This window comes from Diadema setosum, chromosome 9, assembly GCF_964275005.1.
Source record: "Diadema setosum chromosome 9, eeDiaSeto1, whole genome shotgun sequence".
Lineage (NCBI taxonomy): Eukaryota > Metazoa > Echinodermata > Echinoidea > Diadematoida > Diadematidae > Diadema > Diadema setosum.
Window position 1 is genome coordinate 33,144,393 of NC_092693.1, and position 57,478 is coordinate 33,201,870.

The window sequence follows — 57,478 nt, forward strand, 5'->3', positions numbered from 1 at the left end:
ACGATTTTGTTTTATTATTGTGGAATATATAAGTGGAATCTTATGGTAATTTTTAGTAATCATTTTTAAAGCAAACTCAATTGGACTTTGATCATATTTTTTGGATAGCTGTCATGCTATAGACATGAGGCAAGATCAGCGTGATCATTATGATACATAAGTTGCTGTTGCTGTTGTTGTTTTGCTCGCTTTAATTCTTAACCCTCTCTCTCTCTCTTTCTTCCTTCTTGCGTGTATGTGTGTGTGTGTATATGTGTCTGTCTGTCTGTCTGCCTGATGATTTCTTTGCACACCAAGAATATTGCCAATTATAAAGCACATTTCCAAATAAAATGCTTATCGAGTATTTTACGTAATGAAATTATCATAACAACTCGACAATGTAAAAAGAGCTCATGTAGTGATAATTTACGTAAATAGATATAGTTGGGTTTTGGACGTCCTGCTCAGGGGAAATCAGACAAAGAAGTGATCAGGGTGCTTTAGAAAGTGTATTTTAACGCCAGCTTTTTGGCCAATTTGTTCATTTTGTTTATTTGTTTTATACTCTCTCTCTCTGAATTATTGCCTCTTTTTCTTTTTAAATAAATTGCATATCTGTATTGTGTCTAGAAACCACTCTTGTTTTTACTGTACACGACAGCCGACCTCATTCTTTCGTCTTTTTTTTTCTTTTGCATTTGCTATTACGTCCTGTAACATCGCAATGAAAGAAAGATATTATTCAGAGGGGTGAAGGTTCAGGTGTGAGTTTGTGAATTTGTAGAGGGAGACAATTTGAAGAAACTCACACCTGAACAATTGCATTGATTTATGAAATCTTGTAATCATGAAAAAGTCCCATACCATTGCAGTTATCTCTGCGTGTAAATAGCTGAGTTTACATATGCATGAAATGAAAAGCATGGCATAGATACTACTGAGTACGATGACAACAACCAGCATAATTACATTATTATTATAATATAATATTAGAAGCTCTGTCTGTGTGGGATATGTGATATAGTGATTTTCATGAAACAAAAAATAATGTGGCGACCGGTAGACTGCCATGATTGTCTTCGTTGAGTGGTTGAGCACTTCTCGTGTCTAAACAGACACCTCCTCACCTTTTCAAACATGTGCTGGTGCTGCTGCATATTGATAACCATGTTCAAATCTGCTTGTGATTTCCCACGAGTTCAAAAGTACGGCATTGGTTTTCTGTATTGATAGTTAAATTTGCCATCTACGATTTTACACATACGCGTAGGCCTCCTCTCTTTCTCCTTCTTGTGAGTGTGCATGTATAGAATATATTCATATGAATGAGTGTGTGTATGTGTGTGTGTGTGTGTGTGTAATACAATGTATGAGTAATTTCAAAAGGATAAAAAAGGTATCGCGGGTTCTTCTTACATTATTGTAATTTATTGTATATACTGTATGATATATGACTGCATTTATAACCATGCAGAGTTTTGAGTGCAAGAATTATGTTAAACAGTGATACTGCTTTCATTTCATGGATTTTGTTTTTCTTTACAATAAACCAAATTCGAATGAGCGATTTTCATGTTGTAGATACTACTGATGCAACTGGACCCGAGAGAATTCTTAAAACAATGGTTGATTTGAACATTGAATTGTTATTATAGATAGAGAATATATATTTTGATTGCTCCACCATTTTGATTTTTATAAGTTTTTTTAAACAAGAACTCGAACCCGATTCCAATCTGTAGGTATCACAGTGTCTGCTTTCAACTGCGTGTATTCGGTATGGATCATAATAGCTTTTGTTATTCACCATATCTTGTACTTTTTATAGTTCATTTTGTGGTCCGTCAGATGCATTTCATATTGAATGTCCTTCCATCTTGTACATACATGTGAGAACTGGATTTTATGCGAGAAGTAAAATAAAAGAAAGAATTTAAGAATTTGACGTGTCTTCAGTTATTTCTTTGGAATATTCCTGACAAAACCAGATCAAAATGGGAGAATCTGATTTCATTCTATTAAAAAGAATTAAAAAAAGGAATCGCATTTAACGTGTGGATGGGAACATGTATTTTGTGTATGTATGTGAATGGAGATGGTACAATTGTTTCATACACATTATGTACTGACACAATATCCCTCCCCTTGTTGAAAGAAAAGAAAAGTCAAGAAGTCTAGAGGGAGAGTGAGCGTGAAAGCAGGAATTATAGGGCAGTCATAGATCAAGACAGAAGAAATCGGGGAGGCTCTTTCCTCGTCTCTCTCACGATAGTCCATCTCCATTCACATACATACACAAAAATGTAGAGGGCTCCTTTGGTCAATTAAAGGAGACCTCCGGATGATTTTCAAATTTTTACATTTGAACAACTATAAATTAGTTATACTGAGGACAGAGTTTCAGAATTTATGATAACTGGGATGAAGAATAAGAATATTTTCAAAATTTAGAACGAATTGCAGTGAACATGGATGATGACATAGCAGAGTCACCATAGGAATGCATGAGTTGGGGCTCAAGGAAGCAGAACAAAAGAAGAAGGCATGCATAGATTATACACAGGTGAACTTGCAAGAAAGTGGTATTGTAATGGAATTACACTGCTACATTTCTGAAATACGTGAACCTCCTATGTCATCATCCTTGTTCAGTGTAATTTGTTGAAGGTTTTTCAAAGTATTGTTTCTCTGATCAAGAACCACAATAAATTCCACAAATCTATACCTGGAGTTGTCGATTTATGTACTACATGATGTGAAATTATGTAAATCGTCTGGAATTTCCCTTTAAAGAAAACAACAACAAAACTTAATAAAAGAAAGCAATAGTTTAACCAAAGGCTTGATAAGCAGGTCAACCGTTGACTACGGGGGTTGCATCTCTTTTATTGACTCCTGTTCTGCATGAATGATCCAAGCGTAGTCTAGTCTTTTCTTGCCAGTCGCCCAAAAAACAGATGTATTCACAATTAAGTCGTTTTGTTGACATTGACACATTTCGTAAGGGTATTAAAATTGAAAGATACATTTTATGAAATACGACACATTCTTTTCCTACTAATTCCCACGCATACCACCAAATTAGGAGATTTAATCACAGAGTTTTCACATAATATTATACAGATGGTGTATCATAATATGCTATTTGAATCATTTGCATATATACATTAATTTCTAATATCTTAGTTAATATACGATTGGGCAGTTCACTCTTAGTTTAAAGCTGTATTTCAATTATATACATGTTTTCAAGTCTAGTGTAAATCACATCGATCTATGATGTAGGCTTATAATGCCATGCTGTTTTCATCGTGAAGTGATATAAAGTGATAAACAAACATCGTATGAAAGGTTTGTGACTTCTTCGTTCGTCAAGTCCTTTTCATAACTAGTTATGTGATAATGGTTGTTAAAATATACGCCCAAACATCCACATCCTATATTCCCCTTCGCTAAAAAACAACAACAAACAAACATGTCATACATCGAGACCATTTCAGTCAGAAAGGTTATCAAGATGTAGTTCTGCTATCCCATCTCTTTCTTTAACCAGCTATGTTCAAAAACCTTTTATAAAATGGGATTAAGAATAAAGCCAATCAGAGACACAGAAATGAATGACCAGTGTTCACTTCATCTTTTTTTTCGCTACTTGACTGCACGGGAGTGCAACTGTGCGCTGCAAAAAAAAAAAGAAAAAAGAAAAAAGGAAAACTTACTGCTCTGCTCGTTATCACGTGCCAAATTATCGATTGTTATGTGCAGCTATGCGTGGGACACGAAACCAATTCACACGGTTGTCTACACGGCTGATCCAACTCTGTCCATTGTATTGTCCAAACATTTTTTTTTTTGTTTCAAAGTAGTTCTATAATGTGAGTTATGGATAGAAACAACCAATGTAAAAATTTGAACCAGTTTAAATAATGTTAAGTGTTATTAAATATACAAAATGTGAAGAATAGCTATAATAAAAACATTTCCAGAATAAACCGTCTACAGTTATGGTTTAATGATAAAAATAGTGATATCTCCCTATATTCTAGGTTTTATTGCAACAGTGGTATATGGTAGGATGTACCACTGACCTGCCTACACATATATGCATCAAAAGTGATATCTTGAACATTACCATTTTTAAATCTCTGTTCCCAAACATGTCTGCCAAAGGTAAACAGGACCTTTAATGATATGACAAATAACCCAATCATTTCTCCATCCTACGAGGCCCCAGAATGCACATAGTACCACACCAAACGCTGCATTCGCCGCTGAAATGCAAACACCACTGGTACCGGTATACTACAAAATATGAATGCACATTACGCAGCACGCCAAACGAATACGGTCCTCTCACAAGTTCAGCTCTCATATTAATGCGCCTCAACGCGACAGCCGCATGCACACTATAATGAACTGAATAGTGTACATACATGTATCTAAATAGTCGAGACCATTTCCATTATCAAACTCACGCAGTCTACTTCTGTTATGAATCCTGGCTCCATCTTCTGACATGATTGTAAAACTAGCACGTAGTTTTGCAGGTCTCCTGTACAGTATCGAACCACGCTACCCCATGTATGCATTTTATCCAACGTTCAGATTCAAAGTTTGTAGACGAAGCGCATATTGAATTCAAGCAAGACTTCTCTGCTCTAAGTGATAGAAAATAAAACTGAAACATTGGATATCACCATTGAAAGGCATAGACTTATGGCATGGTAAGTCAGTATAGTTATCGATTCAGTCCATCCATGGGTTGTTATTACAATGTGTGTAGAGTTATAGTCCTCATCACAATGTATTGCTTTCTCCGGCTACGTGGAAAAGGTATACATTCTTGAGCAATCGCTCGCTTTGTTCGCTCGCGGGTCCCTTGTGGGTTTTCAAATAGTGTTTTTCCTGACTTCCTTCCACAATTGAACAGAAAATAGATTACTTGAAAGCCTCAAGTGCTCGCCGCTCAAACTTCAGGATATAAATTATGTTCAAATTCAATCTTTAGACCTTTTAAGACTATCATTATTTATAAAGAGCATCTACACTTTTCATATTTGAGAAGTTCTAGACGTGTATAATCAATTTTCCGCTCCAAAGTGATCAGGCTTTTTGAGGGCAAGACCTTCTTCTTGGATATCGCTTTGGAGAGAAAAAAAAGGCTGTGGATTTCTGTTATGAATGGTAAGTCAGCTATTGTTCTCGCCGAAATTAAGTCGGATTTTAATGCTAATGCGTGCTGAGTTAGTCGTGCTAATGTGAATGTACCTTGTGTGTGTGAGTGTGTGTGTGTGTGTGTGTGTGTGTGTATGTATGTGTGTGTGTTTGGGTGTTCTCCAACTCATGTTGCCTGTAGGCTCGAATATTAGATTTTCAAATAACTTCATCAAATATGAGAAAGTCACGCAACAAAGGTTTTAATTGTGTTTGATTATTTGGATGTATTTCTTGTGTTTGTCATGCTGTGAACTCTTCAACCGAACTGCACAAATAACCAGGATCCGGAACATTAGTTATGCACAAAGATTATTGTAGAAAAGAGTACAATTTACTGTACACATTATAGAATGATCGACCCAAAAATTTAAGAAACCTATACGTTACGAAGACTGAACAGAATCCCATTTTTGTTGATGTGAATACCAGGACGGTCGAGTACGGAGAAACAAAAACAAAAACAAAAGGTTTTAGGATTTTATGGATTTGTTCTTGGGAATGGAATTTCATGTGAAATACATGGGTCGGTTGTAACAGTGCCCGTTTGGCTCTGTGTAAACAACACCTGTATTAGCAGCCCTCCCAATAAAGAGTAAATTGTATACCTCCCAGATCATGCTTTGTTGAAATAGAGGCGCCATTTTTCTTACATACAGAAAAGAGCAGAAAAAAGGATAAACAAGCATCCGCTAAGCAAGGATCTGTTGACTTTTGTATATCATCATTGGTATGCTGTTTGCCTGTAGTATAAAGTGATGTTATGTGATATTCCGAAGATGGTTCATTGTACATTGGACAGGTGCGAGAGTTCGCGTGTCAGTTTTGTCTGTATATGTGCCATTGGTGTTTACACTTTTCTCCGATGTTATTTTGATTTTGTGCTGGAGAGGTGTATAGACGAATGTAACATAATACATGCGATTGATTTCATTATCACGATTAACACGAGAATAGGTGCGGCAATATGTGTTCTACTCTTGCTGGTCACGAATCACTTTTTGATGTAATATACTCAAGTGTCATTTTTTACTCTAGTCTTTAAACATGTGTTACGTTAAATATGAGCTATATTAACAGGCATACACGCGCAATGGTTATAGGTGGATGATGCAGGCATGATTGCATCGAATGAAGATGAATGACGAATTAGTCAACTCGGCAAGAGATTGAAATATGTTTTTCTTTTCGTAGAGCCGCTATTAATTCATGAGATGAAAATATTGTTGTGATATATCACATTTATGAGAAGTGTGTCTGTCATATAGCACAAGCAATGTCCGTCTTTGACGGTATTATATAAAAAGAAATAATAAAATCTCTGAGTGACCGAATCCAGTAGTCAGTTTTGCCCAATGACATTAATGTGCAGTAAAGGAATCAACAGCCCGGTGATGTATATAAGGTCATAGATGATTTGAAAGTGACAGCATGATTTTCAAAACTTATGTTTGCTTTAGTGTTTTGCAGTCATTTGAACGTCGTTATAAAGCACAGCATTTCCGTGTGGTGAAGACAAAAGAGCGTGAAATCGTCACAGTGTGTTCTGGGTTTAATAGCATCTATACACCTGATTAACGAGATTAATGGTTTTCAGTTTCACTGGTACGCATTACGTGTGAGCGCCACATCGTCAGAAAGTTCGTCACCAGGTTACCATGGTCTGAACCCACAACATAATGTCACAAAAGATTAATAACTTGCAAATTAGGCACTTGACAATACAATGAAGCTATCTATCCATGCATTAGGGGCTCTCCGCTCGTTTCGCACAAGTGCAAGGCAAAGTCCTTGTTTCCCGAATGTATGCAATCCTTGCTGTTCCTAATTTTGGTGTCATTTATTAGGTTCTATCTCCATTTGTTTCTTGCTGTTGAAAAGTATAACTTCACCATCTTAAGTAACAACAGTATTTCGTTGTACTCTTGTTCTCCCCCTCGAACAGACTGCGTATATACTGTACATCGCTATATGCAAGGATTATTTAGTTGTTCGTCCAGACTTTTCGTTCATCATTCACATGACATACACACACTTTCCATATAGGGTAACGTCACCCTTTCAGCTTTTTATAAGTCTAATCAAGATATACCAGCCTAAGACCTTTCCCTCTCACTTCCAATGTCTCTGATGGCATAATAATCGTACTTTCATTAAAAACACTGCTACGACTTGCACAATTCCGATGAAAAGAACTGTCAATTAAAATGTCTTTGTGTGTGGAATGTATCATGGTTTAATATACACCAAAATCCTTGTCAAACAATACTGGATGTAATACTTAGATAAAGTATAGTATATACTATTGTATAGTTTTGGTTGAGATGGGGGATTCAAATCTGAACTTTTTTTTGTAAGATAATTAGAAACCCACTTATGAAATATCATAGAACATAAAAAACATGAATTCGCAAAGTTTATTTGATGAAAATTAATTTTGAAATAGCTGCAATATCCAAAAACAAAGTAAAACAAAGTGGTCCTACTAAAATGTGGGATCCACCTTTTGTTAGGACCTCTTTGTGTTTGGATATCGTAGCCATTTTAAAATCAATTTCATGAAATAAATCTTGAATTCCACTGAGAATATTGTTTGCTCTTTCATATCTTAAAAGAGGTTTTCCATTATCTTACAAAAATGTTGGAAACCTGAAGCCTAGTCAGCAAAAACTATTTCATCCCTTCAGAGCCCTTCTCAACAAAAACTATTCCATCCATTTTAAATGCCTTCTAATTATTTTTCTTTAACATGAATCAGTCATTCTACTTAGCTTTCTTTTTGTTTGATTTTGTTTATTTCATCTATTCATTTTATTCTCTTTCGTTTCATTTTTATTTATTTCACTTTATTTCGGCATTTTTATAGTATAGCACAAGGTCAATTAAAATAGTTATTGAGTAATATTTGAACAACGATCTACCTGAAAACAGTTAAATGATTGACTTAAATGTACATTTTTTTTTGATAATGCAAAGTAAAGACTGAAGCTGTTATTTTACACATGTGAATTAAAAGCATAATTTATCATGTGCAGATGAAACAAAACCTAGCATTAATGCTTTGAATTAGTTTGAGAATGTGAGTTAGGGATAGAAACAACCACTGTAACAAGAAATAGAATCCATATAATCGACATCAAGTATTGTTAAATACACAAAATGTGAACAATACAACAGTTATAATAAGAATGCTTCCAGACTAAACCGTCTACATTTATGGTTTATTGAGAAAAATACTGATATCTCCTTATATTTTAGGCTTTATTGCAAAAATGTTATGATACGGTAGGGTGTTTTGTGATAACAACAGACATAAACATATGCATCAAATGTGATACATGTATCTTGAATATTTTTAAAATCACAGTTCCCAAAGGTAAACTGGACCTTTAAGATTCCGTGTACCTGTAATACAAGAGGCCAAGAAAAGTAAATCTATGTTTAGAAATGTAGGAGACCATGATCATAAGCAAAATGTTTGAAGAGGATAAAGGCATGATTTTATCATCATCCAGCATGCCCAGGAAGGAAATCTCTTACCAATAGATTTAAAGCGCGCCTCCTCGAGAAAGGCCTTCGAACTAAAGACATCCCAATAAGGAATGGCCTATTGATTCATTAGCAATTCTACATCAATTTAAGTCACTGTTTGACTCATATTTGCAAAGTACATTTTGATAATTTTGTTACCGAGTATGAAAATGTGTGCAAATAATGTACTAATTGTATCAGAATCGCACCAGATTTCCGACATTGTATCGATGTGGAAGCAGAGCTGAAAGCTCCCGATCGTCGGTGGTCGTTCCACTCCAACACAAACAACAGCCCCTTTAAAACACTTAGCTAAATAATCGTGTCTGGATTACACGTCCTCAAAATGCAGATTTATGACTCGCCCATCAAAACAGTTTAGAAGCCACGGGACCAATGGCTCACAATACAGTTAAAACAAGCTGTGGTTTCACTTCATTGCCAAGAGAGCTTCCGGCAGAGCTGTTTCTGCATGGTACATTGTACCCTAATCATTGCTAATGATCACACATAAACACACACACACAAAAACAACATATATATATATATATATATATATATATATATATATATATATATATATATATATATAATGATGTTTGCAGTCCGCATGTATCATTATATATATATATATATATATATATATATGTATATAATGATGTTTGCAGTCCGCATGTTGGTACCATGCAGTTCAGAAAAGATGACGAAGTAGGGTAGTAATGCATTTCAGTCCAACAACCGATGTACGTATACGGTATATGTATATATATGGTTGTGCGCTTACAATGTGTGGGTCAATGTGTATGTATGTACTAGGTGTTACAAAAAACGTTTCTCACTTAAAGGGACTGTACAGTACTGGTTGAGGTGGGGATTCATGTTTTGAACATTCCTAAGTGAGATAATGAAAAGCCTCTTATGAAATATGAAAGAGCATGTAATTTTAAGAAGGATTCAACGTTTATTTGATGAAAATTGGTTTTCAAATGGCTGAGATATCCCCAAAAGTGCTAATAATAAAAGGCGACATACCACAACTTTATTAGGATCTCTTTGTTTTACCTTGTTTTTGGATATCTCAGCCATTTCAAAACCGATTTTCATCGAATAAACTTTTGATACCCCTTAGAACTGCATGCTCTTTGACATCTCATAGAGTGGTTTCTGAATATCTCGCAAAACGTTAAAAGCTAAATCCTCACCTCGACCAGAACTGTACACACCCTTTAAGATCCTTAATAGTTCGAAAACTATTTTTCAGATAAATGAGTAATAGCTGAATAGTGTATAATTCAGTTGGAGGTGATTTAAATATTAGAGCATGAATCAGTTTCATTAAATCCATGATAAGTTTTTAAGTTCCAGATATTGGTTAAATTTTAACCCTCTGTACAAAATTGAACTTTACACAGGAACCAATGACGTGTATGTGAGTGTGTACTTACAATGACCCTGAACAATGGACACGAATATCACGAATACCACCTTTTCAGAGCTCTGCTGACTAGGCTTCTGGTCTCTTGCTCCAAGGCACATGAATGCTTTTATTGATAGCTCATGATGGATTGCCCTGGACACTGCTAGTCTGAATTGATAGTATGTGGTAAAATGCATACACATGAAAAAGTAAGCACATGTTTTCATGCGCTTGCATACACTACATTTCAGGATGAATAAAGACTATAGCAGTGATAGTGGAATGGTTCTCATGAATATGTTATAGAGCATTCAAACCCTGGCCATTGTTAAAGACCATTGTCTGAGTGTTAACCACACACTCCCATACACACCAATAAATTATTGACCCCTGTGCAAAATGAAAGTTTTGTAAAGAGGGAAAAAATAGAGCAAAATTTGGAACCTAACTTAAAAATGAATAAATGGATTTAATGAAACTGATTTATGCTTTCATTTCTAAATTGCCTCCAACAAAATTGTACACTATTCAGATAGTGCTCATATCAATGTCAGTGTTATTTGGTATACTATAATAGTTTTTGAACTTGTAAAGATCAAAAGTGGAAAATGTTTTTTGTAACACCTAGTATATACACATCTACATAGATGACATAATTACCAATGGGAGAGATTCTTAATCTCAATTTTGTCGTAGGCATGGTAGGAGTCAGTAATGATCTGAGTTAAACACAGATCTAGAAGCACCATATTTTTTCAAAAAGGAAGATCAAAAGTGCAACGTTCTATATAGTTTCCCTTTTACCTATACTGATTCCGTTTGTTGAAAACAGACAAGCACAAAACATTATAAAGAACTATGTCGTCGGGTTGGTGATTTGGAGCGTCAACACAACATTCCAATATGTGCACAAAAACAGACGTCGGTTACATCCGCTGATTCCGTTGAATAAGACTGCGGCTTATGTAGCAATGCCACGCACCACTTTCTTAGCAAAGAATATGCGGTGTTCAATGATGCACACTGCATGGGTTGTATGAAACTACACTATAACATGCCTATACACAGATATTTAAACACACGCAGAGAGACACATACAGACAGAGATACTCACACACACACGCGCACGCACACACACACACACACACACACACTTATTTTCATCACTCTCTCTCTCTCTCTCTCTCTCTTTCTCCTTCTGCCGCTCTCTTATTGATCTTTTATCATCTCACTTTACTAGGATAGCGGAAACTTGAAACAACAACAACAACAAAAAGAAAACAAACCCTCGAATGAACGTTATTATCATATCAATATCATCATAATCATTTTTTGTTTTATTAGATATAGTGCATGCAATGACAACTTGATTTTGAATATCATTTCATAAATGAGAACAGATGAGTAGGGTCGAGAGTGTTCGGCCTGTCTCTCCTCTGCCCCCCCCCCCCCCCCCTTTGTCCTTTCTTTGTCCTCCTCCTCTTCTGCGGCCCCTTTAAACTTTATATCACAGCAAGAACATCAAGTTCATGGTAAACTGGAGTTTTAACTGGTTCCCAGCTTTTCATGGAACCTCCCACCAGGTGTGAGTGTGTTGGGCTCAGCGAAATCTCTCGAGAGTATAGAACAACGAGTGCACAAGTACCAAATCACTTTCATCGTAGTGCCACACTATTGTCTGGATATCAACTTGACCCGTATTTCAGAAAGGTTACAAACTCGTTAGGATCCGGGATGAAAAAAATGACACCATCATGTTACTATACTTTGAATGACACCGACGTTTACATACTAATTCAGCACCCATATTAGAAACCAATGGGCTCTTATTTCCTCCTGTTTTTATAGCGATCGCCAGTGAAAGACCTGTGTCCGTTGTAACAGAACCCGTTTTTGTTACGAAGGGATGAAAACTAAAGAAGTGTTTTGTTTATTTGTTTTGGGGTTGTTTTGTTTGTTTTGTTTTGGGGTTTGTTTGTTTTTTGAGGGAGGAGGATTCAAATTATCTTCATGAACAACATTTTTACAGGTTTAGTATTAGTAACTAAGTAACATTACTTTACCTGGACAGTCTGATTGACTGGAATTAACCGCCAGGTTATAATCTACCTTTAGTATGCTGAACATCACTCCCAAAATTGTCCATAATTTTTAATGACTGCTCTTAAACACAATTAATTCAACGTTATATGCATTTTGCACATACACTCACTTTTTTTTTTCACCACACAATACCACATAAAGCGTGCAAAAAGATCAAAGCACTTCTAAAATACAGTGCATGGGTTCAGTTTTATGGCATGACATGCCCTAATTCATATATATATATATATATATATATATATATATATATATATATATATATATATATATATAAGTGATGAAAATGCATTACCAGTTTATTTCATCATATATATATATATATATATATATATATATATATATATATATATATATATAAGTGATGAAAATGCATTACCAGTTTATTTCATCATTTCTTCGTGGAGCCAATACGTGAATTCTCATTATGCTTATAATATATATACATATATATATATATACATATATATACATGTTTTCTTACTTCTTACCTTCTTATTTGTCTTTTGTCGTGCGCAGTTTTCTTTTTTTTTTTTTCTTTGGGCTGCGTCAATCTGCAGCTCTAGATTCCCTATTACATACTGAAATCTCCTATATGGTTTATGTTTCATGTCCTGTTCTTGCATATATTTTTTTTTGCTTTTTTTTTTTAAAGCAGATGTGAAAATGATAAGAAATGTGAAATGAAAGGTAGGATCTTGCAGTACGTTTGTGGGAATGGTCTTGATGCCATCAAGGGTTGACGGATGTAAAAAAAAAAAAATGTTCGAGATACAGTATCACATTTGATGCATATGGGTAGGTCAGTTGTATCACAAAACGTCCTACTATGTAAAAAAATTGCAATAAAGCCTAAAATATAAGGATATATCACTACTTTACTCAATAAACCATCTCTGCAGACGGTTTAGTCTCGAAACACTTCATTATAACTATTGTTCACATTTTGTATATTTAACAGTACTTAACATTAACTATATTGATTCAAATTTTTACATTGGTTGTTTCTATCCCTAATTCACATTTTGGAGCTATTGTGAAGCACTAGAACTGGGTTTTTGTTTTATCTGCAAATGGTAAATTATGCCTTTAAGAGTCTGTCGCCATATATCGTTCTGCTCGACCATGTAAGGTGGCACAAAACCAACAACCGCCTATTGTGTCTTTTAACAGCAAATATAATGCGAACATTATGACACGGATCAATGCCTCACACAGCGCAGCCATCCCTCGTCATGATTTCCTAGGTCCTCATTGGCCAACACTTTGCTCTCAGACTGTTGAGGGTGAAGGATTTTTTTTTTTTTTATGTATGTTTTGTTTCAGTCTGTTGTGGCCTTGGCAAAATAAGGACCGCTATTGGTTTGTCACCTTGAACAAAACGCATACATTTATACACACACACACACACACACACACACACACACACACACACGCACACGAAAACTACCACAGTCCATCCTTCATTAACGACGCATTCTTTATGAACAACATATTCTCAGACTGTTTTTTCACTCGTTGGTAGTACAGTGTGTTGTGCCGATGTGGACGGATTGTGCACGTTCAAGTGCATATCGCCGGGAATCCGAGCAACCTGCTACGCTCCGGAGGTGGCGTGACTTTATGATAGCCCGACGGTGCACTGGCAAAAATTGTGTCCATACGATTCAATATTACAGGCGGATTAAAAGTGGCGTTTATGATCGTCCCACGTATGCCAGGTAAGTAAGTCGACAGACAGGCTTGGTTAGCTGATTTGTATGTATGTGTGCGTGTGTGTCTGTCACGTGTTATGTAAGATTTAGACTGAAAAAAAAAACTTTTTATTTGTCGAGCTGCAGCACATGAATGTAATTGTATATATATATATATATATATATATATATATATATATGTTTGTATAAACATATGTACATATACATATATACATTAATATATACATATATATATATATACATATATGCAAATGAATAATTGTGTGTGTATGCATGTGTTTTGTGGGTGTGCTTGTGAGTGCAAGTGAATGTGGGTACTCTTATATCATATTGATGGACAACTTTTGGCATCACTTTTATTCTTTATCTAATTGAACTGAATATACATGTACTATGTTAATAAACAACGAGGCCTACCTCTTCTTGTTTGACGCATCTGAAAGAAGACGATTTGTGCGAGACAAAGTTATAGCTACAAATAATCCTCTATTTCATTTCTTTTTAATTCAGTGGTTCATTCGGAGTGATTTCTTTTGAAATTAACAATACTCTATCTAATTGAGTTTGATTACTGTTTTATTTTTCTTCAAAGGTATTGAGCTGAGATTGGGATACCGTAATACGATTGAAAAGAGGACATGAAACGTACAGAATGGCAATTACGTTTCATGTCCGTTTATTACAACAATATACACTAAACTATACGAAACTAAATTTACTCCTCCGTGAAGCTTTTTTTTTCTTTTAGCGTATACATGCATTACCGTAAAAAGGTTCTCTTGGAAACAGTTTGAGCCACGGGGTCTATTAGGTCTATAGGTCTTAGGTCAAAGGTCAAATGAAATGCTAAAAAAACACCAAAACATTATGCTACATTATGATGCATGCATGTATTGCGTAACAATGATTTTTTTTTTGAAGTTTTGTGCCCTTTGGTCAAACATCAAGGGTCAAAGGTCGGGTTCACATGCGATAATTGCACTATTTACTGTTGAAATTGCACTTTTTTCTCCATACCTCGGAAATGATTCACTTTACACACTAAATTAAACTAAGTATGCATCACCGCACAGTGATTCTGTAGAGAGAGACTGGATCCAAGGGGTCGAAGATAAAGGGTCAAAGGTCTGTCAAATCATGTAAGGGTGTTGTCACACATTGTCAAATGTACTGTGACCTATTGAGGAAATAATGCGATAAAGGCATATCAAATGCATCTGCAGTTGCCATGGCCGTATTTCTATATCTGTATGTTAACTATATGAGGTTTCCAGGACGCGAGTGCCGTTCTACACATCGTCATGAGCTTAGGTAAATTGCATTGTAAATTTATGATTTGCAGCTGGTTGTAAAGTCTAACTTGTTTTGTGCATGACTTTCCCGCTAAAACGCTTGTTGTCATGGTCGTTAATGAGCCTCCTACTTAACTGAGCTGTCAGAAAAGCAAATCTCTGATCTGAATGTTAATTAAGCCCTCAGAATACGACCCCATTTGATATTTTACGCCTAGTATGCACCGCGGCGCTCATGAAATTTAACAAGCGAGATAATCTTGCGTAGAACAAGATAGACTCCACAGATCACACAGCCACCTATTTGTACATTTTAACCGAATTCCCCAGGGTCATGTGTATAAATGGAACACACACACACACATACACACACAGAGACACAGACACACACAATCTATGTTCCAGCTTGACTGCGTTGTAGAAAGTATTGCAAGAGCGTTTACTTAAGAGGGACACTCCGTAAAAACATAATAAATACGAAAACTAAAACGGAAATTGCATCTAAGCGAATTTGAAAGTACTTGGTACAAAATAAACATTTGAGGCAATAGGAAAGGTGCAACTGCCAGAACATAGACACCAGATTTAAGAAGATGTTGGAGAGTTATTTATTTTCATCATACTTATCTATAAATTGTAACTCGTAACGTCGACAAAGTCTGGCTTCCACAAAATTACGGGTTCTCAGATCCTCGAACTACATATTCTATTTCGTATGTTAATACTAGAATTACGTGTCAATTGTCATTTACTTAATGTTTCAGGTGTCTTCGGAGTGGTGTTATTGTACAAAAACACACACAGATACACAGTGTTTCAAATACGAGTGCCTCGCTTTTTTAAAGTCATCTTTGGAGATGAGTGTTCGGAATAAATCATTAAGTGAAAGAAAATAATCGCTGAAAATTAGTACTCCATGGGATATTATGTTCTCTTTCTTTGATCGTTGATTTTCAAATGACCCAACTTGTGTGTCATTTAACCTTATAATCTCCAGTAAGCAGGTGACCGGGCGATTTAGTCAATTCCTGTCGTAGTTGTAATAACTGCGTTTCTTTTCTTACATTTTTGTTCTCAGGATTAGCAATTACAACTAAAAAGCATGCCTGCATCAGAAAACTGTCGTTGACATTTCGTTTCAATTCTGTTGAAGTTTTGATCAGCTTCATTCTGAAGAGGATTTTCGTAATGAAAATCAACCTCATCCACCCAAATTAACATGTGTTATCGGACCGTGCATTCGGGTGATGTCCGTTATTCCATAGATTCGTTGATCTGGAAATGAAATAAATTTCTCTATTCCAAAGGGCCATTTTATTCACTATGTCCATAATATTCATTATATCCACGAAAATTAACCACATGAAACATAAAATGCGTGTACTTAGATAGTCCTTACTCTGAAAATGAAAGAGGCTTCCTTAATCCGAACATTTGTGGCTTTGTTCCAATGGTTCGTTATACCGGAGGTTCGTAAAAGTGAAATAAGGTCCGGTATTCCGAAGGTTCGTTAATCCGAGAGTGATAAGAAGATTCTGTATTTAAATCCCAAAAGCGCGTACTAACGAACCTCTGAAAATGTGAACCATATTTTATTTTCGGATGAGCTAACATAAGGAATAAAGACTTTTTTCTTACAGTTTGGGATTAACGAATTTTCAAAATACTGAAAGTTATTTCAATTTCGGATTAACGACCCTTCGGAATAACAAAGCCCTTTACATTTTTAGATTAACGAATCTCTTGAATAACGAATTACAACCGTGTGTCCTAACTTGTTTTTCTGAGGGTTTTTTTATTATTATTTTGTTGGTTAACCCCCCCCCCCCCCCACCCACATTAGTGATGCGGCAAATTGAGAGTGCTGCCAGAAGAAAAGTTGCATGCATTATCTTCACAGGTGTGACCCTTGAAAGTGCAGAAACTCTCCCTCGGAAGGGAGAAGAGGAAGAATATGACGTGGACAGTGGCGGGAAGTCAACCAGTAACGACTAGCCCGTGGTGGCTTACGTTTCTGCGACTATGTCGACTTCGGAGTCCCTCCACCATCGTACTTTTCATCTTTCTCGTCTGCATAGCTGCTTCCATCCCCTTCTTCTTTTTGGACACTATCCGCCAGGACGCTGTTGTTGGTAATTATCAATGATGACGTAAGTTTATGTAAAAGTCCCGGATGTACAAAATGAAATGATTCTTTTGTCCTGCTGTGTAAGTGTACAATACTCGCGTACAATATCCTCTCAATACTCATTACTTACGCCACACTTATCGCATAACTTGGGAGGCAAAAATGGTATGACCCCAGGTCATTCAATTTGTTAATCAATGAAGGGCATAGCCTACTATTTTTGGTGGTACACTGTACATAAAAACCCGTCTGTAAGTGTGATTCTTTCTCTTTTTCTTAATTAGATTGAACAGTACATTGTTGATTCGTTGGAAAGACCATTCATCAATTTCGTGATTTTTTTTTCTTTTCATTTTTTTTTGTGTGTGTATATTCATGTATTGATTAATTAACAGTTTACCCTGCGCTCCCTCAACTGAAAAACTTGAATATTTCCACAGACTGTCGTCAACAGCTTATCTTTGCCTGTTCAATTGGCTGTGTGTGCTTGTGCTTTGGCTTGTGTTGTCTTTCTTTTTAACTGTTATATGTTCGTCTGATGGTCACACAGATCTTTTTGCAATGCTTCCCCCCCCCCCCCATGATCAACAAAGTGATCTTTATCAATAATATCAAATGATATCCACACTGACGCCTTATGAAAAGAAACAAAGAAAAAGTGAAATAAAGTACTTAGCTAAGCGGGACGTAACTCGACAATCAGAAGTAAATGGTTTTGTCAGATTTTGAATATTTTGCTTCAGGTGTTAGCATTTCTTATTCTTCATTCTTGTTTACAAACACTTGTTTGTTTTTCTATAGGTAAAGTTAAGATGACTTACCTACTCTCTCGGAAAATTAGCAAGACGGATGATCACCATGCATTTCGTAACCTCTCTATTCAAACCCACGGCTACCTCAATAATTCCCATCCGGTCGCGAAATTTAATCTCACAAAACTTCTGAAGTTGAAAAAGCTACATTTGAATTCATCGCAGACAGCACGCCGGAAAAGTATCAGCACAGGTAATTATAATCGCTTGTATGAGAGGGGGAAACTTCAGGCCGTGCAATTGCCATGTTTGCAAATAATTGCATTTAAGACATATCAGTTTTTCAAAAGTTTCATTTAAATCAGACGTGATTTAAAAAAAAAGAGTAATAACGTTCCAAATGTTTTCAAGAAACATCGAAGTTCCTATGATGCCTGTCAATTCTGTAATTTCTCTTTTTGTTTAATTCCATTAATTTTTTATTAAAGTCTTCGGCACATATGTCTACCTTTCTTTTTAAATAATTTGTTTCTTTATCATTACAATTCTCAGGTAAATTATATCAGGGATGTTGGTTTCCTTTTTGTATTCATTGAAAAACGGAATGAATTCGTCTGAGTTCTATGTGCTAGTCAGTGGAGACACAATGCATTTTACCGATCAAATTATCTAGATTTTTAAATTTTTTGACAGATGTCAATTTGCTAATGCTCACATAATTTTTAAAGTGTAAGGTTCTAAATGTGGTCGTTTTACTTTTTTTATCCAAATATACTTAAACCTCAGAGGTTTCTGTTTGTTATACTTCGGTCCCTTATCACATGTCTGGACTTTCCAGCATTAAAAGGAAAATGGTTGTGTATTAATTGACACTACTTGTAGTCGATGGTACTGTCAGGGAAGACAATGCAATGACTCAGAGGTCGAAGGTCGAAGGTCAAATTGCAACAAGATCCGAAAAGGGTCAAGAACAAATGTGTCATAGGTTGGTAAACATGATCATAACGTCAAGTGTAATTTTTACATTTCTTTGCAGCTACTTGAAAAGATCTGATATACAGAAGAGTAATATCTTAAAATATAGATGCCAGGAAAAGCAAACTCGAGTTAAACCAACAACCAAAAAGAGGTGACGAAAAGTATTAAAGTTGAAAATGACTGGTATTAGTATGAACATGGTGAAATTTGTTGCGATAATAGCAGCTAATGATAATCATGATGGTTTTTGTTGTCGTCCTGTGCGTAACACCATTATCATTATTTGTTTCCAGATCATCTACCTGGCGTAAGATATCAAAAGACATGTGAAGAACATAACATCGCAGGCCTCGGTAAGAAAAGGAAAGCGCTCAAATATTTTTTTTTTCTGTGTCATATCAGACCGTTTGTATATAGATATATATATATATATATATATATATATATATATATATATATATACACTGTATCATCAAAAACAAAACTGAAACAAAGTTTATGCTGTATTTACCAACAGTTTCAACACTGGAGAAAGGGCGAATCGCTCGAAAGTTTGTGTACCGAAATAAACTGTTGGCGAATACAGCATGAACTTTGTTTCAGTCTTGTGGACAACTTACTCAATATACAGTCAGGGAGACTACCTATTTTGAGGGAAGATTGAAATCCCCCCAAATAGGGAACATTGAACCGCGAGCAGATGTTACGTAACGGAGCGACGCGATATGGTCAGAGCGAACCGTTACAGATGTTCTTTTTCCAGTCGCTATGAGAATAATTCACCGAGAGGGAGAGAGAGAAACACATGTACACACACGCGAGCGTACACACACGGAGGGTCATCCGCATCGAGTTGGAGGACGGATCGTTGTGTGTAGCTATTTTTAGCGCTCCTCTCTCTCCCCCTCTCTCCTCCATCGTTCTGTTGCTGCGTACCCGTGATCAGTGATGATGCTGATAAGCAAAATCCCCATAACCAATCACTTCGTTTCGCGACCCCCATGGCAGAAAAAAACAAAACAGCAAGTGAATTGACCATGCACATCGACATTGTGTTGTTGGAAGGCGGAGCATGGTCGTGCAGACCTATGTTTTGATCGAAGTTAGAGCACGAGGAAGAGACATGCAAGTTTGAAGAACAACAAAAACCTTCACAAGACAAGACTAATAGTGAGAGGTAATTATCATCTATTAACTCTATTTCAATTTCAACTATTTTAGTTAAAAGCATATGTGATTGTGACGTGTTGATCAAACATTTCTAGAGACAAAGTGAGGGTGGATGTCGCAATATAGTTCCCTGGTTCATTACCGTGATAGTGTACGTGTGATGTTGCGATGATCTAGATGAGGTAACCTTGTGGTTGCATGAGGCTTGTAACTTTTAACCCAGTGAGCATGATCGCAAGAGAGCAAGAAAGTATGAGGACACTGATGGTCATGTAGCAAAAGAAAGAACCCCGGAGCTCCGGCGGTCCGCAGTTGACGTTCGACGGCTGTGCGAGAGCTCCAGCGTCATGCAACCTATTAGAACACCTACGGTGGCGGTGCCTTCCGTCTCTTGCTCTTTTCATTCGGACATTCCACAGAAATACGGGCAAACCAGGAGTTTAGGGGACCGGACTATCTAAGTACAATACCAGTTCTCACCAACTCTTGATCATTTGACGAAAAAAATAACTGAATTGTTGATAGAAATATCGGCAAAAACATGACAGGCTACCACAATTCCCATAGACGTTGAAGCTCAGCGGTAACAGCGCTCATGTACGCACGGTACGTGCGTGCACTGTGTTAACGCGATTCATGCATAGCGCATTGCAGACACACACACAGTCCGTCCCTATGTTTCGTTGAATAATCGCTGCAAAATAAGAACGCCTTGAAAGAAACTATGACACGGAGATTCAAAAAATACACTTTGGATTCGCGTTTTCATCCTTCAATTACAAATTTTCCTCACTATATGTGAATATTGATTTTTGGAGGAGATAAACTTTGGTTATTCATCTGTCATTGGGTGAAATTTCAATATCAACATTAAATGAGGATTTTTTAAGGTGAATTTTTAAAGACATGCATGTCAAAACGATGCAGTGATAGCCATTGACTTTGTACGCGTCGAGCTTCTGCCAGAGACTGCGGAAAGGTCATGAATAATTCATTAAGTCCAACTTTCCCGATTTTTCGCGAATATCTCCATTCCCTAAAAATCGGCTGTCTCCCTGACTGATATATATACAAACAAACATAACCTTTTTTTTTGTTATTTGCTACTTGTTAAAAATGTGTTGTAATTTTGTTCGTTTTGCATTCATTGTTATGTTTAGTATATTTTTGAATGTATAGAATTAATATATTGAAGGTTAGTTAAGTTTAGTATGATTTTACACCGAGGTTGATTTTGTTTATGTGTTATTATATATTGTCATTGTAGATTCTAAAGAAGAGCAATTAGCCCGAAAACGTAATTAAAGGGTTACTACTCAACATCACAGCCACGTCTCTCGTGCAAGTTTTGCTGGCAATACATTTACCTGTCCTTGCACCGCCCCGCCATGTTTTCTTTTAGTCTATTGCTGTCACTATATGTGTGTATATATATATATATATATATATATATATATATATATATGTATATTAATATATATATATACATAGTGATGCAAGTATATATATATATACATATACATTACACACATAGTGATGCATGTATATATATATATATATAGCTATGTATAGTTATATTGTTAACTTTTTTTTAACATAGTGAATACCAAGGATCTATAGCCTTCCCCACTTTATTACGTTAATATTCATATTTCCATACATTGTGTAGAATATTTACAGTATTGCTTTTTTTACATGTTGTGTACACTACTATTATTTCTAAATGAAATAAATGAATATACTGTATAGACCTTATTCATATAAAGACATCATATATATATAATATATATATATACATATATATATATATATATATAGAGAGAGAGAGAGAGAGAGAGAGAGAGCTAGAGAGAGAAATGCGTGTGTGAAAATGTAGAATGTGATAACCATGAGCTGTAAGAATGGGACATTAAAACCAAATGCTGGCAGATTTAGAACACGATGTCTATGAGACCAGGGAAGGACTGGTCAGGTGTTGAACACTTGAGCCGCTTCGTCTCCTTAAAAAAAAAAGGGGGGGGGGTTAAATATAAGGTTTGGTTTCCTCTTCCTTCGTTCCATCAATAACTGAGAAACGAACACGAGCAATTTTCCATTTTTCGAGGTTCCAGACTCGAGTTGGAAAGAACTAATGGATTAATTATGGATAATGGATGGAAGGATTAATGAATTCACGCTCATCACCATACGGGAATACAATAAGAACTGAAATAATTTTTTTTTTTTTAATAATAAAGAAGATATTTGTTGCTTTTTGCATTTTTTTAACGAATGTCTCGTTTGCCTTCCCCTCCTTCTCTCTCTCTCTCTCTCTCTCTCTATATATATATATGTTTAATTATATATTATATGTGTGTGTGACTATATGTACATACATGTGTGCATAAACATCCAAAATACATACTCAAGGCTAGTTATATGTATATAAATTCGAATATACAAATACACTATATATTCTAGTTACATACAAAATATTTATATTCATAAAATTATATAATTTTATACATATGATGTGATTGCTTGTTTGTATATAATTTGTCTGAACTGTCTGCTGTTTGTATGTGTATGCATATCGTGCACATTTTTGTTTTCATTCTTTCTTCTTTTTTTTTTTCGTAGTCGGTAGACAGAGGTTGGACCTGCGTGACATATCGATGTCAATGTCGGTCCGTATCGTCCTCGGAAATGCCACTGACGAGGTCAAGAAGGCGGTCAAGTTCGCGAACGACGGTCTCCGAGAGAAACTCGCCGCCATAAAACGGGGCCAGGTGGCGAAGAAAAGTGGCAGCAGATTACGCTCGGTATTAAGATCGTCGTCCGTGCAGATTGGGTCCTATCTCTACATGCCTGGCGGGCACTGGAAGCCCATAAACTGCCGTCCTCGTTGGAAGGTAAGTGTCGTTGTTAACGCGTGTTACGTTTGTAGAGTAAAAGGCTTCAAAATTCCCATCACAATAAATTGTGGAATAAGAATATTCAGATCACGTGAGCGTTTTCACTAATGGTTCAAATCAAGCTTTATTGCATAAAAGATTGAACACAATCATGTACACACACTCTGACACACACGCATACACAAATACAAGCAGTGGCGGATCCAGAAGGGGCGCAACCGGCGCCCCGCCCCCCCCCCCTTTATTTTTCGTTAAAAACGAAAGAAATAAAAGAAATAAAAAGAAAGAATGAAATGAAACCGGAAGTGGCACCAGAAATATTAATTGCGCTCCCCATTTGCAGAATTCCTGGATTCGCCCTGACAGAGATATAATATTCTAATATTCAAACTTACATTTTGCATAAACCGAGCGTATTTTCTCTCATTAACTTTTGTACATGCACACCAAATTATTTGAAACTTTCAGTGCTTTGTATGATTAAAAAAAAAAAAAATTAGAGCGGGACAGAAGATTGACCAGTAGTTTTGACATGCAGTAAATAAAGAACATTTACATAATTATGTAATTCCCAGTTCTCTTGTGTGTGAAAAGGCTGTACTACACGCCTATATTCATAAAAGATTAAAAAAAAAGCACACACACACATGCATGCATGCAATGTGATGCCAATGTGTGTAAATAGATTTGCACACATAGATAGTTTTGACATGTAGTAGATAAAGAACATTTACATACATGTAGTTCCCAGTGCGTGTGTGTGTGGTAAGGCCGTACCGCCCGCCTATATTCATTAAAGATTTAAAAAAAAAAAAAAAACATACACACACAAACTCATGCATGCAATGTGATGCCAGTGTGTGTACATAGATTTTCCCTAAACAGCAATAGATAGACTTGCAGATACGTGTTTTGAGTGTGGGTGTGTGTGTGTGTGTGTGTGTGTGTGTTTATCCCGTTGAATCCTTGTGGAATTTTGCTGCTGAAAAGGTATATGTTGTCATAAGCATAATGATATAGCTCATAATGCTGTCATAAGTATATAAGTAGCTCATAATTTCTATATAATTATAGGCATTAGTCATATAAGTGGAATGGTGTGAAGAGTTTACTTGCAAGAAGGGGTTAACTCCATTTTTTTTCAAATATTTGCAATCATACCTGCTAAAAGAAAAGAAAAAAGAAAATGATAAGGAATAGGTGATTTTTTTTTTTGAATAATAACTTCAAGAATATCATGCAACAACCGAGATATCATTGAATTGTTTTATTTTGCTCTATCGGATGACGAGATTAACTACCTTAACATAATTATTTAAAGAATGGCGCTTCATGTTTGCCTTCACAAGTCTTCATATTTGTAACGTAACGTATCGAATTCTCAGAGCATGCCCCAAATTGGAAGAAATTCACCCGTTTAGATTAGAATGTCAGTTTCACAGAGAGTAGAAGAAGAAACTTACAAAAAGGGCAATACAAGAGAATCAGGAACTGTATATTCAGTAAAATTGAGTTTTTCTTTAAACAAATATTATGTAAAGAGATCCGATGAAAGACGTATCCACTCTATACCTTGTGAAATACTGACGATTGATAGTAAATGTTATAAAGATATACAACAATAAACTATAGGGCCCTATATGTGTAGATATGCTTCCTTGAACCTGATCAATACTAGGGCAATATTTGATTTATGTGGAGAAAACAACAACAGGATTAAGCATCACCTTGGATTTTTTTTTTATAGGTCAAGCGGATATTGCAATATATCTGTTTAACTTCCCTGTTAGTTTCCTGTTAGTTAGTGAATTCAACGGACAGCCTTGATTTAAAGTCTTGCTGTGATTGCCTACATTTTTTTCTTGTACCGCTTTTATTTCAATGGACACCAAGATATTAAAATGACCCATTTGTCCTGTGTTGTTTTATTTACTCGGGTTTGCATGGTTGTTTCTTTATCTGTGTCCATGTGCTTGTTTGTTTGCGTGTGTGTGTGTGTGTGTGTGTGTGTGTGTGTGTGTGTGGTATCTTGTCCAAATGCTTTACTTGGACCTCTTCCTCTTATCTCCCGTTCGTTTACTTAGATATCTACACACGTATGCAAATATGTACTGCAAGTTCCCTTCATATTCCTTACGACTTAGTGCTATTTCGACTCGCATTGATATCATGAAGATCAAACTATTTGCATGCATATCATGTATATTGTGAATACATGTTTGCGTAGGTGTGTATACAAATATTTTGTTCATATATTATACTATTGTTTAATATTTACTTAATGTATGTTGTCCCGATACTGGTATTTACTACATTGCACAACACCGATATACCATTTTACCTGCTTGTACAAATCGTCATTGTTATTTTGTAAAGATTGTGTATCATATTTTGGCTATGGAAGAGATGATGAAATGAAAAACAAAAACGAAATTAACAATAACATAGTATTAGTAGTTGAAGTAGTAGTAGTAGTAGTAGTAGTAGTAGTAGTAGTAGTAGTAGTAGTAGAAGGGAGGTGGGAGAGTTTTCCACCTTTCTGGTAGGAGCAATAGTAACAGCACTGTTGATGGTATAGTGGTATCAGAATCACTATCATCATCATCATTACCATTTTCATCGTTAAAGGTAAAGTTTACCTTTGGGAGCAGTGATTTAAACAATTTTCGAGTTATCACATTTGATGCATATGTAGAGGTCAGTTGTATCATTAAACATCCTATCATATAAAATTTTGCAATAAAACCTAAAATATAGGGATAAATCACTGTGTTTCTCATTAAACCATAGATGGTTTAGTCTAGAAACAATCTTAGTATTGTTCATATTTTGTATATTTAACAATACTTAACATTAATTGTACTGATTCAAATTTTTACATTGGTTGTTTCTATCCCTAACGCACATTTTAGAACTATTGTGAAACACTAAAGCTGGGTCTTGTTTCATGTGCAAATGGTAAATTATGCCTTTAATATTTGCCTGTTCAGGCAATTTGTTCTCACGTCACCACAATCACTGTTAGGGGGTCATCACAGGAGCGCGACACCCACGAGTCATACTGCCCATGAGCTCTACATTGTAAAAGGTCCATGATTCATACACTCAGTCTACGAGTCATACAGCCCATGAGCCCGTCACTACCCCCCCCCCCCCTCCCCGAAAAAAAAAAAATCAACCAGCGGAAAAAAAGGTCCACGAGATCGACACTGCGTACCTAATGATGTAATGTGTGTCTCGCTTTTTTTTTTCTTACATCATAGTGTCGGACTCGTGGGCCTTGTTTATCTGGTGTCGAACTCATGGTCCTTATTTGCTTAGTGTCGGGCTGATGAACCGTATATCGTTTTGGGGGCTATTTACTTGATGTCGAGTTCTTCAGCCTTCTTCACTTAAAGGTAGGGGATACCTTTTACAGACCTCCCAAAATGCAGCAAAACATTAAATATGAACCTCAGGGGACTTGTTTAGGCCACTGCTGAGAAATTTGGAAGTCAACAGTTATCTACAATTTGAATAATGCACAAAACTCAACTACTCAGTAGTTCTGTGTGTCAGCCACACTTAAGCCTTTTTGTTGCAGTCTTCTGTATTTTTTATCTATAAACACAAATCTAAAAGTATAAGAGCTGATGTAATAACATATAGAGTGTGTGGCAAGAATGTATATAGAAATGTTTGTAAGTTTTGATGAACTTTCTTCACAAAATATACATGATGGACACACATGCAGTGCATGGGTCTGCAAAGGTAGCCTAGTAATGTACTGGAATTTACGGTGAGCCCCGAAAAAAATTCAATTCAAAATCTAACGGTCAATAGAAATGTACTAAATGTTACCTTCCACTTTCAATACCTTATGGGAGTTTCTAAAATGATACTCTCTTCAATATACCACTGTATTTATTCAACTCTTCATTTAAGGCATGCAAAATGGGATTCCCTACCTTTAAAGTTTCTAGATCGTAGGCTGTATGACTCGTGGACTGTATGACTCTTGGGCTGTATGACTCGTGGGCTGTAGGACTCGTGGGTGTCGGAATATAATAATGCACCCACTGTAGTTGCTTTCACTGTATCAGCGGTACGTTTTACCCAGGGGCTCTTCAAAAAACAACGATACCACACACACAGCAAAACCCATGACTTCCTAGGGTTCCGTCCATAGATTCTGCCCACTAAAACGTTCGACGGTCCTTGCTATACATACAAGCCTCGAGAGCCTTTGTCAGTGGCAAAGTTCTTTGGCATAGATACTTAGTGCTACTTGTTGAATGGTGCTTGTGTTTGTTTGTTTGTTTTTTTCAGTCATATTATCATAGGTGCCGGAAAGGGGGGGGGGGGGATGTAGAGGGTGCGATCCGGAAATGGGAAGGCAAAAAATGATAGAGGTTACCTCCTGTTTTCTGACGGATCTGTGGACCCTGAAAATTTCATTTTTAGTTTATCATGTTTATGATTTTCAAACTTAGAGTGTGTCTACTGTCATATATATTTCAATATTTTAACGGACGAGAAAGATTGCATTTCTTGTCTTCCATGTCTTGTTTTCTGCATGAATTATATAAAAAAGACAAACACACACACACTCACAGAAAGGCACCCAACTTGACACCTATATCTATACTCCTATGTCTCGTATGTGTTCGCATGTATGTGTGTGTTCCGTAAGTCTCTGATTCTTTGTAGTAACATTAGTTTGTGTTTTTATTGATTTTACCCTCAATTGTTGCTCTAGATCAGTTATCTGTGCTCCCCATGTCATTTCCCTACCACTGATTTTATTCTAGGACTTACTATTCTCTCACAAGCTTGCTTCTATGTAGACCCCATCATATTTCCTCTACTTTGTGAGATTATAGTCACCAATATCAATGTAAACCGACGATTACATTCATTTTCATATCAAGGCAGTTGTTCACTCCAGTAAATGTTTCACCTAATCTGTACTTTGCAATTTTGGATTTGTATAAACAATTTTCTATTATTTTTTTTTGTATGACACATAAATATGAAAATAAGTTGATATTGAAATTGAAATTGAAAATAAGTCAAGCTTGTCGTCTTCTCGTATTGTACAGGTCGCAATTATCATTCCTTTCCGAGATCGATACCACCATCTGCCGATCATTCTACGATACCTGACCCCGATGCTGAAGCGCCAACTCCTCGAATTTACTTTCTTCGCAGTCGAACAGGTGAGTCACAATCTCGCGACGGCAGCATATACGGCATTGTCTGTCTGGTTTTTCAACTTCAACTATCTGTATTCCACTTCTCGATTCACAAACACATTACCATACCACGCCCTTTCTCACTGTCTACGAGTAGGCACTGAAGACAAAGTATTCACCAAATACCCACCATATCTATAAACCCTGTAAAAAAAAAAAGAGAGACCTAAGCACAGCGATGTATTCTATCTATTTGCTCTGTAATTTCGATATGTACATCTTCAATTAGAATCATCATAACATTACAAAGCTTTTGTTGGTCACTCTGAAAAAGTGGCCACCTTGTTTCAAGAAAGGATGGGGGGGGGGGGAAGCACCGAGAAACTGATAACAGAATCAGGGGAAAAACACTCTAGAGAGCCTAATTGTGCTACACATAAATACATTAACTTTTTCTTCAGCTAAACTTGGCTATTCTAACTTAACATAACAGGAACCAGGAACTAGAAGTAAATTGCAATACCAACACCCTCCAACACATGAACTTACTCCTGGCAGCATGCCCTTCCCACCACCCAATTTGCAAATCGCTTCACACGCCATTTTTGGCTACCTGGTAGCCAACTTGCTGCGTACTGGATCAATAATAATATTTTCTGTCCCACGGTGTGACTTAGAAATAATGTCTATAGATATCAAGGCTAGAGGTTAGAGAGTGAGAGACAGACAGACAGATACACAGACAAATAGAAGAAGAAGCGAAATGAGTGGGAGAAAGTAAACACAGAGAATAAAAGCTTCGAAAATGCAAAAACCAGACGCAAACACACACACACACATACACACAGACACATGCAAACAAAAAGTTTGAAGCAGAGTGACAAAACAAAAGTGATCCCACGTCTGTACCGAAGCCTAAAGGTGCGCGCGCGTGTGTGTGTGTGTGTGTGTTTGTTTGTGTGTGTTTGTTTGTGTGTGTGTTTTAATGAATTCTCTCTGTTGATCGCATTCATTGGCTATACCACAGAGTATTATAGCAGTGATGCGCTAGGCAGCAATAGAACACCTGTTGACACGTGTGCAAAATATATCGACCCACCAATATGCATGTACCGCTCCCGTGCTCTGACTTTGAAAAGTTCGTTTGCGAAATTTCTCAAATCAAGTCTTGAACCTGATGGTGAAAGATTAAGCAGGAATTCATGCACACGAGATACAGAATATTAAACAAACAAACAAACACACACACATACGCACCCGCACACACATAATATATACACACACACTAAACTAACTAAACCATCGACACCCTGATTCAATTATGATAAGACAAGTATTCCTAAAAAAAAATTTTGAAGCCTCAATGAAACGTCCTAGCTCAGAGGCATAATGATATTCTTGCAGCATGTTCGTCATTATGCCAAGTGGATTCACGGTATGTCGAATCTTTCAGCACGCACAATTCTATGCGACTGCCTTGAGCGCCATGATACAATGGATACATAGCAGTGAATAATAATAACTGTACTTTGGACTTTGAACTTATTCATCCGTACACAGGATTCACCCTCACTGAACCTAACGTTTTTCTTTGGTGCAAAATTCCGTCACTTTTATTGTAACGATAAACAATACTGTTGGACCCAGAAGAAAAAAAAAAAATCTAGAATAATAATGATGAGGCCCTTACTGAAATAAAGGGGAATCTATACCATGACTATTGCCATTATGTTAAATCGAATTACAGAAAAGTCTTGGACACAGAATTAGTTGCTCAGCCATTTATAGCTTTCAGGCCATTTGCATTTTAACAATATCTGACTATTTTTTTTTTCCCGCGTTCGTTCGAAATGAGCACGAGTTTTTCACAATTAATTTTTCGGAGACACAACATTTGCTCCTGCGAAAAATTGCTCCGGTCGTATTTTCTCCAAGGATTTAGTGTTAGGGTAATGGTTGTGATAGGGTTTTAGGTTTAGTTTGATGTGAGGATTAGGATTGGGATTATAAGGTTATATTTATGGGTAGAATGTATATATATATATACATATATATATATATATATATATATATATATATATATATATATATATATATATATATATATATATATATATATATATATATGTATATATGTTTGGCCTACGGTGCAGATATTTCATGGGAGCAATTGTCGCTGGAGCAAATGCCATGGAACCAATTTTTCACTGTCGTTTCTCTGACGCATTGACCCTGCTAAATGACGTTGCCATTTTTTCTTTGTCCAAAATGCTTTGTGTGCAGGCTAACCGAGACTTATTCAACCGAGCAATGCTAATGAATGTGGGATTCCTAGAGGCGCTAAACTTCACCAGATACGACTGCTTCATCTTCCACGATGTCGACCACATACCCCACGACGACCGAAACTATTACGGCTGCACGGGCATGCCCAGGCATTTCTTGTCCGGAGTGGACCGGTGGAATTACAAGTAGGCGTACGGTAGTCCCACAGACTGATATACTTTTTTTTTTTTTTTTTTTTTTTTTTAACGGCGAGATCTGTACAGTCTGGTTTGAGCGATATTCATGTGGTTCATTACTTCATTCTTTATGTTGATTTTTGCACTGGTATAATTTTAGTTGGTCAAGATAAAGATATCCGTTCTCCGTATAATTCCACGCCTATGAATTCGGCAACCTACAGTTTTACAAGCGTCATTGCTTTTATGTATGCCCCATCATATTTCTGATATTTACTTGTGGCATCCTCTGATGATATGACCATATACATTTGTGTTAAGTGTGTTTATTTTTTTCTTTCTTCTCCAGTCAAAAGATATGGTTGTATATCTTTTGTATTCTTGTTTTACTGTCAATCATTTTGTAATCCCATCACTGAGAAAGTGGAAATATGAAAATAAACTTGAACTTGAATTTGAACTTGTGGGATGGATTATTGGGGCATGAAAGACCTTTTATATATAGTTTCACTTTATGTTGTACACGAATCGACAGTGCCATGTTTAGATTTGTTAAGTGATTATGGTGGTCCTTGAGCAGATAAATTAACACTGAAAAAAAAATAATACACTAAACAATGATGATTACAGAGGAGCTCACATATTCCAACAATGTAGCAATGTAATTCCATATTACATGTATACCACTTGCTTAACATGTTCACATGTATAGAATTTATGCATGCTTTCTTCTTTTGTTCTGGGTTCTTGAGCACCCAAATCATGCGTTCTTATGTGAATCTGCTGTTAGTTATCAATTATGTTCATTGTGATTTGTTTTAAATTTTGAAAACATTCTTATTCTTCATACCAATCACTATATATATATACATATTTTAGGATCTTTCCTGTTTGAACACTCTGAGCTCCATGGTACTGTATGCTAACATTTTTACTATACAATATTGTTTTGTATCAGAATGGTCCTGTGGCTAAATTGTGGGGAAAATGATTAAAGGGTGTGTACAGTTCTGGTCTAGGCGAGGATTTAGCTTTTAACGTTTTGCGAGATATTCAGAAACCACTCTATGAGATGTCAAAGAGCATTTACTTCTAAGGGGTATCAAAAGTTTATTTGAAGAAAATCGGTTTTGAAATGGCTGAGATATCCAAAAACTAGGTGAAAGAAAGAGATCCTAATAAAGTTGTAGCCTGTCGCCAGTAACCAATTTTCATCAAATAAACGTTGAATCCTTCTTAAAATTACATGCTCTTTCATATTTCATACGAGGTTTCTCATTATCTCACTTAGGAATGTTCAAAGCATGAATCCCCACCTCAACCAGTACTGTACAGTCCCTTTAACATACATTTGAAAAACAAAAAATTAAATCACTATTTTGAGTGACTTATGTCTTACCCTACTCACCCCCCCCCCCCATGACAATGAGATAAAGATAGAATAAATCTCATCGAAAACCGCTCTCTAGCATGTTAATGTTTGTTCTAGGTATTTTAGAGTGAAATCACTTTTTTATGCAATAGGTTATAATACAGGTCATGCTACTGTCACTGCCACTGCAACATATTACACATATTGATACGGCATGTGTAAACCTACTGGATTAATTGCTTGGAATAATGGACACGTGAACATATAAATCATACCAAAACTAAACATACCCTTGGCTAGCCGCAACGATTGAGGCTACCCTCCAAAGTGCATTGACATTTCCTATCAAGACCAATATTCTCTGACTAACTGCCGTTGATTCAATGCATACAAATGGCTAATCCTTTTCGTGTGCTACGTTCATATTTCTTAAGAAAATGTTTCACTTGCGTTATTTGGTTCGTCTATTACTTTCTTGTGTTTATGTTTTTTGTTCTTTGTTTTGTTACCCTCTCTCCCTTTCATTTTTCAAGACTGATGTACGAAGACTTTTTCGGAGCCGTGACGGGATTGACGAGGGACCAGATCGTGCAGATCAACGGTTTCCCAAACGTATACTGGGGATGGGGCGGGGAGGATGATGAGATCCGAATGAGAGTAGAGGAGGCTCACCTAAACATAACGCGGGCAAAGGGCCCTATTGCATTCTACGATGTCATTCATCACCACCATAACAGGGCGCCGCCTGCTTTAGATAGGTGGGTCATATTTTTGAAACACATCATGTGTTTCTAGAGCAGTATCTGCTTTAGCTCATTATGAACTGACGTCTTATGTTATTGTTTTGGTTTTAATGGCGTGTATCACTCAGAATTGAGTATTTATGCCAGGTTCCTTTTTTATTTTTTTTTTTACTCTCTTTTTTTTTTTGTCAAATTGGTGTAATTCATCACTTTCCTCATGTAATTGAGTAAAAATGTGATGGCCTTTGTTTGGTCAGCTATTTGGTCCCCTGATTGTTTACTAACAAGATACCTTCTGCCCAGACCGGCTCAGTGCGTCGAGCAGTCTTCTCAGCAGAAAAGTAAGCTGCCTAGGCCCCCGGTACACAAACAAAGGGTCCAACGCTCTCCAAAGAAAATTTTGCTAACTACGGTGCTATGGTGCTAGCTGTTCTTACAGAGGGCGCCCTTCCATTATTGCTAGCTTTCTTGCGCAAGCCGTGCGATAAACGTTTGAAGCAGATTTCCCTTACCAAAAAAAAAAAAAAAAAAGTTTATCTGTGTGTAGGTGTGTCTTCGTGAGTATTTGCGTGTGTCTTATAACTTCAAGTCTTCAGTATGTCTCTTTTCTCCCTCTTAATCCGCGACAGATGTTTCTTCGCACAAAAAATATTATTGTCTATCAATTTACTTATATCAAAATAATCTTATCTATCTTTTTGGTATTTTTGACCTTTGTATTTTCGTATTTCCCCAGGTTTTCTCTTCTGGAAACATTCAGAACTCGCTACAGAGGAGATGGACTGAACAACATTGTCTACCCAGAACCGACATACACATTCAACTTACTTTACACTAACGTGAGCGTTGATATTAAGCGGATATATCCATCTGGCGTAGAAATGAGATCAACGGCAGTGACTAAATTACGTGATCGCCAATAATGATATTATTGCAGTATGCATCTCGAATGATAATAATTTAGAGACATCGGATCGTAGGATACAGAACGAGCTTCAGGTTCAAGTATAAGGCTGACGTCACACGTCCCAAAGTTGACACCAGACGGCCGTGCGACTATGCACTTTTCATTTTCCCGTGACTTTGTTAGCCCCGAATGTGGAAAAAAGCCGATCAAAAGCCAAAGGAAGTACGAACTTTTGTTAGCAGCCTGAGAAATTCCACCGGTTGTTCGGTGATTTTAAGATCCCCTCATGACTAATCCGATAATTATACGATCAGAGCCGATATTTGAACATTTTCTTCACCGTGTGTCCATCTTTGAACCTCAACTTTGGGACAGTGTGATGCCTTTCCTTTCAAAGTTTTCCTTTCAAAGTGCCTCCAGCCGCTACACAGTCAACCAGTGTGTGCCATATATATTATGAGTGCCTCTTTCGAGCTACGTCCATGAGTTCGGAATCTACACCTATAACGGGTGTATTTAAATGTGAGTGTTTGGCAAATACTGTGTATGTGTGTGTGTGTGTGTGTGTGTGTGTGTGTGTGTGTGTGTGTGTACGTGTGTGAGTGTATTAATGTGTCGTTATCACTGTTCGTGTCGATGTGATAACAATGTATCATCATCATTGCTGCACAATCAATACGATGTCTTTCTCAAAGAGATTTTATGTTGTGAAACCTACTTTGGTCTTTCTGTAATGATATGTACGTTGGCCAGTATTTGTGCGTCCCAGTGCGTCGCGTGTAAATGTATTTTTAAGTACAAACGTGAATATTTATTACACATGTTCTGGTTTCGTTTTATTTGTCGCTATATGTGCCTTCGTATCAGACATTTTACTAGCCTTACAAAAGCAGATGGATTTACTGTTTGTGTTTATTTTTTTCTATTACGATTTGTGTGGATATGTCAGGAATCAACGTAATACCTCAACTTTGTCAAGCCTGAAGAGATAGCTAAGGTGTGTTAGGCTTTGCTGTTCTTTAATTCCTATATTGACTTACTACTTTACAAACTTTGCGTGCTTCTTGTTGACGGAGTTATCCTGTATGCATTATCTATACAATGCATGTCACCATGTTAACTGCAACGAAGTATTCAATATCGTTTTATTGACGTGAAGCCTTTACGTAAATGTAAACGTTTCTCACTGACCAGGTTCAGCCACCAAATTTTTGAAGGATGTCGAGACCTCTTAGGATAAGCAATTTTTTTTTTTTTTTTACTGTTTATCAATCGCAAAAATATGTTTTTAAGGGTGTAAACATAAAACTTTACCCTTTATCATAACAAATAATGCATGACCGCAGCATCCTAACGCGTTACGAGTTAGTTAAAAGAGAAATTACTTTGCCAAGCAGTTTTGAATTCATAAACCCTAATTTTAGATTTAATAAACCCTGGCTGGTAATAAACAATGAAATCAATTAATAGGAAAATTATGAAATACTTGCTAATGTTTATGTAACAGTTATTATTACAAGAGCCAAGACAATATCAGAAGCCATCAACAATCTAATTGGAAAAAAAAAAGCCAAGATCTTGCCAGCAACATACCATAACCATATCACCTGGCCACTATTCAACTCTTTAGTTATATTTTTTTTTTCTCAGGCACTCTTTAAATTCCTCTCTAGATTGGAAATCAGTCCATAACATTGTGTTTATAGGAACAAATCCAAAATTACACTTGGAATTAGATTTCGAAATCTATCAGATTGAGATTCTCAATTCAATTTTGGATTTTTCCCTCATCTCAATCTAAGGAATTTAGAGAGCAAAAGTAATACATCGTCGTTATTCTTCCAATTGTGGAAGAGGAAGTAAAGGATATAATGAATATTTTAGCTACGACAAAAGCTAGTGGTTTTGAACGTATAACAAATATAGAACGAAATTTTATCTCCCTTTTATTATTTATTTTGAATATGTCCTGATTGATAGACATTGTACAGGACCGCTTGAAAGTCGATCGCTGAAGGCATTCATACATTATAAAACTGGAAATAGGAAAAGACCCACATTATCAGACCTAGTCAATACCCCTCTTAAAACCCTCGTCTGAAATATTGAAAAAGAACATCGATAGTGAAATAACGACCCTTTAAGATTCCTAGTTTGGATTCAGAAAATTAGTATTCCCTAAACCACGCATGCTCTACTAACGTTGATTGATAAGATCGCCAGTGCTATCGACGCTCAAGCTTCTATACATTGTCGTCATTTTCTTGGACCTCTCCAAGATCTCTGACACGATAATCATGATATTTCGTTGTACGAACTTTGCTATCATTAAATGCGTAGAAAGGCCTTGGACAGATTCAAATGCTGATAATCTGTCTTATATAAAACAATTTGTTGCCATATGGACACACGATGGACGTGAATCTAGATCTTGAATTCGAAGAATATCGTGTGGTGTTTCACAAAGTAAAAAACTAAAAAAAAAAGGCCTTACTCGGACCATACACTTTTTTCATACTTCACATTAATGATTTCCCTAAAACTTCCGACCTGCTTTCTTTTCCCCCTTTCAGATCAGTCTAACGTTTTCTCTTTTTTTTTTGTTATCGCATCGTTATCCCAAAATCCTCCTATTGAAGATACTGCATTAAAGCAATGAACTGAAGTTCGTCCAAAATTGGATATAATAATATTACATTACATCGTGCAGATAAGTTATCTATGTGTGACCCGCCACGACACGACAAAAGGATCCGAAAGTCGCTGACGGCTGAGCCGAGAAAATCGAGTTTGAAGTCAGATCATCAAAGTCGATCAAAACCATCGAATATCTGATTTTGACGTGAGTTTGTAGTCTGATGCTAGGAGCATACCTTCTATTGCCAAGAGGTGAAAACTCAGTGTCTTTCCTCCCCTTGATCATCACTGCGTCGGAAGGAAAACTTTGAAGGCGGTTTTCTCAAAACGCTGATGTCTTAGACCACTCGACGTGCTCTCATAATATCATCGATACCTCCGCAACCGAGTACTTTATGAGTCGTGTTATATACGAATTAACAAAAAGGGAGTAATGTCATGTCATTTTAAGAAAACCGACCTCCCTCCGACTTTTGGATCCTTTTCTTGTAGCGGATCAAATAATCATAAGAAAAAGAAAGTTACAAACATTTTTTAAGTAAAACACAAACAAACATGATTTTCAAAAGTTTTTTTTTTCTGAATTTCAACGCTCACTCTCACTTTAACACGTGTATACTTCTGGAAGTTCGTCAAATTGTCCGTCCAGGATTCAGGATACATATCACAACTACATGTATCGTGCAAATAAATTTTCTCTGAATGAGAAAGAAAATTACAATCAAACCCACGATTTTTGCAAAATTTTTTTGGTTGTAATTTCAATGCTCACTCACACGGTAACACTTGTATACTTCTTGAAGTTAGTGAAGACTTGCATTCTTATACATTCCGAAGGGGTTACGCAACCAAGCTCCATATTTTAAAACACAGTAAAGTATACTGTTTAAGGAATTACTTTAATTTGTTTACTCGTTACATCACTTCCGCATATAATCCAGGTATGAGGTGCTTGGGTTTGTCCCCAATTTAAGTGAGTATTGATGTCTTTTCATTATGAATGTTATCCTATTGTAAGTAATCTGTCTTCCTGTGAATAGATCGATGTTTGTTGTTGTTGTTGTTTTTCAAAGATTCTTAGCGTGACATCTTCTTTGTAGCCAATGTGGCATTCAGTGGCATGTAACTAGTTTTAATTCTTGTCGCCTTCGGGTTTGAAGCAATTATGCGCACAAATACTCATGCAGTTTTGTGCAATACTGAAACAGTACATTCTATATACATTACATGGATTTCAATGTAGGACAAGTGACAATTTGATATACAATCATTTGACTCTCAAAGTTTTGCCACAGTAAATATTTAGCAATATGTTATTGCATGGTACATGTAGTTTATATATATATATATATATATATATATATATATATATATATATATATAGTAGATTATTATTCGTTGCCGAAGTTTGATAATTCAACATGTATCTGTAAATGTAACGTAATACTACGTGAAGCTCACAATAATCTCTTTACACCAATTTGCCTTTTTTACAAAGTTGAAATTCAGTCACTTTCAGGCGTACCTCTTTATCAAAATAAATTTCTTAAGCATGAGACGTGCAAACGCAGTGTATTTATTGTCTTTGTTTCTATTGCTGTGTGTCTAGGTTTTTTTTTTTATATAATTGGGAAGAAAATACTTATCGTAAAATTATTATGCACTTTTCTATGTACATCATTGTCTATCTAGAGACAAGGATATCATCAAAACCCTCAACAGTCACAAGTGATATTATACTTACCAACATCTTCCATAAATGCAATCATAGGCGTAGTGGAATTCTGACTTTATATGACATATAAGATTACTTTCCAATATTATTGATATCTTATCACACTTAACAATGAAAAAAAAAAAGATCTTTGAAAAGAACGATAAACGTATATGTTTAGGTCTCTATCACATTTAAGAAACATCGAATTTTGAAAAGAAAAAAATAAACAAAAATTTACACGCAAAGAGTCATAGATTCATTAAATTGTAAAAAAAAACCCCACATATTTAACTCATACATTATTATTTGTAAACCAAGTCAACACATACATAATCGTTGTGAACAATATCGCCATGCCCGTTTAATTGATACAATTCGTACTTCGTACGCACCGATTTCTCCTTCCTTTCTCATATCTCTATGGTAAATTATTTATATATATAAAACTGCACATGAAACTGCGCATGAATTATTCCAAAGAGGTGAGTCACATTCATTTTTTGAAGTCATTTTGCTCCTTGAAAGACATTTTGTTCTGTGGAGGGCGGCTGCATTTCCTACATGATTAACTTGACCATGTTCAAGTTGATTTCAATTGCTAGAGTAGAAAATGGACAGACAAATACTGAAGGATAAGTGGAATTTTAAGGCTTTCCAAGTATCGAGGAAAAAGTGACATTTGCTTCAACCACACCTGTAAAACTTAATGGATGCGGTGGTGGTGTCATGGGCCATGATATAAACAAATCTCTCTACCAATCGCAAATGTTCTGTCTTAGTGTTTGAGTGTGTGTGTGTGTGTGTGTTTAGTATTTAATAACTTATACGTGAAATTAGAAACCCAAAGCATTAATACAATAAAATTATATGCCAGTTCTCCCGTGATCGTCATCTCAGCCACAAAGTTTCGAGTAGGTTGCAATGGGTAACACTACAATGTTTGAAAACAAGTGGAACTTTAAGCTGCAATAAAGATCTTATTTTAATGAAACTGGCATTCTGTTTACATGATGTTACTCTATTTATAACTTCTTAATTTGAGTATGTTTTGATATTCATCACTGTGAGAAACCTTGAAGATTCTGAGACGACACGTTCGATGTATTTAACAGGTAACACAAAACCACGTCTTGCTGATGTATAAAAAGTCTCATAAACATTGTTCAAAAACACCATTTATCTTGCAATTTTAGTAAATGTCATCATGGTTTAATTAAATAAAAATGAATAGTACAATAAATGTTCTTGATTATGCAACAACAAAAGTGATGCATCATACCAGAAAGAGAGTGAGAGCAATACAGAGAAAATCTATTATCAAGATTTTTTGAAGATGATAATTATAGATTCAACATTTGGTTCAACGTCATTATCTAAAAAATCCAATTTAGGCTTATACATTTTTTCATTATTCAAGGTAAAGAATTTCCCCGCTGTTATTCAGATAAACTGAATACAGTTTTCCACTACCTCTTTTTACACGCTATAAATAAATACAGAACTTTTATTCTCTTACCAAATTTCCGTATCTTTTGGAAAACATGATTGCGCTACTTTTTAAGCGTCATTCATTGTTATTATGCTGCAAAACGTACTAATAATCTTTTCTATATTCATGAAGTCCTCAACTGTACACCAAACTTGCAACACTGATCTTTAGTAAAAGGAAAGGTTTAAAATAAAATGGGTCAACAAAGGAAGAGAGAATAAAGACCTGAGAAAGTAACTTGCTTTTAAATTATCCTCAGTTTTAAGGTAGTCAGTTTCTAGATCATTAACTGTATACATCACTCTCACTATCTTCATACAATCAATACTGTTCCTAACTTTATGATGAGTTCATACTTTCATCGTCACTGTGGAGATATTTGCCGTAGTAGAAAATTGGATGACAACATAGGCAGGGATCAATCGATTGTTATCACTATAGTTAAAATAGTGGTGGCAATCCTCAGGTTAGCAGCTGCGGTTTTGTGAATAGAAGAGCAACAATGTATACAGGTTTATCGATCGCATTTCTTCAGGGTTGAACTCGAGGGCCTTACAATCGGAAGTTGTTATTCCAGTATGCAGAAATGAATACTGGCTTGAAGACATCGACTTCGTGTATTCGGTAGTACGACAGACACACACCAGTCCAGCACACATTATTTTATCTATCATAACCATGTAGACCAGTGACAGAACCGTCCCAATCCAACGGCTAGATGGCCGTTAGGCGTTCACTATATTACTTGCCGTGTTTAAGGAGCTTGCGATGGATAGCTACGTGCCTTCGAGACTTCGTCGGATGTTGGCTATCAAAGAGTAGCTACTTATGCTCATTGTACGTGCGAGTCAGTCGGAGGTTTGCTGGTTTCGGAGCCGGGAGGTTCCGGCGATCAAGGAGGACCCTCTCGCTGCTCGTGTTTGCACTTGCGTGCACACTCTTGTACCTTCTGATGCGGTTCTTTGAACTCACTCACCAAGGTAAGGTTAGAACCGGTAGTTTGTCTGTCAGTTGGAATGTCATTGCACAAATACTGCTGCTTTACTTATGTATTGTTGAAAGGATAACAAATGCAAATGTACCTAATAAGTTTTATGCACACTATTTCTGCTGAATAAACAACAACAACAACAACGCTGTAGGTATGGTTCTACTCGTCAAATAAGGCGAATGTGTATTACCGCGCATACACACATTCATGAACCTGAGAATTTCGTGCGCAGTCAGAATACCACAGTGTAAATTGTTGATAACAGTGTCACATTTGATATGTGCTTTGTTTAATACAGCTCTGAAGTTTCTTCAACACGCCCCCGACTTATGTCCAGTGCGTTTGTGTGCAATCAAAAACTAAATCCACAAAAAAGCACCATCGCAGGACGAATAGAATCCTTCACCATGTGAAACTCTTAAAATGTCCCTGACTATAAAACAATCGATAAAAAGAGTGTTGAATATTCTTATTCTTTCCGGCACAAGACTTTCACCACCAAATCTTGATGGAAAATTTTGTTGCTGAATATAGGCACCGACAATGGGCATTAACAAATTCGTTTTTCGGGTGACTAAACAATAGCAATTACATGAGGCCATACGACCATTTGCGAGATAATAGCACTGACCGAATACTTTTATTCAGTTTACTTCAATGAATCTCTACAAAAGCACTCAGTAGTATTTTGATATAATGCTATGCCATGATAACATTTTACAAAATATGCAGTTTCCGCTTTTTATCAACGTAAATGTTGTCACAGTTGCACTTTGTCAGCTCCTCCCCACCTATACCCTCCAACCAAAAATAATAATAATAATAGAAAAAAGATAAAAAATAAAAAATGGTACGAATGAAATCACCAGTATGTGAAGTTATGAAGACTCGCAAAATGTGTGTTTTACTTGATGGATATTATTTCAAAAAGAAATTGTCACGCACATACGTCCTCAAATCAAAATGATAACAATTACTCCTCCCCATGCACAAAATGCTAAAACGTCCTCACCTCCATCAAGGAAGCAGACTCCATGCATGTCATTATGATTCAGAAATCTGACTGTCATGAAAACTGAAAGCAAACAAGATTAAAAGGACTTTACATTTCATAAAATTATCTTATTTCGAGCTTCTTTTTGACAGTAAAAGAAAAAGTACAGTTGGGCAGTATCAGTGTGGTCGTGTTTTCCCCCTGTTTTCTTTGAATGCATTTTAATAATGATATTTCTTTCACAATGTCACAGGTCCTTTTTCTTGTTCTTGTGCTGAGAAGTCAACATGCCCAGAAGTCGACATTTCTGGCCTTGGTAAGATTTCATTATGAACAGGCATGTATATATAATCAATGCAGCATGTGATAGATGTATAAATTGACATTAGTTACAGATAGATGAGTATATTATAGACAGGCAAACAGACAGAGAATAGATTGGTGATTAGCAATTTTATGCGTGAAAATATGGCAATCAAAGATGAATGCTTTGATAAATAATGAATACGCACACAGGTCGATATCAGTCTAAAGATAAACACCACAGATAAGCAGACAATAGCTTGATTGACGGGGGACAAGAGACAAATGATTTCGACTCAACGTGTATGAATATCATATTATGATCATACGGATTATACACGTATTATGCATATGTAATGTATGTTGGTGTGTGTGTGTGTGTGTGTGTGTGTGTGTGTGTGTGTGTGGATAATCATGTGAAATATTTCTTGCAAGAATAGGGTATGCAAAAAGTTGATTCCCCATATCATGCACCATAACGACTCTATGAAATAACGCAATGTATCATAAAAGAACCACGAATTGGGCTATAGATGAACTATTGAATACATTATATATATATAAGGGTTTGTTCGCAAAAACCGATAAGTCCATATTTGCCAAATGGAGATATTTGCGATTAAAAGTCAAGAAAAATAAAGAGAATAATAAGAAAATTTTTGCTTCTTTTGCCCATAACTTCAAAAATGTACCTTTATATGTAGTGACCAATATATCATTTAAAAGGTATTATTTTGTACTTTATAACAGAGACCGTAATTCAAAATCTTCAAAAATGGACTTATCGGTTTTTGCAAACAAACTCTTCATATATATATATATACATATATGTGTGTTTGTGTGTGTGTGTGTGTGTGCGTTTGTGTGTGCGTGGATGCGGATTTTTGTCTGCCTTTCTGTTTTTCCACGATCTCTATGGATCAATTCTCAATTTCCATACAGTGGGAAGACAAAACGTGAATCTTGATTTCACGTCCATGCTGGAGTCGGAAAACCATGTTTTCGGACCAACTTTCGATGACGTCAGAAAGGCAGTCAAACGGGCCAATGAGATCCTCCAGAGGAGACTGGTAGAATCGTCGCTAGCTGGCGCCAACACGAAAGTCGCCAGTCTGTTTGACATTTCCATCGAGTCACAGGCAGTCGAGACAGCTGACTATTGGTATCTACCGGGTGGTCACTGGAAGCCCGCTCGCTGCACGCCCCGATGGAAGGTACGTTGCATTCAAATTATTCTTCCCGGGTCACTTGACAATAACAGTCATGTCAAGGTCATGAATAAATGAATCCATACCTCATATTTCATTTCTATCAGCTAAATTTATATTGACATTATGTGGATATATCATCTCAAACGCAATCATATAACTCATCGCAGGAAGAATAACGTTCTGGCCAAAAGAAATAATACGGCATATTATGGCAATTCGCATTGTATGAGGTACATGAGGTGGGGGCGCTGTGGCATAGTGGACAAGACTCCCGACTCCCGATCGGAAGATCCGAGTTCGAACCGCGCCCAGTGCTTACGTCCTTGGACGAGATGTTTTTACCCACTATGTCCCTCTCGACCCAGGTGTATAAATAGGTACCTGGCAATGCTAGGGTAATAATAATAGCAGGGCCCTCTGGTAGAACAGTGGCAACACTAAAGCCTACCCTGCCATGGGTAAATAAGTCCTTATTATTATTATTAGTAGTAGTAGTAGTAGTAGTAGTAGTAGTATTAGTATTAATATTATTATTATTATTATTATCATTATTATAATTATTATTGTTATTATTATTATTATTATTACATTGATTCATGACATGTTACAAAATCGCGTCTTAAAATGAGACAACCGCAGAAATGGGGCAACAACAAATCAATCAATCACCACTCCAGCAAGCCTCTTTATAGTGCGTTCTTAAACTCCCGTATATAGTTAGGGCATTTTAGAAAATTTCTGGACCATCTGTGAAAAAATTGCTTACCAATAGCTTTCTTCACCAATGTGTTCACTAAGGTGTCTACTAACACCTCTCAATTAGTTCCAACCCAAATCCTTGTGGAAAATTCTGGGGAGCCAATCAAAATCGAGCACCCGGAGGGGGGCGGGGCAGAAATGGAAAAATATATATTTTTTCCAATATAAGCGAGTGGATGTCTAATTAGGGGTTTCTGGGGGTGCAGAATCGATTCCCACCATTAGTTTGGAGTACAAACAACTCTCTGACCGTGAAATAAGCCACGCCTCCTTTTTGCCCCCGCCGAAATACGTAAATATTGGTATTTTTATACTTATCTCATTAGGTTTATATAATGGGTTTTTAGGGTGCACTGAAAACACTTGTGTGCGATGGGAAGTAGTCGTTACCATTTCTCTTATATCCATAACACCAAATATAATCATATTACTGCTGTGTATACTTATTAAATGTTTGATTCTAAATAGTTTTGAACCAACATCCTCGTGGAAAAAAAACAAACAACAACTGTGGAGCCAGTTAAATCTACGCAACAGAATGAGAGGGGTTGTCAAACAATGGGAAGATTTTTTTTTTTTTTTTTTTTTTTGCCAGTATTATCGTGTGAGATGTCCAATTAGGGGTTTCTGGGGTTACTGAATGGATTCGAAACATTAGTTTTGAGTTAAAACTACTTCCTGATCATTAAAATAGGTCACACTTACTTTTTGCACCCGCCGAATCATGTATTATTGGTATTTTAATTTATACGCATCTCGGTGGGTTTATGTAGTGAGTTGGTTAGAATGCTGCATTGAGTTCTATCATCACTTAATTTGAGCTACACCTCCTCTAAAAACAGTTGGCAAAACACTGAAACATAAGTGTGCAAAATAACAAAAGTAGTCGTTCCCTCTTCTTTTACTTCCATTATGCCCATTTAAATCCAACAGAAATGTATCTCAATATTGAAACCTTGGTACATTATCCTACTCACAGACATCTCCCTCACTGCTCCCATCAGCTGTTTGGTCGATGTTCTGGCAACAGCTACCATGACATTTGCCGCAAAAAGAAATACACTTGACTCCTTACTTTTTATTATACAACTTGCTTTTTACAACTGAGGGCCGGCGACTGTGTGCTCCAGTCCCCCTCACAGTTCAAACTTCAGAAAATAGTCCTTTGCTATGGGTCTGTTGAAGGGACTGGTGCGTAACCTTGGTCCTCAAGCTTCCATCCATACTCCAAGACATCCAATGATGGAGTTTGTAACATTAGCCAATCTCTGGTTTGGAGATAAGTTTGTAGAGAATGCTGCTCTGCAGCTTATGTTGTCGGGGACATGTAATTTCTCAGTTTTGATGCTCCCAGCAGCAGCCCGCTTGCTGAAGACGTCAAATCTCAAGTCTCCAAAGTCTGTTGGGTGGTCTTCCATGGAACATGAGCTTGAATAATTCACTGCTGGCTTTAATCATATCATCTTTCTTGCCTCGGATGTCCAGAGACGCATCCATGGCCTGTTTCGCCTTGTCAGTCTCGCAGAGCTTGTTTACCAAAGTTGATTTGCTGAACCCAGAAATTGCTGACACTGTATCGCAGCCGGAGAAGCTGTGCAAGAATTCAAGATCAAACACTTCCGGTATCTCTCAGGGAGGGCCTCCCTTATCTTTGGGATTATAATCATAAGATGTTTCCTTGGCGCTTGTGAGGAAGATAGAGTGAATCAGCAAAAAGATGATGTCGGCGTCCCCAGCCCTCACCTCAACAGTAGAATCTTTTGCCTCATCTAGAGCTGCTCGGACTATAGCAGTGTCTTCATCATCGTGGTACTGCTGTACACTGATCCCATTTCTACTGAATGTCTCAGCAAGCAGCAGAATAAAATGGGCCTTGTGTTGCTCTTGCTTTTCTCTTGGAACGAGGCTTTTGATGTCTGGGCGAATCAGAATGTCACATCAAGCATTCTTTGTTCGTCTCCGGTGATCAAGGCCCTTAGTGGTGCTGCCGTATCCGTCAGAGACCACATTGATTTGGAGAAACTGGCTCCCCATGGACTTAAAAAATAGAGGTATCTCTTGGCAATGCCCTTAGCAGGTGAGGTTAGCTTCCCATTTGACGTTGCGCAAGAGCCATCCACCATCCGTCACCAGACTCGTGCAGGGGTTTATTCTACGGGTTCCACAGAAGTCTTGCTAGGGTGCATGGTTTCCATACACAGTGAATTTGGTAAGCTCTTACCAAATTCACTTTGTATGGAAACCATGCAGTCAGTTTCTCAGACCATGAGCGGTCAGGTACATGGACTAAAATCACGATAGAAACCACACTCATGGGTGAGGCCAAATCCTCAAACAGTCTTAACAGAGGACGCTTCCGGAATGAATCTCCTCACAGGTGTTGGGTTAAGACGCTAAACCACTTCTCATGCATTCACCAGGAACTTGAACAAGGTATGAACAAGCGTGAGGTACCTGACCACACGCACGTCACAAGAGCCCAGTTGAAGAATGACGAAGATGCTGTCAACGCCATTTTCGGATGGTTGGAGGAGATCGACCTCTTCGATGCAACATGGGACAAGAAGACCCTAGTATCCTTTATAACAGGATTCAGCAGCACTCCAGAGGACCTAGTCAACGCTGATCAGGCAGTGGAGGTTGGCAGAGCCATGCTGTCCAAGATGAATGGACGAACGGTTCTGGATTCAATTGAAACTAAAGCAAAAGGCGAAGTCATTAGAGAGCCTTAGAAGTGGACCCAAAGTCAATGGAAAGAAGCTGGTTATTGACTCACTCAAGCTCTTCAACCGTCTAATCATCATCAGTTTGCGTGAAGTCAAGACCGAAGGTCTGTGATTTGAGTTGACGCCAACACCAATGTCTCTATTTGACAAAGACTATAAGTTGCGAAATCCAGACAAGGCTGCCCAAGCAAGATTTCTGAAAGCATTTGTGGAAAGCGTTGAACGAACCCCCTGCATGAGTCTGTTCATTGATGGTGGATGACTATACTGCACAACGTCAAGCGGGAGGCTGACCTATCCTGGAAGGGCATTTCCGAGAGCTACCTTCAGTTTTTGAAGTCCATGGGGAGCCAGTTTCTCCAAATCACTGTAGTCTTTGATAGATACGGCAGCTCTGCTAAGGACAATGATCACCTGAGACGAACAAAGAATGCACGATGTGACATTCCCTTTCGCCCAGATATCAAAGCCTCGTTCCAAGAGTAAAGTTCATCCACAACAAGAGGAACAAGCCCCGGCTCATTCTGCTGCTTGCTGAGAAATTCAGTAGAAATGGGATCAGTGTACGGCAATACCATGATGATGCAGACACTGTTATAGTCCGGGCAGTTCTAGATGAGGCAAAAGATTCTCCTGTTGAGGTGAGGGCGGAAGACACTGATATCATGGTTTTTGCTGATTCACCCCATCTTCCTCACAAGAGCAAAAGAAACATCTTGTAGTATCGCAAAGATCAGGGAGGCCCTCCCAGAGAGATACCGAAAGTGTTTGATCTTGAACTCTTGCACAGCTTCTCTGGCTGCGATACAGTGTCAGTGATTTCTGGGTTCGCAAATCAACTTTGGTAAACAAGCTCTGAGAGACTGACAAGGCGGAAAGGGCCATGGATGCGTCTCTGGACGTCCGAGGCAAGAAAGATGATATCATTAAAACCGGCTGTGTATTATTTAAGCTCATGTTCCATGGAAAACTACCCGAAAGACTTGGAGGCTTGAGATTTGACATCTTCACCAAGCGGGCTGCTGATGAGAGCATTAAACCTTACAACAGAAGCTGCAGCGGAGCATCCTCTACGAGCTAATCTCCAAACCAGAGGTTGGCTAATGTTGCAAACTCCATCATTGGATGTCTTGGAGTATGGATGGAAGCTTGAGGACCAAGGTTACGCACCGGTCCCTTCAACAAACCCCGTCACAACGGACTATTTTCTGAAGTTTGTTAGCTGCAAACTTTGAAGGGACTGTAGCGCACTGAAGTGCAGTAGTAAAAGCAAGGAGTTATGCATTTCTGTTTGCGGCAAATGGCATGGTAACTCTTGTCAGAACATCAACCAAACAGCTGATGGGAGCAGTATAAGGGAAATGTTGGGGAGTAGGATAAAGTACCAAGGTTTCAATACAGTTCTGTTGTGCCAGATTTAAATGTGACATAATGGAAGTAAGAGAAGTGGATTGCACAGTTAACGGTATTGTGCAGTATTATTTGCTCACTGTTTTAAGAGTTGATACAGCTCAAATTCAATAATAGAACTCAATTCAGTGTTCTAAAAAACTCACTGAATAAACCCACTGATGTACGTATGAAATACCAATAATACATGAATCAGCGGGTGCAAAAAGTAGGCGTGGTCTATTTTAATGGTCAGGTAGTATTTTTTACGCAAAACTTATGTTTCGAATCCTTTCAGCACCCCTAGAAACCCCTAATTGGAGATCTCACAAACTAGTACTGGAAAAAAAAATCTTCCTATTGATTGACACCCCCACCCTTTTGTTGTCGTAATAGGTTTAACTGGCTCCACAGTTTTGGGTTGTTTTTTTTTTCCCCCACAAGGATGTTGGTTCGAAATTATTGAGAATCAAACATTTAATAAGTAAAGCCTATTTACAGTAATATGATTATATTTGGTGTTATGGATATAAGGGAAATGGGAACAACTACTTCCCATCGCACACACATATTTTCAGTGCACCTTAAAAACCTACTACTAGTATATAAACCCAATAAGATACGTATGAAAATACCAATATTTACGTATTTCGGCGGGGGCAAAAAGGAGGCGTGGCCTATTTCACGGTCAGAGAGTTGTTTATACTCAAAACTACTTGTGGGAATCGATTCTGCACCCCCAGAAACCCCTTATTAGACATCTCACTCGCTTATATTGGAAAAAATATATACTTTTCCATTTTTGCCCCGCCCCCCTCCGGGTGCTCGATTTTGATTGGCTCCCCAGAATTTTCCACAAGGATTTGGGATGGAACTAATTGAGAGGTGTTAGTAGACACCTTAGTGAACATATTGGTGAAGAAAGCTATTGGTAAGCAATTTTTTCACAGATGGTCCAGAAATTCTCTAAAATGCCCTAACTAATATGCAAACTGCAGAACTCGTTATCTATCCCATACGCATACCTTAAAATTGATTCTTTGGACGCGACAAAAGGGTCATTTTGTGTGTTTTTTTTCCAATTTTATTCCGAAATTATGATTTCTCACTGGGATACGAATATCTTTACATATCGGCCCTTACTGGTATTCAAACTAAATGCAGACAACTTCCAAACCTGAGGAAAACAAACAACAACCCCAATCACTTGTTTAATCGATGCATAGTATCGATAGTTACGGATGCGATAGTTTTGAGAGTGCACTAATCAACTGCACAGCTGAAAAGTTTTCACCATTATTTTTGGATGCACGTCACGAGACCGACACCCACGAGTCATACAGCCCACGAGTCATACAGCTCACGAGTCATACAGCCCATGAGTTCGACACTATAAGCTAACAAGGCCCACGAGACCGACACATTAAACCCCGTGTTGTATCTGTCGAACTCGTGGGCTGTATGACTCGTGAGCTGTATGACTAGTGGGCTGTATGACTCGTGGGTGTCGGTCTCGTGACGTGCACCCAAAAATAATGGTGAAGACTTTTCAGCTGTGCAGTTGTCAAACTTGTGGGCTGTATGACTCGTGGGTGTCGGTCTTGTGGGATGACCCCTTATTTTTCTCACCATACAGGTGGCCATCATAATTCCATTCCGCGATCGATTCGCCCACCTCCCGATCATACTGAAGTATTTGGTACCAATGCTTAAGAGGCAGCATCTCGAATTTAGCGTCTTTACGATCAACCAAGTAAGATTTCTTTCGGAGATGCACATTACTTGGAGCAGGTTCACACGGTCTATGAGATTATTTTGTATAACTATACACTTATGTCATTATCAAGAGTCAGTACCAGAAGAGACTGCCTAATTCTTTCAAATTCGTTTTCTATGACTTTTTTTTTTATTCAGGGAGGCGTAATGTAATGAATGAATCAGTGAAACAAAGTTCAAATAGTCAACAAAGACAACTGAAATTGGACGATTGGTTAATGGTACAGAGTCAGAACAACACCGCATATAGCTTGTCAAATGAATCGCATTAAATCATGTGTTACACTGGGCTTAAATGATCAACAACGGCAGAACCTACGCAAAAGTAAAGCTCGTAGAGCCTTTGAATGAAAATTAAAGAAAACAAAAAACAAGCAAGCAAACTTTATTAACTGCATGAATAATATAAAGGCCGGTAGAAGGGAATGTTGAAAATGTTGTATATCGACCGTTTGCTGACTCGTGCACCCCCTAATCACATGGCATTATTGCTCGTAGAAAAGAGAGTAAAATGAAAAAGTAAGTAATATATACATAAATATTAATATGTAAAGTCTTTTTGGAAATTTAATTGTTCAGCATCTTTATCTAGGTGAGTACTCTTGCAGATCTGCATTTACACAAGTGTGTACTGCACAAAGATAGAAGGTGCAATGTAAATAGTTGCACGTACATCACGTGACCACATATTTCCATAATACCGTAACTTTAATAGGCTAACCAAGAATTGTTCAACCGGGCGATGTTGATGAACGTGGGCTTCCTGGAGGCGCTGAACTTCACCGACTACGACTGCTTCATCTTCCACGATGTCGACCACATACCACTCGACGACCGCAACTACTACGGCTGCTCTCGGATGCCCAGACATTTTTTGTCCGGGTCAGATCGATGGAATTACAAGTAAGACCTCCAACTTTGTTTTATATTTCAGTTTCTTTTTTTTTCAGTTCATACGTGTGACAAACTATACGATTAAGTGATTTGGGTGACGTCATCCATCCGTCATTGCATCGAGGTTACTGATATGTGACACTAATCCGACTCTGAACGTAACCCGGTAAGAGCTTACAGCTATGTATAGAGTCAACTTTGTTAGAAACTCCCTCCCCTCCCCATCTCTCTCTGCCTCATGGTTTCTTTGCAGTAATTGACAGACCCTATACTGCCTTCAGAGTGCCGGATGTTTTTTTTTTTTAAGGAATACAATTACAGAGTTCTTTTGTGACACGGCATAGGCTCCAATTACTTTGCTGATGTCTGTTATTGCACACGAGACCGTGAGAAGACCTGGGTCCCATTTCATAAGACATGTTATCAGTAACAACTGCCACATTTCTATGACAAATTCGCTCTCAGCCAATCAGATGCATGGATTTTAGTAGCTTATAACAACTATCGTAAGTTGTTATTGATAACAGGTTTTATGAAACGGGGCCTAGCTGTTCTAAGCATTATGCTAAGGTAGACACTCAATACAGAAATGGGAAGGAGCGAATATTAGCAGATGAGTTAAAACGATTTCCGTAATAGAACATGGCTTCACAGACTTGGACTCTCAGTAATTAAACAGAATAACCAGAATCAATCTTATCTGATGACTTTCTAGTCCAAATTCATCTGTTTTTCAATGTTGAATGTTTCCTGCACAGGGTTCAAATACTTATCACAGTGCACAAAACAAATAGAAACATGCCGCACTTGAATAGACGTTATGTTTTGTCTTCTCTCGTGCTGTAATTCATTGTTTGTTTGTTTTTTTGTTTTTTTCTGGTAAATTTTCCTTCCGATCGACCAAGACTGCCCTACGACAATTTCTTCGGCGCCGTGACGGGGCTGAGCAAGGGGCAAATCCGGCTGATAAACGGATTTCCGAACGTCTACTGGGGGTGGGGCGGGGAAGACGACGAAATACTGAAGAGGGTGAAGGACGTCGGGCTCGAGATCAGCCGGGTGAAGGGGACCGTCGGACATTATGACGTCATCACCCATCACCATGAGAGCGCACCACAAGTGCAAGACAGGTGACATTATTATAAAACAAACATACAGAATACATTGTTGTGTTTTTATTTTTAACAATTGTACTTTGCTGTAGAATTGTAGAGAATTTGATGATACAATTTACTTGTCACAAGCCATAACTGCCACTTATTTGAGCCTGAAATGTATAGTGTATTTCACAAGTACAATGATTGTTGGAGAATTCCTCAAAGGGTTATTCATTGTTCTTGGCTTTATCGTTACTTCCTTTCACTTTTTTTTTTTTTTATTAGGAGGGGTCATTCTCGTCATTCTCGTCTCATCTTCCAGTTTAGACTAACAAAATTGACAAAATAAAATGATTGGCATGAATACCTTTTGAGACAAACTGTGAATTTGTGCATGATCAAGCACACACATATACTTCTTTGCCCCTTAAACTTAAACAAAGTCCTTTGGGGGAGACCTGAAATGAAAAAAAAAAAAAAAAAAAAAAAATTATTTCATATATTTCAAAGCAAGAATTTCCAATGTACTACGTTCATTCAAAGTTGTCAATCAGGGATGAATCTCTGTGAACACAAGAAAAATATACCCAATCGCTCCAGTTTACTTGTCACCTGTTACCATGGAAACTTATTGGCTTATACCCTGCAGGTACGGTCTGATGAAGACTTTCAACATCCGCTATAAGGGAGATGGTCTCAGCGATATCACTTACCCGACCCCAAGTTACACCCTCAACGCCCTATACACCAACATCAGCGTCGACATACGGAAAATCAAGCCGCACTATCCGATGCCGGCGCCGCCAGAGGTCAGACAGGCAGCGCAGAACGCGCTATTAGATAAGTTTGCTGATCTGAAAAAGCGCCAAGCTCGTAAGTGATCCCTCACAGATTCTGGTCGTTTTTTGTTCGTCTAAACCTCGAACTTCCACTCACTCGGCGGCAACGCCAAAAGCATTTGGAGCTGAATGCGATTTCAACATACTTCTGTTCATACTTCGACATCCTCCAAAGGAAAAAGAGAATAAAAGGAAAGAGCGTTACAAAAGCATATTTTAGAGTATAGCACGCCATCAACGGCGGCAAATGATTGGGTCATTCTAGTCTTCAGGACAAGGATGTAGACTCGTGGGTATGGGTCTCACACCTTCTCGACACTGACCGAGACGCTGAATGGTCCATTACGTGCTACGAGTTCAAACTCGCGCTTTAGTCAATGCTTCTTCGGCATCATATCGCTGTCGTTCTGAACTTTGTATGCAGCATTTCATACACACACTTTGTGCAAGTAATTATAAGGCTGCTCCTCTGATTTAACAAGTTTGTGAAATAGGCATACGTCGATGTTGGTATTTTTACTTTGGAATTTAACTTTATCAGGGGCACGTTATTTTGTAAATTGTTTTACCACAACTTAAAATGTTGCCCAAAATTAAGATGAATGCTGAATCCGCTGAATTCATGACTACTTAAGAACTGATGCTTTCTCAAAGCTATTGGAATTAAATCGGAGAAAAAAAAAACTGTTGGCAAGTGACTTATTCTTCTTTAGCGAAATCTAATATCATGAAATGACAACTCTTACGATACAAAATATCAATAAGACGAAATGAAATAAGAAAGTAAAGCCCATACACAAAAATCATTGCAAGTTAGTAAAGAATTTTATTGGATAGAAAGTTACAAATGTCAATCAAATAATGATCTGTTCGACACACGATAAAAACGTTTTCTCTTTCGTTCAGACATGTTGAGTAGATGATGCATTTCTGTGCTTTGCCTGTGTGTGGTTATCCAAACTAATGCCCTCTTAGTTCATGCCTGATGAGTTGTATTCCAGAACACGCTATTCATGTGTGTGTGAGTATGTGCTATCCCTGGCTTGAAGAGAAGATCTCTTCACTCCAAGCGTTGAGTTTTAGGCACCTCTAGAAATTAATTGGATATCAATTTTGTTGTTTGTAGTCAAAGGAAAGACGCCAAGAAGGACAAGCAGCACTTTAAGGAAATATATGTGTTAAGTCGATTGTTTGTTACACAAATAATTCGATGAATAGATGTGTATTCACGGATAGTTTAGACACAGTATTTATACATATACATACAAAATGATAGGTGATATGTCAATCAAAAAAAAAATATCAATTGCTAACACATTTATCCTTTGTTGTGTTTTTTTTTTGTCTTTCGCCACAAAATCATACAAAGCATATAGCACACACAAAAATGTAATTTATGAGCACCATAATACACAGATAAACAAGAACAGGCTAGAGACACTATAATAGAATTTCATTAGATAGTCACATCTTCAGCAGGAATTAAACTCACAACTCGACACAGATAAACAAGAACAGCCTATAGAGACACTATAATAGTATTTCATTAGATAGTCACATCTTCAGCAGGAATTAAACTTACAACTCGAGTTGTAATCAAATTGCATGAATACGTTTGAAGTAGTATAACACGAAGCGAAAGAAAAGTAGTGATAGCACAACGTCCCCTCCCCGTTGAATAAATGTCAGTGACGTCACAATTAGTCATGTTTATAATAGTAATACGTGACACATTAAAGGTGACGCCAAATAATAGCTATGAAAAGAGATGCAATGTAATGAGAAAAAAGGCACTTAACATAGACTGCATCAAGGCATAAGCCGTGGGTATAATGCTTGGCTTTAATGGATAATTTCAATAAGTCAGTTTCCACGCAGCTGCATATGGGATAACAGCCATAACTATTGTAAAAATGTAAGTAATTGGCGAGATGTCAAAGGCAAGATACTGGTAAGAAATGTGCCGAAGACTTCAAAGATTATCATTTACACTTAACACAACCAATTATGCGCATATACAAAGAAGTTCCCCCCCCCCCGTTTCTCTCTCTCCCTCCTATATCTCTCCTTTATCTTTTCCCCTTTGCCTTTACTAATACTTTGTGTGAGAAATTCAGATGACGAGTCTTATCGCCAAACAAGATAACTCCAGTCTTGGAAAGTTGAGATATTCGGGATTAAAGCTGCTAAAAAAAGAAACTAGGAATAGATACTTTTAATCATACACAAGAATATTCCTTGTTATGTTACAAGTGAGGTACATCACTGGATAGGTTTTATTTCGCTTTATCTGATGACGAATTTATACTTTTAAATGCTTTAAAATGGCGATTTTGCGATGAAAATCTTCAAACATCCACCACAGCTTGTTTGTTTGTTTGTCTCTTAAGCATTTTTTAACTAGCCTGTTTGGGTCAGGAAATGTCCAAATGTAATTTCAAGTTTATGTAATCTATGAACACAACACAACGCTTGAATTATTCTACTTTGCTTGATACACATATCTCCTGGACACGTAGACATGTATACCAGACCGCCACACTTTTCACTTTACTAATATTCAAATTCAAATTCAAATTCAAAGTTTATTTCATTTTTCGACATAACATATGTTTCACTTCTTTTGATAACAGAGAACAAGGTAAATAGAACATAGTGAAATGAATAGTCTGTACAATAATTGAGGACCTATAGTAATCATACATTGTATAGTAAAAAAGCAACAGAAGTGATCGAAGTGAAGTACATGTATACCGTGCGAAAAATGGAGGGACCCACTAAAAAGACAGAGCTTGTAGTGTGTGGGCCCCTCTGTGGAGGGGCCCACACACTGGAGGGACCCAGCAGCAAAAGCCTAAAATCAAATATCTAATAACAAAGATAAAACAAACCATAGGGCGCCCTTCTTCCACCCGAAAAAAATGTAAAAAAAAAATAGGAGCTACTGTAGATCATTGGATAGACATCACACTACCAATCACGAGGTTGCTGGTTCGAGTCCCCTATATACTGTTACCAGCTGCAATACTTGTGCCCCTGTAGGCAAGGCTCTTTACCCTCACTGCCTATAGTCTTTAGGAGGGGCCGTCAGCTGCGTGTTTTGTTTCGTTCATAAGCGTTCATTACTTTCTTAGCAGTCACTTACAACAGTGTAAAATCAATGCAAGGAAGATCAGAAACAAAATCAAACCAAAATTGGATATGCACCTTCGACTACAACGGAAGAACGGAATCGAAACAAACGGACCCTGCAAAAAGCACACCAGCACTACTAAACATCGCGATATCTTCATTCACAGTCTCACACACTTTGACATAAACTTTGATTCACAGCGATGCCATCACAAATACGCTATGTTGTGAGTGTGCAATAACGTGGTGTTCTTTGCTTCTCATTTTTCATTGTCTGGGGTGATTTCACTAGGGTACCATTCATGGTAATCATACAACGTTATCGAGCTCCTAAAATGTCTCCTTGCTGGTAGGTATATAATAGCAGGCACACTGTGGTTGCAAGCACTGGTGGCGATGCTCAGTACGTATCAGTGAAAATACATCGACATGATATGATATTCCATCATTCATTGCCATTACTGAGATATCGGATTTCAATCGCCTGTTTTTCGGCATCTGATTTCTTTCACAAAAACAAAGTAATGACCCAGAGTTAGTTGTAACCATACGGTAATCCCTGCAAATGCACACATTGGTCACTGTAATGGTACATACTAAAAGTGAAAGTAGTTTTGTAATCATAATGTGCACACACGAATTATGAAATGGCCATTATCTGAGCATAATCATAAGAACCTTAAGATTTGAAATTTACATAGTCCATTTTTATTCTAAAATTCAGTATATCAATATCTAATTCATATCTGAACCATAGATTATCATACTTATGTACAGTATGATTATAAATTGTACATCCTGACACCATTCAAACATGGCATTTATTCACAACCATAGAAGTTCATAATCAGTTTTCGGGAGCAAAGCACATATCATTGCACTGGAAGTATTTCCATGTAAAGATGACCCGTTACTTAATGACCCAAAGACACGCGCTGAGAGCGATGTTATCCCAACCAGGCCGACATCTCCTCTCAACCTGTAAAACGTTTCCCACATACCGGAAGGTACTCCTACTATTAAATTTTTATTTTGAAAGGCATTCATCGCAGTAGATAGGCACTTGGGTCGGTCGTCAGCCTCGTAACTGAGAAGTGGAAAGATTTAAAGGAGAAATCTAGACCAAATATGTTAGTCTGATAAAACGAGTAAAATCTTACGAAATCAACGGTAACAATTTGACTGAAATCGGCTGAAAATAAGGAAGTTATAACATTTTGAAACTTTGCTAATTTCTGCAATGACAGTTCTTGTACAGTGGAAATATGCAAATGGTGAGCTAACCATGTCATAACCTCACAATTTTTCCATTGATCCTGTACACAAAATAAAATTACAAAAATTCCATGTTTCTGTCATTGAAGTCGGAAATATGATGGTATTCCGGTTGAATAACTTCAGAATAGTGATCAGTTAGATATACCAGGATTTGAGCCTTGAGCATAATACTCAGTATTGCGTTTGAATGAAAAACTGGAAATTTCAAAATTGTATCTACAAACTATTATACATGGCAAGTTGTGGGGATTTGACATGTCTACCTTGTCATTTGCATATTCATATTGACTGTTCAAGAACTGTTTCCGAAAAATCAGCGAAACTTTGAAATGTCATAATTTCCTTATTTTTCTACCCGATTTTGATCAAAATTTTACCGTTGAACTCGTATTACTTTACTCTTATTTATCAGATT

At 37.2% G+C, this 57,478-nt stretch overlaps 2 protein-coding genes across 2 annotated transcripts; both read left to right on the forward strand.

Annotated features, from left to right (window-relative positions):
- Positions 1 to 22,933: 22,933 nt before the first annotated feature.
- LOC140233408 (beta-1,4-galactosyltransferase 6-like) lies at positions 22,934 to 33,847 on the forward strand. The gene is made up of 5 exons (XM_072313513.1): positions 22,934 to 23,170; positions 28,255 to 28,371; positions 30,631 to 30,818; positions 32,715 to 32,939; positions 33,661 to 33,847. The coding sequence occupies exons 1-5, from the start codon at positions 22,934 to 22,936 to the stop codon at positions 33,845 to 33,847; spliced, it is 954 nt and encodes a 317-aa protein (XP_072169614.1).
- A 6,779-nt stretch (positions 33,848 to 40,626) lies between these two features.
- On the forward strand, positions 40,627 to 52,695 carry LOC140233327 (beta-1,4-galactosyltransferase 5-like). Its single transcript, XM_072313435.1, has 7 exons — positions 40,627 to 40,654; positions 41,913 to 41,975; positions 42,905 to 43,176; positions 49,684 to 49,800; positions 50,539 to 50,726; positions 51,623 to 51,847; positions 52,464 to 52,695. The coding sequence occupies exons 1-7, from the start codon at positions 40,627 to 40,629 to the stop codon at positions 52,693 to 52,695; spliced, it is 1,125 nt and encodes a 374-aa protein (XP_072169536.1).
- The last annotated feature ends 4,783 nt before the right edge of the window (positions 52,696 to 57,478 follow it).

What these genes read in the sequence shown, in the direction of transcription:
- LOC140233327 (XM_072313435.1), top strand. Translation starts at nt 40,627, where the DNA reads ATGCGGTTCTTTGAACTCACTCACCAAG. An exon ending in GCGTCTTTACGATCAACCAA is followed by an intron (nt 49,801 to 50,538) that starts GTAAGATTTCTT and finishes TAACTTTAATAG; the next exon opens with GCTAACCAAGAATTGTTCAA. An exon ending in TCAGATCGATGGAATTACAA is followed by an intron (nt 50,727 to 51,622) that starts GTAAGACCTCCA and finishes CGATCGACCAAG; the next exon opens with ACTGCCCTACGACAATTTCT.
- LOC140233408 (XM_072313513.1), top strand. Translation starts at nt 22,934, where the DNA reads ATGTCAATGTCGGTCCGTATCGTCCTCGGAAATGCCACTGACGAGGTC. An exon ending in ACTGCCGTCCTCGTTGGAAG is followed by an intron (nt 23,171 to 28,254) that starts GTAAGTGTCGTT and finishes CGTATTGTACAG; the next exon opens with GTCGCAATTATCATTCCTTT. An exon ending in CTTTCTTCGCAGTCGAACAG is followed by an intron (nt 28,372 to 30,630) that starts GTGAGTCACAAT and finishes CTTTGTGTGCAG; the next exon opens with GCTAACCGAGACTTATTCAA.